Source organism: Kogia breviceps, chromosome 1 (assembly GCF_026419965.1).
Source record: "Kogia breviceps isolate mKogBre1 chromosome 1, mKogBre1 haplotype 1, whole genome shotgun sequence".
Taxonomy (NCBI): Eukaryota; Metazoa; Chordata; class Mammalia; order Artiodactyla; family Physeteridae; genus Kogia; species Kogia breviceps.
In genome coordinates, this window is record NC_081310.1 from 44,889,954 (window position 1) to 44,961,389 (window position 71,436).

At 45.3% G+C, this 71,436-nt stretch overlaps 1 protein-coding gene and 1 long non-coding RNA gene across 2 annotated transcripts; both read left to right on the forward strand.

The window, feature by feature from the left end:
* Positions 1-4,175: 4,175 nt before the first annotated feature.
* SEC16B (SEC16 homolog B, endoplasmic reticulum export factor) lies at positions 4,176-41,839 on the forward strand. Its single transcript, XM_067021172.1, has 25 exons — positions 4,176-4,529; positions 6,041-6,153; positions 7,240-7,360; positions 8,120-8,228; positions 9,444-9,588; positions 10,246-10,397; positions 10,792-10,853; positions 12,269-12,404; positions 12,897-13,127; positions 18,355-18,452; positions 20,245-20,326; positions 25,021-25,138; positions 26,364-26,475; positions 28,434-28,539; positions 30,246-30,386; positions 31,555-31,677; positions 32,712-32,784; positions 34,316-34,615; positions 35,451-35,518; positions 38,253-38,408; positions 38,585-38,683; positions 39,055-39,163; positions 39,301-39,380; positions 40,924-41,022; positions 41,671-41,839. Exons 1-25 carry the CDS (start codon positions 4,234-4,236, stop codon positions 41,737-41,739), a joined length of 3,198 nt encoding a protein of 1,065 aa, XP_066877273.1. The 5' UTR covers positions 4,176-4,233; the 3' UTR covers positions 41,740-41,839.
* Positions 41,840-55,375: 13,536 nt separating this feature from the next.
* On the forward strand, positions 55,376-69,316 carry LOC136793245 (uncharacterized). Its single transcript, XR_010838299.1, has 4 exons — positions 55,376-55,451; positions 56,643-56,770; positions 62,701-62,756; positions 67,124-69,316. It is a non-coding gene; the product is annotated as an uncharacterized lncRNA (long non-coding RNA).
* Positions 69,317-71,436: the final 2,120 nt, after the last annotated feature.

The following is a 71,436-nucleotide window of genomic DNA, read 5'->3' on the forward strand; positions in this document are numbered from 1 at the left end:
AATGTGTGTGTCCTTCTCCAGTACCTCTTCCCAGGGGGATTAAAAATGGCAGTGCAGCCATTAGTGAGCCAAACCTCACCAGTGGGGCAAGAAACCATGACCCAGAGTCAGAGAATTCTACACTCAGTTGTCAGGCCCTAGGAGTCAGTTGTAGGGCCGTGACAAAATCTCATAGCTTCGGTACCTTACCCTATCTGACCATGAGACCAACCGTGGCGGTCTTCCCTGGATTAATAACAACATGAGAAGTTAATTTCCTCGAAGCTTTTTAGAACCAAGGGCTGTGTCCTTCACGTCTATGTGTGTCAAATCCTGATACGTAATAAGGACTCAGTGTTTGCTGAAAGAAAGAATAAACAATTTGAGCCTTTTTAGAGCAAATTCTGAGTTTTATTTATACTTTCCCCCAGCTTTATTTAGATATAATTGACATGTAACATATAAGTTTAAGGTGTACAGCATGATGATTTGATGACTTTTAAAATATTAATTCAGAAGTGGACATGAGCTATTCTGTCCTTACCTAAAGAAATGTGTTTTTCAAACAAAGAAATTATTTTCTCGTAATAGAAAACTTCTTAGTGCCTTCAGTTCAATATTGGGAATTTAAATTTGCCTTCCACCTAGATAACACAATTGATGCACAACCAGAATCCAATGAAGAGAAACACGAATGAGAAAAACCCAAACTGGGCATTTACTACCCACCAGTGAGTACTCTGCCTGCCTCAACCAGTAGAATTAGCTCATCTCTTTTGAAAGGAAAAGATAATACTTTTTTAAAGAGCATACATAATCATATATCATGTGCCACTTTGCCAACATTTACAGGCATACCTCTTTTTATATTGCTTCACTTTACTGTGTTTTTTACAAACTGAAGGTTTGTGGCAACCTTGCGTCAAACAAGTCTGTCGGTGCCGTTTTTCCAGCAATGCTTGCTTTGTGTCTCTGCATCACATTTTGGTAATTATTGCCATATTTAAAACTTTTTCATTATTATTACATTTGTTTTGGTGATCTGCGATCAGTGATCTTTGATTTTATTATTTAATTGTTTTGGCTTTTTTTTTTTTTTTGCAACAAAGTATTTTAAAATTAAGGTACATTGGTTTTTAGACATAATGCTATTGCACACTTTAATAGACTGTGTAGACGTAACTTTTATACACCCTGGGAAACCAACACATTCTTGTGACTCGCTTTGTTGCAGTGGTCTAGAACCGAACTGGCAATATCTCTGAGGTCTGCCTGTACTCCTCATGATGACACTCAAAAGCTAAGTACTGTTATTCCCCTTTTAGAGGAGAAGCTGAGAGGCTGAGCGATAGAGCCACTCGTGGCGGAGCCAGGAGTTCACAACCCATAGGCGTCGCTCTTCTCCCCAGGTCAAGCTGCCTCAGGGCTTTCTGCACTTCCTCTTCCTCAGGTCTCTGCTCCTTGTTTGCTGTGGGGGTCTGGATGCTTTGTCACATGTCACATGTGAGTGAACCTGGCTCAGCCCACGACCAGGCAAACAGAAGCAGCAGCCTCTGACAGGGTTGTGAGCAAATACTCCAAGCCGGGTCTGGCCGAGTGGGGGAGCTGCGCTGTACTTTGCCCTTGTGAATCGGCTCCATGGAGGCCGTGGCAAAGGTAGCTGACAGGCTGTGGATCTGAGGGCCAGGTAAGTCTTGGTAGATGTGGCACCTGGACTTTGACAGTGTCCAGGAGGAGAGCAGACACTCCTGGAGCTGCGCTGAGGGAAGGTGGTGGAGAGCCGTCAGAGCAGGTGTGTGGGAATGCTAGCGCCCTTGCTTGCTTTGTCTTAGCTGTACTTGCTGTGCTGTCAAATTAGGAAAGGCAATACTGACCTTACTGGGACCAGGGAAGGTCATTTATGTGATGTGTGAGTATGACTTGTCACTGTAGATGTAATGCCTTCATTTGGAGAATCTTAGGTGCTTTTCATTTGGGGTCCTTTATTGTAACCTGAGGTCTAACCTGCTGGAGTTGATATCTTGGCAACGAAAATCAATTGTAGTTGACTTTGGCAAAGGGACTGGGTATTGTGCCTTTGCGGTCGGAGAAGGGCTGTCTAGTGAAAATATCTGGGGACGAGGTGGAAGAAGCTTTCTTCTTGTTGAAATTCCTTGTATCCAAATGCTATCAAGTTCCGTGGGCCTTCAGGAAAAACCCATTTAGCCTTGCACTGTGTCTGGGGCATTTGGCCTCTGCTGGGATTTGCTGGAAAAGTCTCTCATTGCACCTGACTTTTTCAAGAAAGTGGGCTGACAGGGGAAGGAAGGTGCAAGTTTTCCTGAGCTGGATTGCTCTTGAGGTGGAAGGCACTTCTGTGCCTTGTTCTTCTGGTATGTTCTGCTTATAGCTCTTGGCTCATAGCTGTGGATCCTGGCTCCGCAGCATTCAAGCAGTGTGACATCTTGATTTCAACACACACCCTTTGACCTTTTGTTCTGATATTCATTTTTATATTGGGCTGGGAGTTTCAGGTGTGGGAGCAAGTTGACTGGATCCGATCAGAACTTTTCAAAGTAAAATAGTCCCCAAGGGAGAAGAAACATGCGGTGTGACTGAGCTATGTATTCTGACAAGAGAGACTCCTGAGCAGCAGTAAGGTGTGATGTGTGCTTTTTCTTTGGGGGCAGCTGGACGCAGGTGCTGCTCTGTGATACAAGCAGAGACGCTTGGAAGGTATCTTGTCCTCTGGAGCTATTTCCCATTTTGAAGCATAAGTGGGGAAAATCAGTTTGATGCTGGGGAGACTTCCAGGTTTTAAAATCTCCAGCCAGGAAGATTACTGAGACACGGCTCTCTAGTCTGTCAGTGAAGCAATCCCAAACTCGCGTCTCATCGCCTCCCCTGGAGCAAGGGCAGGAATGGCCAGATTATAGGGCCTAGTTCTTCTAAGACTTCAAGGATTCAGAAAAGATGTCTCTTGAGGTCACTTTAAGCTCCTTTTTATTTAGGAAATGTCTTCAGCTGCTCACACTACCCTAATCTTTTTTTTTTTTTTTTTTTTGTGGTACACGGGCCTCTCACTGCTGTGGCCTCTCCCGTTGCGGAGCACAGGCTCCGAACGCGCAGGCTCAGCGGCCATGGCTCACGGGCCCAGCCGCTCCACGGCATGTGGGATCCTCCCGGACCGGGGCACGAACCCGCATCCCCTGAATCGGCAGGCGGACTCTCAACCACTGCGCCACCAGGGAAGTCCTACCCTAATCTTTATCTCTGATAACACTGACTGTTATTTATTGAACAATTACTATATGCCAGCCAGAGTGTTTGGCACTTTATGTAAGTATCTCTGACTCTGACAGTGACCCTGTCAGCTCATTATGGTCATCATTTTATGGGTAAGGAAATTAAGGCTTGAAAAATTTAACTAGCTAATAAGTGGCAGAGTTAGGATTTGAACTGTGGTCTAGCTCTGCCTAAGGCCCACTCTATTTCTATGACAGCATAGGGCCTCCACAGTAAATGTTGAATAAACATTAACTGGTGGAATATGTGAGCACACATGTATTTTTAAAAGTTTATTTTATTTTTATTTTATTTTTGGCTGTGTTGGGTCGTCGTTGCTGCGCATGGGCTTTCTCTAGTTGTGGCGAGCAGGGGCTACTCTTCGTTGTGGTGTGCGAGCTTCTCATTACAGTGGCTTCTCTTGTTGCAGAGTACAGTCTCTAGGTGCACGGGCTTCAGTAGTTGCAGCACGCGGGCTCAGTAGCCATGGCACGTGGGCTTAGTTGCTCCACGGCATGTGGGATCTTCCCGGACCAGGGATCGAACCCATGTCCCCTGCTTTGGCAGACAGATTCTTAACCACTGCACCATGAGGGAAGTCCAGCACACATGTATTTAATTGGGATACTTTGATAGTGTTTTGGAGCTTCATCTATTACTGTTCTCTCTCCCATGACTCCCACATCTATTGTTGCTCCAAATATACTTTAAAATTTTTATAGCAACATCAGGATAGTTGTCTAGCCTGTTATTTATTTCAAATATCTCCTTCAGATTTTTTCAGATATCTCTGTATCAGTGCCTGTGTGGTTTGTTTTAGATAGAAGATTTTGAGGACCATAGGGTGCTTCTTTCACAAAACCTAACTAACCTTCATGTTTGGATATAGGCCTAAAATGATGATAATTGTTTTCTTTCTGTTTTGTCTGTAGGAAGATAAAATAACTACACAACTGACTCGAAACACGAGAGAAATTCAGAAGGTCAGGGATGGAGCCTTGGGTTCCCCAGTGGCCGCCTCAGCCAGCGGGGAGGCCCCCAGCACCATCAAGGGATCCAGACCGAGGGCTTCAGAGAGATAGATACTATCGGCCTATTCGTCACTCTTGGCACAATGGAGAGAGGGTCCATCAAAGACAAGACATGGGCAGGAGCCCCCAACCACGGCAGGACCCTGAGGCAGACCACCAGCAGCCTCATTATGTGTCCAGGCCTGGGGAATGGCATCAGCCTGTGTCCAGGGTTGACTATTATAAACGTGGTTATCCAAGTCAGTTGTATTCAAGGTATGGGTTTAGAGCTGGAATTGACCCAGCTCTCCTAAATGCTTACAAACAGATTGCTCTTTTCCTTGTTCCTTTTCCTTTTATTTCTTCTCTTTTTCCTTCTCCACCCTACTACACTGACTTAGCTACACCCTTTCCTCTCCCAAATTGGGTTTTGGTGGCTGAAAATATAATATTTTCCTTTCTTTATCCCCTAGGGGAGCTTCTTAAGGAAGCCATCACAATGTGATTGGGTGATGGGGGAGAGGGTGGAAAGAATGATGAAATTCAAGATAGCAGATGAGACCCTCTTACTCTGGGATCACAAAAGGCAATATTTGTAGACTCTGGAAAAGCTTTTCCTATGGATCTCTAGAAAAAGTTCCTTATCCTCTTTGGAAGACTCTGACCCAGGGTTAGCACTGACCCACCAGCACCAAGAAGAGCCCTAGTGCCTAGAACATCACCTAGAGTGTGATGGGTACAGAAAAAAAAAAAATATTGAGTGAATGAATGGGAACTTAAAAAAAATCAAAGAAAGCAGATACAAGCTTGTAGCTCCAAATTCAGAATGAAGAGGTCTCAGTGAGGTAATTCTAGGAGAAGAATCTGGAGTTCCTCCTCCTGGACTTCATATTTTATGGAATGTTGCAAGCCATCTATTTTCTACTTTAACTTTTTCAGCTGGGGTGATGTTTTCCTGCCTCCAGATTCAGGGTTGAAATTATGACAATTATAGTAAAAAATTCTGCCCCTATGAAATAGTAAAGAATTATTAATTGATAAAGATACTAACAACATGACGTTCCTTTGTTGAATTCTCGAAGGAAGGTATGCTAAGGACAGAGGCAATGAAAGCAATCAGATTTAAGATGGTCCAACTTGACTTTTTCATCTCATTGCCATCTATAATGTGCATGGGAATTACAGTGGTATATGGGGCACTTACACAGTCTTCTTGGGAAGGGGTTTCCTAAGGTGATGCCAGAGCAGGGTTTTCTCAGATAATATTTTGTGTTGTTAGTTGTGTGTGTATTGGAGGAGTAAGAGGGACCATGGGGAGGGAGAATGAGACACTTGGCTATGGTTTTGCTATAAAAATTGCAACCTTGGGCTTCCTTGGTGGTGCAGTGGTTGAGAGTCCGCCTGCCGATGCAGGGGACACGGGTTCGTGCCCCGGTCCGGGAAGATCCCACATGCCGTGGAGCGGCTGGGCCTGTGAGCCATGGCTGCTGAGCCTGCGCCTCTGGAGCCTGTGCTCCGCAACGGCAGAGGCCACAGCGGTGAGAGGCCCGCATACTGCCAAAAAAAAAAAAAAAATTGCAGCCTTGTTCTGACACAGCGGTCCTACTCCTGCTCTGATTCTGGATTTTTTGGTTATGGGATCCAGAATGAACTGTGGCTTTAGAGCAGATTCTAGATGGGGGTCACAATTCTGTCCTCTGAAGTGGTTTCGTTTGTCAAGTCCTCCGTTGGTTTTTCTCTTTACCATGCTCATCCTTGAATGACTGGCCTTCTTTGTGATTCTTTAGGCCGGGCATTGAGGATCTATATCAAAGCTATCACTCTCCAGCCCTAAGGGAAGAATATGCTTATGGAAGTTATTACTACCATGGACACCCGCAGCAGCTGCGGGAAGAAAGAGGTATGGAATAATCTCCAAGAAGCCTTGGGGATGGTACAGCTGGTTGGATAGGGCAGAGGGCAAAGGGGCTGTGCTTGGAACCACACCCTGGGCCTCCTGCTCGGCTGAGGTAGAGCCCCAGCCTCACCTGCTTCTTTCTTGGCCAGATGAGGCCACAGCAATGACACTACTGCTAAATGTCTTGAGAAGAAGAGATAGAAAAGAGTCATCTTTCTTTGTACGTGTAGATGATGGCAATGAAACTGTTACTACATTACTAGTATTGTGGATAGTTTGTACTTCATCCATATTTTTCTTCTAAGATTATAGTCTCTGACCAAGTAACAGTGAAGTCAGTTCTTAACAGTGAAGTCATCAAGTGTGTGACTGGGCTGTAATGAGTCTGACCATCATTTACCCTGAGGGAGGCAGATATGTACAAAAAAGAATTTAAACCTTACACCAATAGTAAGGCTTTAGGTAGGTACTAAGGGCATCTTCTGACCCGCTAGCAAAGAGAAACCTGTTTCAACGTTGAAAACACAAACATCCGTGCACACACATAGGAACCCCACTGTTGTACCATTGTATAGAGCCGTGCTAATTGGTTCAGAGAGATGCATCTTATGGACTTTCACTGTTGGCTTTACGTATCAACTTTGCTCCATTTGGCAAATATGGTCAGCCCTCTGAATCTGCGGGTCTGCCTCCAACTGACGATTGAAAATATTCGAAGAAACGAAAATTCCAAAAAGCAAAACTTGAATTTGCTGCTTGTAGGTAACTATTTGCATAAGTACCTACATTCTATTTGCAACTATTTACATAGCATTTACATTGTATTAGGCATTATAATTCATCTAGAGATGATTTAAAGTATATGGAGGATGTGCATAGGCTATATGCAAATACTACACCATTTTATATAAGGGACTTGAACTTCCCCAGGTCCTGAAACCAATCCCCCCCATGGACATGGAGGGATGATTGTATGTTTTTATACCTGCTGTGCTCCAGTAACTCGGCTTCATGGCTTGCTAGTGTCTTTCTGAACTTTTAGGAATAGGAAGTGACCTGTCTTCATTTTGTTTTCTTCTGAGGGTGCAGTGCCAAGGCAAGGGAGTCCTTATATCTGGCATGAAGATGATCAAGATCAAAAGTACCTGAATGAACACCAACATGAAAACAAGAATAGTCCGTTTGGAACAAATAGTGAGACCCAGTTCCAGTAAGTGTGAAAGGAGAGGCCGGTTCAACATGATTCAGCCAAACGCTGGCTATGTTAGGCAAACCTTATGTCATCTGGTGCTGGTCCCTCATCTTCAGGAGCCCATCTGCTTTTGTTCTGGCCACAGGGTTGTGAGAGTAGCCAGGGTTGGCTGGGACCAGCTGTTCACATGGACACTAGGAGGAGGGATTCTTAATTCTGAGAGGTGGTTCCCAAAACCTGTGAGATTACTTGAGGTCCATCTTAGAGGAGGGCCTTAATTCTATGTTGGCCTCGGAACAGATGTGGCCTTGCAGAAGTTCTCCTGATTGGGTCCTGCCTGGGGCTGGGGTGCTTCTCCTCTGCCCCCTCCTGTGCCCTGAGAATGGACTCTCCCGTGGGATAAGGTGAGCAGGGAACAGCATTTTGTTTAAGCACCTGTCTGGTGCCCTTAGACCTGGTGCCTTACCCCTGCCTGGAACTCACCAACCCAGCTGCTCTGATTTAACTTATTCCAGGACGTCAGTCTACAGAGACTGAGCCTCCTCTGCAGGGTTTGCGGCCACTTCTAGTAACTGTACTATGAACCCCAGGAGCTCCTGTTTTTCTGGTCTAATAGACTGAGGCGGAGAAGTGGAGGACAAGGCTTTTCCCTGCGTCACACGGGCCAACCCGACACCTGCCCACGCTTTGCAGCAGAACAGCCTCCAGCAGAGAGCAGCTCAGGCTTGCTGGCCTGCCCTGGACCCCTTCTCACCTGCTCCTGTCATTTTGCCACAGATCTAAGCATTGGAACCCTTATAAAGACAGTCCTGCTTCTAACTCTGGACAAGAGAGGCCTGGGGACTTATTTCTGGAGAGTCTGCTAACTGGGGCCCAGAAAAACAAGGTAACCTGAAGTGACATGGGGCTGGTGGTCTGTGACAGTGCATCACACCTGCCCTCGTCAGTAGGGGCAGAGCAGGGCCCCGGGGGGCAGGGTCCCCAGTGGCCAGCAGTCTGAGGGGTCCCATTCCTCCCCAATTGGCAGAGCCTCTCCCCACCTCTTCCTTTCCCTGCCCCCTGTTTCAGTCTTCTGGATCTGGGGCCCTGATCTGGCCCTTTTGTAGTTTTTTGCCAAGTTGGCTGGATCAGGAAATGTCACCCAAGTCACTCCAAGGTAGGAAAGAGAAGAGGCTGTCACCGGTGCCCCGGTGGATTAGCAATTCGGTTTACCCAGGAAGTGGGAAGTTGCTAGAATCTTTTAATTCAGGTCTGAAAAGTAGAACTTTTCTTGACTCTTCCATCTCTCTTTTCTAAAATCTTACTGTGTGTACCAGCTGGGTTACAAAATGGAGCTCTTGAATTTTTTTTTACAATAAACTTTAAATTTTGGAATAATTTTATATTTATGGAAAAGTTACAAACATACTACAGAGACAAGCTCTTCATTTTTGACAGTCTTGTATTAATTTTGTATCCCTGATGAGATTTGTATGATTTGTGGGGACAGTTTCTTCTGTACACCTGATGCTTCACAGGGCAGGGCACCTATTATGACTAACAGTAACAGCAACACAATAACAGCAGCCATACACACGTACAGCACTTTACAGTGTGGACAAAGAGCTTTAGTATCCATTGTTTGCATCCATTGTTTTACAGTCCTCAGGATGTAAGTTCCGTGTTTTTCTTGTACACCTGTATCCTTGGGGAAAGCATAGCCCCTGGGGCATAGTAAGTGCTCATTAAACAGTTGGTGAATGAATGCAAGAGTAAGTACTTGAACTATATAGGGTAGGTATGATTATCTACATTGCAGATAAAGGTCCTGAGCTCAGCGAGTCTAAGTCACTTGTTCAAGTTCACAGCACTTGGTATTGAAAAAGCTGGGATTGAATTCAGCCTCCCTGACCCCAGGACCTGCATGCTTCCCACTAGGCCACAGTGAATCCTTTAGCAAACACGTCAATTGAATGATCCCTTCTTTTCCTTTCAGCACATCCACATTCATTAATTTATTTGAAAGTTTGAATTTTGTTGCTTTGAAGAAACACTTGGGGGGACTGTCTCTCTGAAAGTGCTTCTGATTCTTCCCATGTGTTTTGTTGTTTTTAATTTCCAGCCATCACTGACCGAGGAGTCCAACCTTCTCCGGCAGCACGAGTCTGGTCTCACCTCCAGCAGCTATGAGCTCAGTCAGTACATGACTGATGCCCCCGAGCTGTACGACCCCATGGCTGCAGCAGCTTGGAGTCCAGTTCAGGCTGGTGGGTACTGAAGTGATCAAACGAGTTGTCTGAGTCTGTTGAGAAGAGGGCTGGGGTGGCACATGTCTTGAAAAGTTACCTTTGCCCTGTATTTCCAAGAGCAGACCATTTGTCTGCCTCCTTTGTGTAGGTAGGTCTCCTGAGCAGAGTGGCCAACTTTGGCTCCATTTCCTCCCTTTTCTCTGGTACTGGAGATTGCATCATAGCTGATTCTTGGAAGGGAACACTGCCCCTAGCCATCTTCAGGCTGGGAGAGGAGGCACTCAGAGGTACTGTTAGGTAATAGGTGAAGAAAGTAAAGACCAGAGTCAGTTTGGGAAAGTGAAGGCAGGTCACAAAGGTCTGGATGTAGGAGACTTGCCCTGAGTACTGGGGCTATGAGAGCCAGAGTACCCAGCGTGTCACCATTGCTGGGAGTCTGGCCCTGGTACATTATCATTTGCACCAAACCATCAACTCCTTGCATTATATTCTGACATATTCTCAGAGGTTCAGATCTCACTCGGAGCATGGGCTTCTTCTAGTTATGTAGCCCATCCAGAATCTTATCTTGGTCCCAGGTGGAATTTGGAAAGAAGTGTGTCTGTGGAGTATTTCTAAAGTAAAGCAAAGCAGTGACAGTAATGCTAACAGTGTCCATCTGTGTCTGTTGGTCAGAGGACATCTCGGCAGCTGGTCCCAAGACACCCATGAAGTTCTACATCCCTCACGTGCCTGTGAGTTTTGGGCCAGGAGGTCAGCTGGTGTGTGTGGGTCCCAGATCTCCCAGTGATGGACAGACGGCCCTTGTTGAACTGCACAGCATGGAGGTAAACAAGATTCTGTGTCCTCGGAATGTCAGCACTCTGCTGCCTGTTTCCCTTTGCCTGAGCCCTGGGCAACTCCAGGAATAGGGTGCTCTTGGAGGGGACTGGGTCATGCACCCTATGAATTGGTGTGTGTGTGTGTGTGTGTGTGTGTGTGTGTATGAAGGAATGGCTGGGGCTCTTCTGTGAGAGAAGTAATACTAGACTTCTGTTTTTCCTGAGATGCTATTGGGTCATATTCAGCAACTAGAGAGCTCATTTTTGTCCTCTGCTATCTCCATGAGGCACTGAGCCACATCCTAGGATCACGGCTCTGGGTTCTGATGCTGGACTTGACTGAGCAATGGGGTACTGGGGGGACATAGTCTTGAAGACCTAACTTGATTTTTTGTTCCAGGTTATTCTTAATGATTCTGAGGAACAAGAAAAGATGAGGACTTTCTCAGGACCCCTGATTAGGTAAATTACCATAAGAGCTGCAAAATAAGGGCTTTTGAAACCTATAAAATCTTCCTGCCCAGATCAGCATTTTGGGGATTTGTTCTTGACTTCCTTGAAAGAAAATGTCTCTCCCCGTTGGAGTGGAATCTCCGTGCTACAAGTTGGAGCCAAATGTGGCCTAAGCCATTTTGACAAGCAATTTGAGTGTTGAAAGGCAGAAAGAAAAATTAACTTAAAGGTTTAAAAATCTGAAATCAGTTCTATTTTACAAAGCCTACATGGTAAGGGGCTTTAGCGTTCTGTGTACTTAATAGTACTTAAACTGGTAGAAGAGTGGAACACAGCCTGGGAAATCATAGGCAAGTGGATCATATGGAAAAATTTTTTCTGGAGAGATAAGTAACATGGCCAGCATTTGAGTTACTGGACAGTGTGCAAGTCTGCCCTCTGCAGGATTGAGCTAGAACTGCTTTTACATTGCTAGTCATGTTACTGATAAATATTCAGGCTGCTCTTTGTCGTGCAGAGAGGAGTCCTGGCTGGTGTCAGAGGTGAGATAACGCACACCGAAGCCCATAAAATATCATCACTACTGTGTAAATGTGTTCTTATCCTGAAGCTTCCCCCTCCAAGAAAATCCCCATAGTATTTTGACAGTTCCTTCAAGTAAAAATGAGTGTTGTCTCCATTTCTTACACACAGGTATACAGATGTGGCGTAGAGCACCGAGCTGGGTATTTGGACACTAGGGTACTGCTCCCAGTTTGATTGATTTCATTGAATGATCTCAAGCTTATAATAATTCCTGTTTATTGAGCACTTATATACACTACACAATTGGCTAATTCCTTTTTGTACGGAGGTAGACTTTAAACAAATTTTTAGTTTGAAATATAGTTGATTTACAATGCTGTGTTAGTTTCAGGTGTACAGCAAAGTAATTCATATAGATATATATGCATATGTATATATATCTGTTCTTTTTCCGATTCTTTTCTGTTATAGGTTATTACAAGATACTGAGTTGGAGGTAGACTTTTAAACTATTCCTATTTTAGCGAAAAGAGCAGAGGCTCAGAGGAGATAAGAAACTTGCGTAAGCTGAGAAGTGGCTGGCTAGATTTAAATGCAGGCTTGTCTGAGCCCAAAGTCTGTGCTCCTCCTTGCTACCAAACAGTCATTTCAGGTCTCTGGGCCTCAGTTTCCTCCTCTGTAAAATGGAGAGGGTGGATGAGAGAATCTCTGAGGTCCCTTCCTGTTCTATAAGGAAACAACTGTTCTGTAGCTATAGACTCACTACCCCCGTCCTGGGTTGTCAGGCTTCTATCCCATCTCCAGCCCAAGCAACACCCTCACACTGTAGGAGGGGACTGTGGTCCTACCCGGGGGAGGAGCCTGTCCCTCACTCTTTGCTCCCTGAAATCTCTCCATAGGGAAGATGTACACAAGGTGGACATCATGACGTTTTGCCAGCAGAAAGCAGCACAGAGTCGCAAATCGGAGACACCGGGGAGCAGAGACTCGGCTCTACTGTGGCAACTGTTGGTTCTCCTTTGTCGGCAGAACGGGGTCAGTATCACCGCGCTGGTGGGTGGGCAGGTGCAGGCTGGGTTGGAATTGAAGTCTTCCTGGGAGAGAGAAGATTCGGCTTGTGGCATGATTGATTATAAAAGGTAACATTAAAGATGCAACGAATGGCCTCAAGGGGAAGAACTGCTCAGATGTCGATGCCAGTTTGCTAATGCTAACCTTTCCCCTGCCCTTCTCCACTAGCCTGGGGTTATCTCCCAGTTCTTGGGTTACTGCGCTAAGCAGATGATACACCTAGGAGAGGAGTGTGCATATTTCTGGTCATCTTTGTGGCTCCTGACAGGCAGAAAAGAAGCATGAGAGTGAAGCTGGAGTTTGAAATACAACAATCTAAGAAGGGGCTGTCTTGTGTTTGCATGTCAGCCTCCTCCTGAAGAGGGCAGGTGCTCTGGTGCCTTCCTTCTTCAGCCTGGGCTGCCAGCATGAGGATGAATAGGATTCTCTCCCAGGATGGCCCTCTTTCCCTTGCAGTCCGTGGTGGGGTCTGACATCGCGGAGCTGCTGATGCAGGACTGCAAGAGGCTGGAGAAGTACAAGCGGCAGCCGCCTGTGGCCAACCTCATCAACCTGACGGATGAGGACCGGCCAGTACTGAGCTTGGGGACCCGGAACCTGCTCACTGGGGAGGTTACCCCCAGCGTGGAGACGCCTGCGCAGATCGTGGAGAAATTCACTAAGTTGCTCTACTACGGAAGGAAAAAGGCAAGTGCTGTGCCCGCTTCTGCTTAAAAAAGTAACCGGCATCCCCACCGCTCACCCCTCCCAATTGTATGAGTGACATATGCTCATTTTATAGCACTTAAGTTCAGAAGGGTACAAAGAAAAAGAAGAACACCCATAATCCCATCACTAAAAGATAATGCCTGTTAACATTTGGATATATTTACTTCTAGTATTTTCAATGCGTGTATATTAAAAACCAAATTAAATTACATATACAATTACTTCTTTCTTTTCCCCTTAAGAGTGTATGGTGAAATACTCTCATGGCATTAAAATGTACCATTTAAAAAATGGACTATATTCTATTATATGAATGTATCACATTTTATTTAACCAATTCACTGTTGTTGAATATATAGGCTAGGTACAGACTTGTCACACATTATAAATTATTCCATTCGAACATCTTGTATAAACATTTCGCTGATTTTTTAAGATACATTCCTGGAAGTAGAACTATTCAGTTAAAGGCTATGCACCATTTTTTTAAAAAAATTTTATTTACTTTTGGCTACGTTGGGTCTTCATTGCTGCGTGCGGGCTTTCTCTAGTTGTGGCGAGCGGGGGCTAGGCTTTGTTGTGGTGCATGGGCTTCTCATTGCGGTGGCTTCTCCTGTTGTGGAGCACGGGCTCTAGGCGCATGGGCTTCAGTAATTGTGGCTCTAGGCATACAGGCTTCAGTAGTTGTGGCTCACAGGTGCTAGAGCACGGGCTCAGTAGTTGTGACGCACGGGCTTAGTTGCTCCGTGGCATGTGGGATCTTCCCAGGCCAGGGCTCGAACTCATGTCCCCTGCATTGGCAGGTGGGCTCTTAACCACTGTGCCACCAGGGAAGTCCCAAGGCTATGCACTTTTAAAAGGTTCTTCACATATACACTAAATCAGTTTCCAGAAAGTTTGTTTACAGATGATATCCCCATCAGTTATATCTAAAATATACCTATCAATACTGAATACTTTAATTCCACTGATGAAGTGAGGCCTTGTTTAGTTTTTGATATGTAAATTAGAATTTATTTATTAAAATTTTTAAATTGAGGTATATTTGACAAAATTGTAAGATATTTAAAGTGTACAATGTGATGGTTTGATATACATGTACATTGTGAAAGGATTCCTCCCATTTAGATAATTAACACATCCATCACCTCACGTGTTTCCCTATTATTTTATGCCTTGTTTAATTTTGAAGTTGAACTTACATTTTACAAAAGTCTTAAATATTTGAATATATGATTGAAATCAATTTGAATCAATCTAATTAAAAAAATCAAAAGATGAAAGGGATATAATGGGAGAAATGATGCTCTCCCCCATCCCCTCCCAGCCATGCAATTTCTCTCATTGAAATATCCAGAGATATTTTCTGCATATATAATTATTTTCTCCTTTTTTCCCTTATAGCATACTATGTACCATTTCTTTACCTTCCTCTTATTATTTAGTAAAATACTTTAGGAAACACTCTATGTTGGGGTTGGCAAATTTTTTCTGTAAAGGGACAGACAATAAATATTTTAGGCTTTGCAGGCCATGGGGTCTCTACTCAACTGTGCTGTTGTCCCTTGAAAGCAGCCACAGACAATCTGTAAATAAATGGGTGTGGCTGTGTTTCAATAAAGCTTCGTTTATTGACATAGAAATTTGAAATATATATCACTTTCATGTGATGAAACATTATTCTTCTTTTGATTTTTTCCAAAAATTAAAAAATGTAAAAACTATTCTTAGCTTGTGGGCTGTACCAAAACAGGCAGTGGGCTGAATTTGGTCTTCAGGCCACATTTTGCTGACTCCTGTTCCTTATAGTATATAAATACCTTCCTTATTATTTCTTACGGCTGCATAGGTTTCTATAGATAAATTATAATTGATTCAACTAAACCTCTATAGATTGACATTTAGATTATTTCTAGTCTTTTGCTGTTACAAATAATGCTGCAATGAATAACATTGTTATTTTGCCCTGTGGAGAGAATATATGTAAGGAAAGTTTGTGGAAGTGGAAGCTTTGGGTCAAAGGGTATATGGTTTGTATTTTTTGATAGACATTGACAAATTGCTCTTTTAGACGTTGTACCGATTACTCTACCAGCAATGTATGAGAGTGCCTGTCTCCCCATACTGTCACCAGCCCAGTGTGTTTACAAACTTTTGGATATGTGCCAATCTGAGAGGTGAAAAAATGTATAGTAGTTATTTGCATTTCTCATTATAAATGAAGTTGAATATCCTTTAATCTGTGATTATTTTTTGTCATGGATTTTCCGCATTTTCTTGTTGGATTTTCGATCCCCACTTATTGATTTGTAGGAGCGTTTTACTTTTTTAGGATTTTCTGTCCAAAATCACTTTTTTGGGGTCATATTTAGAAAGGTTTTTCCTGCTTCAAAATTGACTTATGAAAATAAAATTGAGGGCTTCCCTGGTAGTGCAGTGGTTGAGAGTCCGCCTGCCGATGCAGGGGACACGGGTTTGTGCCCCGGTCCAGGAAGATCCCACATGCCGCGGAGCGGCTGGGCCCGTGAGCCATGGCCGCTGAGCCTGCACGTCCCGAGCCTGTGCTCCACAAAGGGAGAGACCACAACAGTGAGAGGCCCGCGTACCGCAAAAAAAAAAAAAAAAAAGTTGAAGTACTTTTGTGACTTCACCTTTACATTTAAATCTTTAATTGTGTGTATGTATTTGTATGTGATGTTATCTTTTAAATGAGTGCAAGATATACTCAGTGAAAATTAATGGGATCAACTTATAGCATCTATATGTATGTATATATATATGTGTGTATGTGTATTCATTATATAGTAGGGACTTGCTAATTTCACCAGTGATTAATTTATTCAATAAACATTTATTAAGCAGCCACTAAGGCATTGAACCCAGTCGGGGGATACAGAAATAAATTAGTGATAATCTCTTTCCTTAAGAATGATAAATAATGACCGTAACAATAGCAATAAAGCGAATATTTGAAAAATACTTTCTTTGTGCCAGATACTCACTTAACACCTTACATGCATTATCTCATTTATCTTCGTAGTAGGTCCTATTCTTGTTTTATGTATTTACCAAGGAGGAAAGTTAGTAAGTAATAAAGCCAGGGTTTAGATTTAGGCAGCCTGGTGCCTGAGCTTGGGCTTATAATCACCCACCACATCACCTGTCATACATTGACCCAAAGGTAAGCGGTGGGTAGGTAGAGCACTATGGCAGTTCAGGGTGATCTATGAGGAGCTGGACACCACAATATCTTTAAAACCTTTAACACTTGACTGGGGTCTTATTTCTGGCATTGTGTGAGATTGACATCCTTGATATAAGTTCTCAATTTCTTCACTTATTCTTAAATTATATTTTTGGAGATGCAGATTTTTGAGTAAACTAGTAATTCTCAACCAATCATTAGTAACTCCTTTTAAAAATACTATTATGAAATAGTTTAACATAAAAAAGAGCATTTTTAAAAAAGATTTCACCTGTTTTTCTTTTTAAAAAGATTTAAGTATAGTTGATTTACAATGTTACATTAATTTCTGCTGTACAGCAAAGTGATTCAGTTATACATATATATATGTTCTTTTTCTAAATATTCTTTTCCATTATGGTTTATCACAGAATATTGAATATAGTCCCTTGTGCTATACAGTAGGACCTCGTTGTTTCAAAAAGAGCAATCTTAATGTCATTTTTACTTCCACTGGATATGAGACTGAATTTCTTAACAGTGATTGTTTAAATTTATTCTCTCTTCAAAGAAGATAACATGGGAGATGTTGGGATAACCTAATAAATTTTCATTTGGAGGTGGAAATACCTCATTAGTGACCTCCTGTCCAAAAATCACATTATTTGGGGGGCACTAAGGAAATTATTAATACTAGGTCAACCTCACATATAAACTAAGCTCTTACTAAATAGTTTTGAAAATTAAATGAAGAGGTGAATATGTGTGTGTGTATGTTTTAAAATTTGCAGCTTCAAACCCATGTCACCAAGTTAATGGTGTCATTAATTTGACGTATGAAGTTGATAGTTAACAAGCACTTGATAGTAAGCAGTTAGTTATAGTATTAGGTGGGGGTAGGTTAACTATTATGTATACTGGCTTAAACATAACAGCAGCCTCGGGATTTCCCTGGCGGTCCAGTGGTTAGGACTCCACGCTTCCAAAGCAGGGTGCATGGGTTTGATCCCTGGTCAGGGAACTAAGATCCTGCATGCCACGTGGTGCAGCCAAAAACAAAGAAACAACCCCCGCCCCCTCCCCCCCCCAAACCAAACCATAATAGCAGCCTCTTTCTTTTCATGCAAGAGTACTGGGCAGGTGAACAGAAGATGAGGCAGCCCTCCTCCATGTACTCACCCAGGGACTCAGCTGTAGGGAGGCTCCACCATCTTCAATGCAGAGTCTCTAAAGTTTCCAGGAGTCATCTTCCTTCCAGCCCTACGCGGAAGAGGCCATGGAGGGCTGAGCACGGGGAGGGGTTCTATGGGCCAGACCTGGAAGCTTCACCATCGCTTCCCTTTCCATCTCAGTGCCACACCTCAGTGCCAGGGAGGTGGGAAATGCAGTCCGGCTCTTGGCCTAGGAAGGGGAACTTGGATTTGGGTGAGGAACTAGCAGTCTCTGCCACAATTGTTAATAAAGAAATGCTTCCTCGAGAGAGGGTATCTGTATATGTATGGCTTATTCATTTGGTTGTGCATTGGAGGCTAACACAACATTGTAAAGCAACCATACTCCAATAAAAACTAATTAAAAAAAAGAAAGAAAGAAAGAAATGGTTCCTCTACCACGACCCCATGAACACCATCTTGCAACTCGTCTTTTGAGACCCAATGCTGGGGGTGAGATGCTTCTTTCATTTTTTGGTGCTTAGGTTCATAAAAGTATTGTGTGACTTTGGCTAAAGAGATAAAGCTAACTGGAAACTATGTCTGAGGGGGAGCTAATGCAATCACATAAGGGGTTTGATAAGGTAAAGCCTGGAGAAAGGGGCAGCTTAGAGAAAAGTACCTGCCAGTTAAAGCCATTTCTCTACCGTTCCTTTCTCACGTTCGCAGGGGAGGCTCTGAGAGTCTTCCTGGAAGCCCGGCCTCTGCTGCTCAGGGGTCGGGGGGGGGAAGTCCCCAAGCACAGTTGTTTGCTGTCACTCTTAGAGGCAGGTGAGCAAGGTGGTACTGAAGGTGATGTCTGTGTTTTCAGGAAGCCTTGGAGTGGGCCATGAAGAACCATTTGTGGGGTCATGCTTTGTTCCTCGCCAGCAAGATGGACCCAAGGACCTACAGCTGGGTCATGAGTGGGTGAGTTGGGGACGTGCCAAGAAGACCAAAGGAGCAGAGCAGCCTCCCCTCCAAAGGTGGAGGTGAGGGTGGGGAGAAATGCAAGATGCACTGAAAGGCCCCACCCTCCAAGCATCTTTCCAATTCTAAGTTGGATGTAGCATTTCTCTTCTCCAGATCCTAATAAGCTAGACACAGACACATTCTTTCTAGCTGGTAAGTTGAATAAAACATTTTACTAATGTTTCCCAGGGTCAAAGTTTCCAAATTTACTGCTTAGTCCTGCAGCACGGGTGTGGGTGCTGGGAAGTAGGGAGGGATACAGGGTAGCAGGACTGCAAGCTGTGGTAGAAAGGGGTTTATAGGACTGGGGATTAGATCCAGCAGTCTTCATCTACTGGGAGATGTCAAGACTGAAGGCATCCCTTCAGGTTACACTGGGCTACCAGGACCTGGGTGCCGGGGGAACCGGAAATAATACCCAAACCAGGATGGAATAGGAATGGAGGTGTGAGTACATAGCCAGGAGTTTAGAACAAGGGCAATGAAACAGCTAAAGAGACTCAGAACCAAATGGAGGTGGAGGTGTATGGGGTGCTGTAAGGGGTCAGCCCTTCAGGCTGCAGTTAGCATCCATGGATTGTCAGGGACAGATGAGTGGCAGGGGTGGGCTGGTGTGGGAGCCCTTCTGTAAGGAGCAGCCTTGGGTTAGACAGAGAAAAGGATGGTACCTCAAAATTTATCTTCTCACGTTGGTTAAAGCCATGAAGCTACCTTCTCTGCTTATCTTATATTTCAATCCCCCGTACGTTCCATTGGGCAGAGAGTTGGATGAGAAGATGGATGCCCACACTTTAAGTTCAGTCTGTGGGGCTAACGTCTGTTGCTACCTGGGAGCCCATTCTTCACCATGGCTTCCATAAAATCTCTTTATTACTCTGACCCTCGGTTTTCCCAGGGACTAGTGACCCCACCACGTACTTCATTATGTTCAGGGACCGGAATGGTGAGGAGCACTGAACTTCTATTAGGAGAAACACTGAGCTCCGGAGGAAAGGTGCTGTTAAAAACAAGATGGTGTTCCGACGGATGAGTTTCCTTTGGGTTTTGGAAATGAACGTCCCACAACTCCACACTGTAGCATACACATCTCGGCTACAGATTTTTGCCTTGGGCCATTGATATTTGATGGGGCCCAGTGAATCATGAAAAACCTCTCTTACTGAGTATGCGTAAATCTCAAATCAGCCATAGAGCTTATTATATCCTTGTTAAGCAGATCCCATGGTTTGCCATCAGCATGATCATTTCTGGTCCCTGCTCTACGCCTCTTTGCTTACTGAAAATGACTATGTAGTGCTTGTGAGCAAAACCACTAGAGACCCAGGCTAGCGATGAGCCCGAAAAACAGCACTGAGAGCTGTGGGCTTGGGGAGGAGGGCTGCTGTGGGCCAGTGGGTGTGGAGGGTGCCTGGGGAGGAGGTGCCCACCGTTGGGCTCTCAGGGGTCTTTGAAGTATTTGTGGCTCACCTCTGTGATGGACGAAGGCCTACAAAATAGTTTCTCAAGAGTTAGGGAGTCAGTGCTACAATGCAGAAGATCTTCCCCAGTAATGAGATCTATTTGGCGTGTGTGGTGGGATGGAGATCCGAAAGTGGGCTGGAGTAGAGGCACAACTGAAAAGAGAGACTCAAGTTCCAAAAGAAGCCACTGCAATCAAATACAAGTAGATGAGGCCTTGTGCCTCACAGGCAATGGGTTAGAGGCTCTCTTGGCTGGGTTCCCACTGACGGGCGATCTCCTCTCTCTGCAGCTTCACCAGCACGCTGGCGCTCAACGACCCACTGCAGACCCTCTTCCAGCTCATGTCGGGGAGGATCCCACAGGCAGCCACGGTACCCTCTGTGACAGGACCCCCTCAACACCCCAGCACCCTAAGGGTTTAGGGGGTAGGGACTGCTCGGGAACGAGGTGATGACTTTAGAGATGAAAAATAAGTAATTACTGTTGGTTAATCACCTCCCATGTGCCTGGCCCTGTGCTAAGCGCTGTGATGCATGTTATTTCATTTAACGCACGGAGGTAGGAAGGATTATCCCTGTATTGCAGACGTGACGACTGAGTCGCAAAGGTGTAAAATGACCAAGATCACAGAGCTAGGAATAGTGGAGTCAGGATGGGCCCAGGTCTGTCTGATTCCAAAGACTGTGCCCTTTCCACAATCCACGGCTACCCGCTGTGGGGCAAATAGCGAGAGAACCCGAAGCTGCTCTCCACACTTCCCACAACCAGGCTTTCTTTCTTCCCCGCCACTGCACGTGACCCTTCAAAAGTGGACATGTTAGTTTCTACATCATCAGTGTGGGACGTGGCTCGGGAGAACCTTGAGGCCAGCTTGATAGTTTTCCCATTATAAGAGCATTGATCTTTTTGTTCCAAGGTATTCCTTCCCTATCCTTGAAGTCCAATAACTTTACTGAGATAAATCTTGTTGTTGACTGTCTGTGTCAGTTATTCGGTGATACAGCACACTCTTTTTTTTTTTTTTTTTTTTTTAACATCTTTATTGGAGTATAATTGTTTTACAATAGTGTGTTAGTTTTCCCTCTACAACAAACTAAATCAGTTATACATACACACATGCTCCCACATCTCCTCCCTCTTGCATCACCCTCTCTCCCACCCTCCCTATCCCACCCCTCTAGGTGGTCACAAAGCACAGAGGTGATCTCCCTGTGCTATGCAGCAGCTTCCCACTAGCTATCTAATTTACATTTGATAGTCAGCACACTCTTTTAATATGTGCATCCATATCTTACAGTTACAGAGAAATTTCTTGAATTATATCCTTCAGTATTTATTTTGTTCTCTTATTTTGGTTTTCTTTTCAGGAACACCCTCTATACACAAAATATATATAGTTCATATATATATATATATATGAACTGTATACATATATACATGTGAATTATATATATAATTTTCTCTTTAATGAAAAAATTTTTTTTGTTTGTTTCAATTCTTTTTTTCTTTTTTTTTTGCTGTGTGTCCTTCCTGTATATCCCTTACTGTGTTTTCATCAGTGTGCTTTTTCCATTTTTGTCTTAATTTCTTTGATTTTTCTCCCACTTCTCTCCTGAGCTCTGCAGGTCACATTTACCTCCTCCTGTTCTCCACTATCTCTTTCCTCTGCTCCTGTAACTTAGCTTTAGACCCTTGCTTCACAGAACAAATTGTTTCCTTATTTTACTTAAATTCATGATGAAATGTTTGGTGACAATTCTTTGTTTTGTGGAAACATTTTTCTGGTGAATATTCTCTCTACTTTCCCCCCTCCTTTTATCTTGATGGTATATTTGTAGAGATTCTGTACTTGTTCCTTCATAGGCTTCAGGTCTTCCCTGGATGAGTTATTTATGGGAGGTTTGAGCTGGGGAGGTGCCAGGGCCATATTCCAGGCCAGCTGGCATTTCCACATGACCTGGTGTTTTCTGTGAGCATCTTTGCTTCTCCCCAGCCAGTGGAGATGGCTGTGGGATCCCCTCCCTCTGGTGTTCTCTCTCTCTGCCTCCTAAACCCACCTCTGTTCAATCTCCATTATTTTTGGAAGCCTTTTCTTGTGTTTAGAGGCTTGGATTTTTGCTGACACTAGTTTCAATGAAAATGTACTTCATGTTTTTACTCTTTTGTCTCTCTTATTGCTGCGGACAATTTCAAGAAAAGAAAAGAGAAATGATGACTTTCATGCCCTGTCGTCAAACCGGCTGGCTATACTGGAACATGGGGTGCACCTCACAATTCTGCTGAGGGCCTGTGCTCTGCAATGAAATTGCACCATGTCACAAAGCACTAAGTGCAGGAAAAGATGTAATCAGCATACAGTCCATTGGGTCTCATTGCACTGGTAGAGTTTGCTAAATGTTCCCTACTCTTGGGTGAGAAAACCGAGGAGCCAGAGGTGATATTTGCAGGATTTGACCCTAGTGTTTGAGAGTTTCCTAGCATCATAGCATCCAGTAAAAGGCTAGACTTTGGTACTTATAGTAATAGGAGTAGTGGAAAAAGCATGGCAGCTGGAAAACACAGACGTGGGCTTCTGTCAGAGGCATAACCTAGACTCTTCTAACTGTTGTGGGAACTGGGCCCTGGTACTTAATCTCAGAGCCTCAGCATTTCCTCTTTGTGGGCATTTTGATGCCTAACAGAGCTACTGTAAAAATTAAAGGGGAGGGCTTCCCCAGTGGCGCAGTGGTTGGGAATCCGCCTGCTGATGCAGGGGACATGGGTTCGTGCCCTGGTCCGGGAAGATCCCACATGCCGCGGAGCGGCTGGGCCCGTGAGCCATGGCCGCTGAGCCTGCACGTCCGGAGCCTGTGCTCCTCAACGGGAGAGGCTACAACAGTGAGATGCCTGCATACCGCAAAAAAAAAAAAAAAAAAAAAAAAAAAAAAAAAAAAAAAAAAAAATTAAAGGGGAGAGAATATCTGAACATATCAACCACCATGCTTGACCCACTGAAGTTAGTTAATAAGCGTTATCTCTCTCTCTTCTCCCTCCATAGACCTGCTTTACTGTGATTTTTTTTTCCCCAAATCACCTGGGGGAGGAGACAGAAGAATTACTTCTCAGTTTTTGTTCTTTTAGCAAGGGCTTTTCTTTTGCTAGTCCCTTTAGTTTCAGCAAGAAAGAGCCTGGCTCACATGTTAAAATGGGGATAATAATAGTACCTAATGCATGTGGTTATTCTTAGGAGAAATGCTTAGCATGGGCTGTGGCCCAGGGTCACGGTGCAGTAAGTGAGAATTGCTATTATTATTGTGGTTTATTGTCATCATCGTCCTCATTCGCACTGCATTGCCCAGATAAACAGAGTCACTATAAAATGGAGTTGGATAAAGCATCTTTTGTTCTGTGGGATAATTACAAATACAATACCAAATAATTGTGAATTGTTTTGACCTCCAGATCTTAGCTATTACTGTCAATCTCCTGCTCTGTCTGTTCAGTATAACAAATTGGAGGAGAGACTGGTCTGCACATCACCTCTTTCCTTTGCTGTGCTTCTGTGTGTGTGTGTGTGTGTGTGTGTGTGTGTGTGTGTGTGTGTGTGTATTTATATACATGTAACTTATAAGGTGCAAACAAAGTGTAAGGCACTATGCTATGGGCTTCATCTAACTATATTATTATCAACAGTAATCCTGGGATGAAGTGAGAGAGTAGCATTGACATATATACACTACCAAACGTAAAATAGATAGCTAGTGGGAAGCAGCCGCAGAGCACAGGGAGATCAGATCGGTGCTTTGTGTCCACCTAGAGGGGTGGGATAGGGAGGGTGGGAGGGAGACGCAGGAGGGAAGAGATATGGGGATATAGGTATACGTATAGCTGATTCACTTTGTTATACAGCAGAAAGTAACACAACATTGTAAAGCAATTACACTCCAATAAAGATGTAAAAAAAAAAAAAAAATCCTGGCAGGTAGACATCATGATCTCCATTTCAGAGATGAAGAAACAAAGGTTCAAAGACGTAAAGAAACTTGCTCAAGAGGCAGGACCCCAGGTGAATCCAGGGCCCGAGTCGTTTCTGCGACATTGTGTTGTTTCTTTATTGATATTTCCTGTCCTGAAATTCCCCTTCATTCAGGAGAAGGGCGGACTATCATTCCTGAGGGGCTCCCACTTCTCTGATTATACTCTACCGCCCCCTCGTGGAGCTCTGCTGCCTCTGCATCGTCACCAGAGGGAGGGGACATAGTGCTGGCTTGGCCACTTGGCCTGGTTTTCTCACTCCTCAAGAGGCGATAGGAATTAGAGTTCACAGGGTTGTTGTGAAGATTAAGGAAGGTGATGTGTGAGAGAGGGCTTTGGCTTTGTAAAACCAGAAAACATTAGCCATTTGGTAATAAGGTGTCAAGGAGCCCAGTGTTCCCCTGTCTTCTAACTGGCTAATGTGAACTCTTCTCATGAACCAAGGGTACTTGATCCTCCTTCTCCCACTGAAACATCAGTTGTTGTTGTTTTTTTGTTTGTTTTGTTTTTTAAATTTTGTCCCTAGCTATTGGGGTTAGGGGCACCAGGAGGAAATCTGAAAATTAGTGACCAAGAGTGTCATTCCATTTATCTATCTCCCAACATCCCTGTGTGTGTATGCATGTATATGTGTCTGTCTGCCTGCCTATTCATCCTTCTAAGAGTTTTGCTTTTTTTTTTTTTTTTTTTTATGTGGGCCTCTCACTGCCGTGGCCTCTCCCGTTGTGGAGCACAGGCTCCGGACACGCAGGCTCAGCGGCCATGGCTCACGGGCTTAGTTGCTCCGCGGCATGTGGGATCTTCCCGGACCGGGGCACGAACCCATGTCCCCTGCATCGGCAGGAAGACTCTCAACCACTGCGCCACCAGGGAAGCCCCGAGTTTTGCTTTTTTAAAAGGAGGACACAAAATCAATGAGTGGCCACATTGCTGGCAGCATAATGGGTGTTCCCGGAAAACCAGGAAATAGACAACAACCTTCCTTACTTACCTGTGTTCTGGTCAGGGCTACGTTACTCAGTCAATTTTCAATTTTTCTGCTGCTTTTCAGTGTTGTGGGAACGAGCAGTGGGGAGACTGGAGGCCACACTTGGCTGTGATTCTGTCGAATCAAGGTGGGGACCCGGAGCTGTATCAGCGCACGATTGTCACCATGGGGGACACCCTGGGTAAGCAGAGACCAGCTCCATCCCCTCCTCTCCTCTATTTCCAGGCCAGCTTTAACCACCCTGTGCTTAGATTCTTAGGTTCTGTGTTGGGCCCGAGTCTATGCCTCAGGCTTTCCTTTGACCCGGGAGCCTCTGTGTTTTGGGGACAGAAACTCCAGGGAGAGGGGTGTCCTTCTTGCCTTTCTCTTTCCTAGTTTTCCGCTGTGAGCCAGTGCAGGCCAGGCCCCTGAGACTCTGGGGCCTGCCACTGTAGGAGGCTCCCCTGAGTAGGTGACCCCTATGCCTGGGTCAGATTCCCGTGCAGATGGAGCTAACACATGGGGGCATCTCGTCTACTGTTGCTGTTAGTCGCGCAGTGACCCAGCTCAACCAGATAGGAAATTCTATTTTTGCCTGAACTGCCCTGGGTAATTGTATAATCTTTATTTCTATCATCTCTCTGTGAATGTGGCCTCATAAACACTTAGGGGCTGTTGAATGTTCCAGATCAGTGGTTCTCAGATTTGGTCAAGGGCCAGAACATCTAGAAATCATCGCTTTGTGGCACTTCGTGAAATACTGCTCTGCTAAACTTAAAATACCTACGCGTAAGATTGTGCCCAGTCAAATGGCAGATTGTTCAGCACCTGGGTAGAAAGAGAACTAACTTTTGCCGAGCCTTCTTGGGTGCCGGGCCCCGTTACTTTACCTATTTGAATTAATTCAATGTTGAGGTAATGGAAAATGTATGGGAGATGTATGGGAGAACATTTTAAAACTGGGAACAATTTGGTAATGAATGTAATTTTTATGATCACTGGGAAAGGTCTTCTATTGTTTGACTTTAGCAGGGGAGGCATTAGTGCCCCAAGAAGCCTAGTTTAAAAACTGCTACTCTCAGCGGCCAGCGTCTCTGCTCAGGTGTAGGCATTTCTACCCATTTCTCCCTCTTCAGACGGACTAAATTGCTTAGAAACGTCCTCATCGAAAATCCATTAGGGAGAACGTGAAATAGTGCGTTATTCTGGGGGAAGAGAAGTGAAATAATGTCGGAGGCCAAAAATGCGGTAGGAGAGGGAGTGGGGTTTGGGGTCTGTGACTCGTAGTGTGAAAAGCTCGTTCCTTTATCCCCATGAGGCTCTCCGCTCCGACCTCCAAGCCCCTCTCCAGCCCTCTCCCAACCCCCCCAGATGGTGGGTCCTCACGTGGGCGTGTTCCGTGACCGGGGCTTGTTCTCCTCCTGCAGCTGGGAAGGGGCTGGTGGAAGCAGCTCACTTCTGCTACCTCATGGCTCACGTGCCCTTCGGCTCCTATACCGTGAAGACAGACCAGCTGGCCTTGCTGGGCAGTAGCCACAGGTATGAGACCTTCTGGGGGAAAGGGAATGGGAAGGACATCTTCCAGAGGATTGGTTTAGCCCTTGCTGGGCTTCCTGGCTCCATTTTCCATTGTCTTGTGTGAATTTCGGCCACTGCTGGTCCCCTTCTCTGGGATGGTTTTCCTCACAGGTAAGGCTCTGGCGGAGGAGATGCTGGGTGGGTGCCGCATCACACCGCCAGGGGGCCTCAGGTCCAGGCCCTGCTCCGGGGAAGCTGTGAACTGGTGCCTGTGGGTTGCATTGTACCCCTATGGCCACTCTGTGGCGCCCTGGCTCCGTGATCAGAGAGTGACTCTTTAGAAAATGCTTAGCGGGATCGCGGCGGCTTGAGCCTCTGCGTCAGGCAGCTCCGGACCCGTTCTCAGAGCCCGCCTTGGGCAAAACCCGAAAGTGGAAGAAGACGTTTGTTTAGCCACCACACCCTACACTGACTTGGTGCACTAGCTACTCAGAGTCCCGCCTGTCACTTATTCCCTGCTGGCCGTAGCATTAGGCTTTTCGCACAGAAGGACCTTAATAAGCCCCTAGACAATGAATAAACGGACAAAAAGACCAGCTTACTCTCTAGCTGCCCTCCACATTCTAGATCTTTCTCTTTCCCTGTATGTAATAGTTAAGATTTCCTAAGCTCTTACATTGTGCCAGACGTTTTATTTGCACTATTTCCTTTAATCATTACACATTTACCCTGTGAAGAAGGTACGCTTTTAATCTTCACTTTATAGAGGAGGGAAACCAAGGCACAGAGAGGTTAAGTAACTTGTCTAAGATGGTACAGCTAGTGTGGGGTCAGGTGGACTTGGAATCTAGACTGTCAGGCTTTTCTTTGTAGAAACGCATCCTCTCATAGCCTGTCTGTCAAGGTTACGGTCTCTGATAGCACCTAGTTGGCTTGTCAAAGAGACCCGTCTGGGGCTTCCCTGGTGGCACAGTGGTTGAGAATCTGCCTGCTAATGCAGGGGACATGGGTTCGAGCCCTGGTCTGGGAAGATCCCACATGCCACGGAGCAACTAGGCTTGTGAGTCACAACTACAGAGCCTGCACATCTGGAGCCTGTGCTCCGCAACAAGAGAGGCTGCGATAGTGAGAGGCCCACGCACCGCGATGAAGAGTGGCCCCTACTTGCCACAACTAGAGAAAGCCCTCGGACAGAAACGAAGATCCAACACAGCAAAAATAAATAAATAAATAAATAAATAAACTCCTACCCCAAACATCTTAAAAAAAAAAAAAAAAAAAGAGGCCTGTCTGGGCCAAATGGGACAATAAGTGAAATGGTTTAATGTGTCTCCCTCCTATGTTTACATTGTATGAGGATGTTTCTGGAGATACAGTCCTGACCCCAGGCATAGCCCCTGTGATTATGATTTCAAACCCCACAGCAGCTGTTTTGGGACCTGTGAGGACTCTAAGGGCCTCTCAGATCACGTTCACCTAGCCTGCTTCCTCACTGGAATTATCCTCCAGCACAGGGACCATCTTCTGATTTGGGGCTCTGCAGTGCTACCCTCTCTCTGCCGGGCCTTCTTTCTTCAATGCTCCCGAACATCACATCACTCCCTCTTTTTTGCTTTTCCACTCAGGCTATGGTGGCCTCTCACAGACGCCCACGCTGGGTTCTCAGGGCACTGAGGCTGGCTCTCAGTGTGCTTACGGGGGGGACCCAGTGCCCCACTGAGCTGGGTGTGAAAGCAGCTTGCCTTACGTGACCATCCAGAAAAGATGGCAGTGATCTCCCCCTTCCCCCAGTCTCTCCCCTCCCGCCTTCCCCCAGAGCCTCTGGAGGTGCAGATTCTCTTTCCTCTCTTGGAGCTGCCCCAGGGATCAGCCCAGGACAGAAACTGTACCATGAATGGATGCAGCTGGTGTTTGGCCATCTACTAGTATTTAAATCTGTCCCCACCTCAATCTCTTTTATTCTTATTCCCTGGTTTTAGTCAAGAGTTTTTGAAATTTGCAACAACTGAGGCTATCCAGAGGACGGAAATCTTCGAGTACTGTCAGATGCTGGGCCGCCCCAAATCCTTCATCCCTTCTTTCCAGGTAACTGAACCCTCACGAGGCCACCACCTTAGCTGTGTCACATGGCTGTGGGCCACTGCGTTTTCCGCCTTGCTGTCTGGCATGTAGTGGCTGGGCTAAGTCGTCCACTGGACTTTTGCTCATTAGCTGGAATGTGGGAAGGGTTAGGATGTCTTTCTAGGTCCCCTAAAGGTTTGCATTTTAAGATAGGAAAGCAAAACACTGCAGCAGCCTCTGTGCTGGGGGCTCCTGCCTCACTCCTGACAATAAGCATCATGCCAGCAGCCCTGGGGCTCCCCTTCTGTCTGTAGCACCTTCTGCCCTTTATCTCCAATGGCTTCACCTTCTCCTCAGCACCACGGTCATCCTGCTGGGAGTGGGCGCAGGAAGGCCCAGCTGGGGGCTGTTCACCCTTCTCCCTCTCCTCTGACCTGCCGCTCCCATCTCTTTCGGATGACTCTTGTTTTTAACTCTGGCAGTTCCTCCCTGCTCTGTGCTTGGCCCCCATCCTTCTTTCTTCCCCCCAGGGCTGCAGCTGTGCAGGCGGTGTCCACGCAGGTTCTAACCTCTCTTCTCAACCTCTCTACTGGATGCCCTGTTGTCCCCTGAAATCCGTAATGACTCCTTCCGTGCCTGTATTGAGAGTGCACTCGGTAGCAGCAACACACACACACACACGCACACCACCACCACCAAACACCAGACACAAAACAAAGGCTTGGAAATGAATGAATTACTGCCTATAGGGCAATGACCCAGTTAGTATCTTCTTTAAGAGTTTTACCAAAGACCCGCCTTCTCCAGCAGAGCCCTGCCTGACCAGCTCCTTTGGGTCCCGGCAGTTCTTCTTCAGTCTCTCTCTTTCTGTTCTGTAGTCATCCCACCTCTCAGCAGTCTTTGGGCTGATAGCAGTGAGATTGGCTGTTTTTATTAGGGAATGAGTTCTACACGCCTGGCACTGTGTTATGATGCTTTGACTGTATGATTTCTAATCCTGTGAGGCGGGCATAATGATCCCCCTTTTACAAAACAGGTTCCAAGGAGTTACATGCGATTGGCTCACATCTCTTGGGTACCATTTGTTCTAAGAACTTCACATGGATTATCTCACTGAATCTTTACAACAGCCAAGGGGTAGATCGTATTATCATCCCCATATTATAGTGAGGAAACCAAGGCGCAGGGAGGAGGTGGGGTAACTAGCTCTATGTTCTGCACTCAGCATAGAGTTGGGATTTAAACTTGGATCTGTCTGATTTCCAGCCCTCAGGCTCCATTTAGTTCTGTCACTCATGCTTCTCTGAACCCTTACCTGTCTCTGTCTTTACACTCCCTTGCGCTTGAAGTCTCTTGCACCTGAGTCATTTTTTCTTCTTTTATCCATCCCCCTGGTGCCTGGTCCTGTGACCCACATACACCAGGCTTCCCAGAGATGTGGGCTGCCTGATAAGAAGAGTCCAGTGCATTTCCATGGTGACCAGAGCCTAGGGAGATTCAGCTGATGTACCCTCCAGCCCTTTCTCTATGAGGATGGAACTGCAGGCTGGATTTGGAATTGTGTCCATACACAGATAGAATGCCCCAAATGGCACAAGGCCCTCTTTAAAATTTGGATCCAGAGTTAGAGGAAGTTGGCAGCCAGCTGACTTCCAAGAAGTCTTATCTCTGCTTCTGTCTTTCTGTCCCTGCCTGGATGGGCTCATCACTGGCCCTGCTCCTCTTCACAGGTGTATAAGCTCCTTTATGCTTCCCGTCTGGCAGATTACGGCCTTGCGTCCCAGGCCTTGCATTACTGCGAAGCCATTGGCACCGCCCTCCTGAGCCAGGGAGAGAATAGTCACCCTGTGCTATTAGTGGAACTCATCAAGGTGAGCTTCTCAGAGGGTTCTCTGCAGGTGTGTTATCTTCAGTGTTCAGAGAAAGCTATTGTAAAGAGGCTCAGACACCCCATTTCATCTTCTTTGAACATGCTGTAAAATTGGAGCCCATGGCTGTCTTTGACCACGTATGCATGTCCAGATGTGATAAGCAGAGGCCTGACACTGCACAAAGAAGGATGCTATGGGCAGGGATGGCGGCGGGGAGGGACGCAGTGAAATTGGGGGACTGGAAACCAGGCATGTGCTATGCAGGAAATTCATTCTTGCATCTGCTTTTTTGGTACAGTAAAACTGCCTGTTATGGTGAACTTTTCTAATGATAAAAGCTGGGCTTAGAAAATAGATTTTAGTGGTTAAAACAGGAAATGATCCTTATTAAAATGCTTTTAAACGCATGGAATATTTGATCACATGTGAGATACATTCAAAAAGAGAAAACAAAAAGATATCAACTTTTAGTTCCTGAGAAAGAAAACAATTGGGCAAATAGTTGTTCCAATTAATTGAAGAAAAAATCCATTAGCTGAGAGTAACAAGGCAGCCTACCATCAATTTTTTCTTTGCTTTAGATGAGGCCCAATGTTGGATTCTGTAATCAATAAAATCTGTGGTACTGAGCCCCCTTGATGGCAAATTTCTGCCAACAGGATGATGCTTGTGGGAGCTCAGGACCCGGAATGGAGGAGTAGGGAAGTCTGGGAACTTAATGATGGAATGAATAGTCTTACGATACAGGCAGTCCCTCGACCAGCAGCACAGGTGTCTCCTTGTAGGGAGCTTGTTAGAAATGCAGAATCTCAGGTCCCACAGATTTCTGGGGTCAGAACTCGCATTTTAGCAAGGTCCCAGGTGGTTCCTCCCAGGCCTGACGTTTGAGAAGCGCTGCTCCTGAGGACAGCTTTGCAGAGACATAAAGCAGAGTAACAGTTTCTCTTCATAGTTTATTTAGTGTCTAGCAACAGGATGCGTTAACTGTTTGTTTATGTTGCAATTGGAGGAAGATATCTGCTGAATTTGCTGTTTGGCAATTCTTTGTAATCTGGTTTACCAGTCAAGGCTCCCTTCTCTTTTCTTACTGACTCTCCCCGTGGTCTGTCCATTTCACTTACTTCTCTCTCTCCGTTTCCCTCTCTGACCGTCTGGAAACTTGGCACAGCTTGCAGAGAGACTGAAGCTGTCGGATCCTCTGGTTTTAGAACACCACCGCCGTCACCCAGGAGACAGGGACCTGGAGCCGGACTGGCTGGTACACCTTCGGGGACATCACAAGGAACTGCAGGTAAGTGGGGGGCAGGTCAGCGGGGTGGGCCTCTGTTTCCCTCTTGGCTGCCCTAGACCCAGAGTAGGCAGGCACTGACCTCAGCAAGCCCCCGACCCCATGGAGGGCTCTGGGGGTCCCCTGTCACCCGTGAGGCACAGCCTGACTGGGGAAGGGGTGGCACTCAGCTTCCCCACTGCTGCCTCGCGCCCGGGTGGAAACATTTCCCTGTGTTTGGTGTGAGACAGTGGGGCCCTCTTCCAAAGCACCCAGCCACCCTTCTCTGTGGTCCCAGAAAATACATTTTCTGACCATCAAAGCTTCCATCTCTCTGTGAGGAACAATGGCTCACAGTGGCCCTTGTCACTTTCATGTAATGTAGGGCAATCGCTTAAAAGACTTCCGGGCCTTTCCTTTTTTTGTTCTGACAATTGCAAAAGCTGCTGGTAGTAACTGTAACAGTAATTGGAACAGGGCCTCCTCCATGTTGTTTCTCCCTCTGTCGCTGAGAAAAGGCTGGGGGATTATTATTATTATTATTATTTTTTTTTTTTTTGCGGTACGCGGGCCTCTCACTGCTGTGGCCTCTCCCGTTGCAGAGCACAGGCTCTAGAAGTGCAGGCTCAGCGGCCACGGCTCACGGGCCCAGCCGCTCTGCAGCGTGTGGGATCTTCCCGGACCGGGACAGGAACCCGCGTCCCCTGCATCGGCAGGCAGACTCTCAACCACTGTGCCAAGGGGGATTTTTTTAGGCACACACGGCTCTTGCTTCCTACATGTGCTGTGGGCTCTGGGGCCCAGGGTTTCGTTCCCTCCTCTTGCCCCTTCCTCTGGGAGAGGATGCTGCCCTGGTCCCTGCCTGCTCTGGGGCAGAGCTGGGAGGTAGGAAGGGCTTACGCTGCCCCTCCCTCTCCCCCTCCAGCCCCTGCATTCACCTGCGACTCCCTTACCTTATCACTCCTGAAATTTCTTTTTTTGACTTAATTTTAAACCACATTTCACTGTTTTTTGTTTTTCTTTGTGTTGCTTAAGAGGTGTTCACTTTATCTTAATAGCAAAAGGTAGCAGGAGACATTGGGGATCCTCAGTCGGCTCACTCGGATATTTTGGAAGCCAGAAAAACAACAGGTACCCAAACCAATGAACTGAACGTGTAATAGCTGACCCTCAGGATCTGATTGTGCGAGATAACACAACCTCTCCCTCTTCCCTTCCTGGAGTGCCTTCCTTGCCTGTGTCAATCTGACCCAGTGGTCTGGGTCCCCCCTCTCCACACAGCTCCACGGACCACAGGCATCCCTGACACTTTTTTTTAATCCTTTTTAAAATTAATTAATTGATTTATATTTGGCTGCACTGGGTCTTTGTTGTTGCGCACTGGCTTCAGTAGTTGTGGCACGTGGGCTCAGTCATTGTGGCGCACGGGCTTAGTTGCTCTGCGGCATGTGGGATCTCCCCGGACCGGGGCTCGAACCCATGTCCCCTGCATTGGCAGGCGGATTCTCAACCACTGTGCCACCAGGGAAGCCCCCATCCCTGACACTTCTGTTTCTGCATTATTAGAGTTTTTGCTTCACATTCAGGTTTTAATCTTGTTATGTCCCGTTGTTATCTAATTGCTTCACTTGTGTCAGTACTGTCTCCCTAGCTGAATACATTCCTTGAGGCCAGAGGTGGTGGGTTATCCGTATTTCACGTTAGCGATGGGGACATAGGAAGCGCCTACGGTGTTTGAGCGTCAATTGCCACACATGTGAAATAGGTTTCAAAGTGTTTTCAACAGATCCCTCCTTTCCCTTCAGGATGCCTCTGAGTGTTGGGGTGGGCAGACGTTGTTACCCCAGTTAATTCTGTGCCCTTTCCTCAAGCAGCACTCCCTGGTGGGGTCAGGACGGGGCCTCACCATTTTACTTCCGGCTGTTTCCCAGCCTTTTTCGCTTCCTTCAGGGATGGCAGCAAGGAAGGGCAGGCCTTGGTTTCTGTTTCCCAGCTTTGCTGCCGCGTCCCAGAATCTGTGAGGGTGAAGGGCTGCAAGAGAGCAGGCTGGGTGTTTCTGAGTGGCCACTTCTGCTGGGAAGCAGCTGTGTCTCCTGTCACCCAATGGAGCAGGTGGGTCAGATGACCACACCAGTCTCATAACCTTGGGGCAGCCATTGTCCCCGTCCACACCTTGGTCTGTCTCTTCAGCAACACGGCAGAGCCAGAATGAATACCACCAAGGTCCCTTCCTGGGCCAAGGTTCTGCTTCTTTAAAAGCAAAGCCATCATTTCTGTAGTCTGATTTGGGTTTTAACTGGCAACATTCCAAGTTTCAAGTACCCAAGTCCCTTAGGAGATCCTTAAAAGAGAAAGTTTATCCAAATGCAAAAAATTGTGGAGTTAAATGAGATGGTAATTTCTGCCCTCCCAACCCACTGGTTTAAGGCTCAGAGATCATACAAGGTAGTGAGGGAAATGGTTTTGTAAACTCTGAGTCATAAGCGGTGAGAGGTGTTACAATTAATGCTGTGTTGTACTTGTCATCACATCGATGGCAACCACACCAAGCGGCCTGTCCTTGTCACTGCTTTCCAAAGAGCAGGATTGTTCCTGGTGTGATCAATCCACACAAATGCCACATTACAGGTCTCACTTCCTCCTCTTTGCCCTATGTCCTTAGACGACGCTTTCTACCAGGATCTTTCTGGACATCAAGGCAACTCAGAAGCCCCTGGGGACTGCTCAGCCCTGTGGCCAACACTGGAGCTGATGGGTCCGGCTCATCCCAGCCCACAGCAGCCCTTTCCCCTCCAGCCCAGCTCCTACCCAGCAGGAGGAGGTCCTGGGCAGACGGGGGTCCCGGTGCCTCTTTACTCAGTTCCTGAGACCCGTCTGCCAGGGACCGGTGGCAGCGTGGCAGTGACAGAGACTCCTGGAGGAAGGGCCTGGGAGGAAGCCCAGCAGATGCAGCCACCCCCTGGTAAGACCTGGCAGCGAGGCAGTGAACCTTGGGTGACGAGGTGTCTAGGGGGGCAAGCAGAAGAGGGAGGTGCAGGGACCAATGCAGGGTGTGGGGTGGGGGCTGGTAAAGCCCTCTGAGTGGTGGGTGTGCACCTGGCTGAGGGCCTGGTACTTCACGTTCTTCTGAGGGGGACGGCTCTCTCCCATTCCAGCCCACGTCTCTACTGGGACAAGCATAGCACAGCCAACCGTAGCCACTCTTGCCATCCCCTTGGATTCTGTAGCTTCTAGGATCTCGGCTGGAGAAGGCAAGGAAATGCCATCTGTGCCTGGAGCCGTAGTTTAGGCCAAGTCCTCTTTCTGAAGTCATCAGTGTCAGGGACCACGGGCAGAGGCTCGTGCTTCTGTCTTCTCCCATCAGGCCTTGGACAACAGGGGCCGAGTATGGGTGAGCATTGCTGAGTGATGCCAGGGAAGTGCGGGAAACTACGCAGAAGGATCAGGTCTTAGAGCTTTTGAGACAAGGTCCTGTCCAAGATGGGAGACTCACATGGAGGGGAAGGTCAGGGAGGATCCCTGCGATCCAGCTTGATGTGGCCCTGATTTCCGGGGTTCCTGAGGAATGACCTTGGTTCGGGGTGCAGGCTGAGCGAGCAGCATGTCCTGGGGTGGCTGGAATTCAGAGGTTTGTGCAAATGGACTTTGCATTTACTGTGATGCACTTGGGGCTATGGGCTCAGAGCTCCAGCTGCTTTGTAATTAGGAAAGCCCACTGTGTCCCCATTACCCTTCTTCAGGATAGGTGGGAAAGGCCTCACTTCACATCACGATTTCTGTTGTGTTTCGTGCCATAGGAGAGAGCACAGTGTCTCCAGAAACCTTCCAGCATCCTGATGGGCAGAAAGTTGTTTCCAAACCGCAGGTGAGAGGATAGAGCCCAGCAGATGCGGTGCCCACTCTGAGCTGCGGGTTTCCTTCAGTTGCCACAGTTTCTCAGCCACTCACAGATGCCTTCCTGTGCCTTGCCCCAGCCCTCTCTTCCATGTTTCACCTTGTTTCTTTCTACACCAGATCCTGAGAGGTGGAGAGGAGGCTTGTTCCGGTTCATGTTCGGTCCTCCAACCTGTATCCATGGGGGCAGGGCCGGCAGGGCTGGGTGTAGCTTTGGACTCACACGTCTGCCCCTCTGATGCCCTCTTCTTACTGTTGCACCGAACACTTGCTGTGCTCTGCCCCACCATGGAAGGCTCTTGATATTTCTTTCTTTCTTTTAATTTTTACCTTGCTTTATTTCCAAGAAGGACCTACCACAGCTGTATCTCTTCTGCCCAGGTGTGCCGTCAGGTCTTGGAGGGAACCACGTCTAAGTAATCATCCAGCCAGCTGTTGAATGAATGAATCCCTTCCCTCCAACAGCAGGCATTGCTGGTCCCAAACCTAAGATGTTGTCTACCTTTGCCTGGCTGGAGGCAAACTTCCTCAAGTTGTAACCGGGCTGCAAGGCTTAAACCACTTTTATGCTTTACTTTTTTTCTAACTGAAAAATTAGTACGTTATTGTTATAGAAAACTTGAAAAATGAAGAAAAACTGGCATATAAAGAGTTAAACAGACATCACTCAGAAGCCCATAGTCAAATATTTTCGTTATTTCCTTGTAAAATGTTTTCTATGTACAGGTTTCTCCTGCTATCCGAATGTAGAGCCTTTCCATGAAACCTTTCATAAGTCTAAATGGCGTGAAGGGAAGAAGTTACCTCAGTACACATCTTGCTAACAACGCACAAAATAAATCGAAAGGAAGCACAGGTGCTTACAGACACAGTTCAAAGCTATGGCATCTTGATGCGGAGATGCTGAGCGTAGTTTCTGGGAAGGAGCTTGGCAGGCCACTCTCACTGCTTGGGGTACGCTCTGCCTCTATAACGGCTCCTACAAAACAAACACTGAAGCTTTTTTCACTTTTTGCCTTTTTTTTGTAAAAGCGAAAATCCTCTTTGGACTTTTTTTTGGTTAGGGAAAACAGGTACTAATGTAGGTCTTTGGTAAAAGCAAAGTGGCATAATGCAAACTTTCCAAAAGTGGGGGAGACCTGTCTACATATATATGTGTGTATATAAATGTGCATACATACACACGTGTTTTTATTTTATTTATTTATTTTTTAAATGATTTTTCAGGTTTATTAAGTGTAACGTGTAGGAAAGACCTTTTTTTTTTTTTTTAATTTGCCTGTTTTTGAGTTTTTTTGGCCATTCCCTAGCTCAGGATAGTTTTTTGGTTTTTTTTTTTTTTTGATGTTGGGGGTAGGAGTTTATTAATTTATTTTTTATTTATTTTTGCTGTGTTGGGTCTTCCTTTCTGTGCGAGGGCTTTCTCTAGTTGTGGCAAGCGGGGGCCACTCTTCATCGCGGTGCGCTGGCCTCTCTCTATTGCGGCCTCTCTTGTTGGGGAGCAGAGGCTGCAGACGCACAGGCTCAGTAGTTGTGGCTCACGGGCCCAACTGCTCCACGGCATGTAGGATCCTCCCAGACCAGGGCTCGAACCCGTGTCCCCTGCATTAGCAGGCAGATTCTCAACCACTGCGCCACCAGGGAAGCCCCCACACGTGTTTTTAAATGGTTAAGAACATATGTAGATGAAACTTTATTTTCTATTTATTTAATACTATAAAATTGAGATTTTCCATGTCATTCCTAAATAGGATTTTTAATATTGGTGTGATAAAATCCATTGTATGGAAATACCATCACTCATGCATTTATTCATTCACAAATACTGAGTTCCTACAACATACCTGGCACTGTTACAGGGGCTGGGGGTACACAGGGAAGCAGACAAAGCCTGCCCTCATGGGGCTTCTGTTCCGTGGAGGTGACTGCAAATAAACCACTGTGTGCGTGAGGGATGTTACTTTACATGGAATGGAAGGGAAGGCATCTCTGAGGTCAGCATGGAGGGTGGACGGAAGCCAGGTGAGTATTCAGGGAACAAGTGTTCCAGGCAAAGGAAATAGTGAGAGCATAAGGGCCTATAATGGGACTGACTTGGTGCAATCAAGGAAGAGCGTGGAATCACTGTATCTAGAAAGTGGGGAGCAACAGGGGAGAGGGCTAAGAAGCAAGACCAGAGAGGTAGAGAGAGACTGGGTCATGGAGGGCCTGGTAGGCCCTGGAAGGAGCTCAGATTTTAATTCATCTTTCCCCCATTGTTAAACACTTCAAGTGTGTCTCTTTTCTTTCCTACTCTTTCTCGCTACTCCTCCCTTCTCTTCCCCTCATATGTAAAACACAATGATGGACATTCTAGTATGTAAACCCTTGTCTATTCCTCAAATTTATTCAAACGGGAGAAATTCCTAGAAGGAGAGTCAGACTGCTTAAGTTTAAATCCTTGCTCTGCCGTTTACTAGTTATGTGACCTTAGGTTTCTTAACCTTTCTTTTTTAAAATAAATTTATTTATTTTTGGCTGCGTTGGGTCTTCGTTGCTGCGCGCGGGCTTTCTCTGGTTGCTTCGAGCGGTGGCTTCTCTTGTTGTGGAGCACGGGCTCTCCCCACTGCTTTACTGAGCAGGTCAGGTGAGGGAGTATGTGTAAATGTGCCTTTACAACCTGTCAAGTGCTATAAAAATGCTACTTCTGTTTTCTTTAATCCCAGGTGCCACTGATTCCCAGAGCACGAAACATTTCTGAGAGTTCCACTGTATCAGTCAAGGAGGATGAGGAGGAGTCCTCCGATGAGGCAGATAAGGAAGAGTCTTCCGGAAACACCGCCCAGAGAGGAAAGCTCGGAGAAGCGAAGGACAATACAAAGGTGGAGGGATTCTTCTCTTCCCAGATGGCAGAGCTGGGGATCTGGGCTTCGGTGGTGCCCCTGCCCTTCCTGTCTCACCACCATCATAGGTGGCGGGGGTGGGGGGAGCTGGCTAATCTCATATTCAGAGGGAGAAGCAACCCTGCAGGCCACAGCACTCACCCTCCTCCCTCCAGGGCTCGGGGTTTGGCTGGCTCAGCTGGTTTCGTCCGAAGCCCGCCGGCGAGGCGCCCCCCTCTGGAGACGAGGACGCATCTGACGCTCCTGACTCTGAGGTAACCTCGGCAGGGAGGGCGCGGAAGCTCCCCCTTCAAGGGGCCCTAGGAGGGTCTGGAGCTGGCATCTCTACCCTGGTCTGGGTGAAACAGGTTTAGTGATGGAAGATTCTGGGAAACAGATTGGTCCAGTGAGGGCAAAGGCAGATGATGAAAGGCCTTAAAAGTCAGGATGAAGAATTTTAACTTTCGCGGGCCAGGAGTCACTTGGATCATTGAGCAGAGCAGCGACATAAAGAAAATGGAACTTGGGGGAGAGAAGGCCAGCATCTGGCTGAGGCCAGAGGCCACCAGGTGGGCCCTGCAGGAATACAAGCAGGCAGCGCCAGCTTATTTACCGTCAGGGACACCTTCCTTTCTGCACTAAGCAGGAAGCCCTTCGAGCATCTGTTCCTCCCCAGCCCAGCCCGAGCCTCTCGTCGACGCCGCCCCCAGCTCCCCAGTCTCTGCCGGACGCCGGCGCCTGCTCCAGAGACACAGGTACCACCAACCTCGTGTCCTCTGGGCTGTCTGTGGTCCTATCTGTGCTCCCCGGGGGTGGGGTGGGGGGTGCCTTCTGGGAGAGGGGACTCCTCTGTCCCAAGCAGCAGAAACACCCCTGACTCATTGCTTCCTAGGTGGCAGTGAAGCCCGAGGATCAGCGTCCGGGGTGGGGAGAGCCGAGGGCGCGGGGAGCGGAGGCTTTTTGGGACCTGAGGTGAGCAGCCCACCAGGCTCCTGCGTGCGGGCTGAACTTTCACGTGGGCTGGAGGTGCCGCCCTGTGAGGGCCTGACTCGTGGAGGATATGGAGAAAGCTTCTGTATTAGTTTGCTAGGGCTGCCAGAACGAGGTATCGGAGACGGTGCCGTTTAAACACCAGAATCTTACTTCCTCCCAGTTCTGGAGGCTGGAGATCTGAGACGAAGGTGTCGGCAGTGTGGGTTTCTCCCGCAGCTTCTCTCCTTAGCTTGTAGCTGGCCATCTTCTCCCTGAGTCTTTTTTGTTGTTGCTGTTGTTTTTGCGGTACGCGAGCCTCTCACTGTCGCGGCCTCTCCCGTTGCGGGGCGCAGGCTCAGCGGCCATGGCTCACGGGCCCAGCCGCTCCGCGGCATGTGGGATCTTCCCGGCCCGGGACCCGAACTCGTGTCCTCTGCATCGGCAGGTGGACTCTCAACCACTGCGCCACCACGGAAGCCCCTCCCTGAGTCTTTACACGGTCTTACCTCAGTGTGTGTCTATGTCCAAATTTTCTCTTCTTATAAGAATACCAATCATAATGGGTTAGGGCCACTCTAATGGCTTCATGTTACCTTAATCACCTTTTTTTTTTTTTTTTTTTTTTAAATTTTTGTGGTACGTGGGCCTCTCACTGTTGTGGCCTCTCCTGTTGCAGAGCACAGGCTCTGGACGCGCAGGCTCAGCGGCCATGGCTCACGGGCCCAGCCGCTCCATGGCACGTGGGATCTTCCCGGACCGGGGCACGAACCCGTGTCTCCTGCATCAGCAGGCGGACTCTCAACCACTGCGCCACCAGGGAAGCCCTAATCACCTCTTTAAAGACCCTGTCTCCAAATACATTCTGAGGTGCTAGGGTTAGGAATTCAACATATGAAGTTTGGGGGAAACAGGAGTTAGCCCATAACTGCTTCCTTAGGTGATGTCTAGAGAACGGCCTTGGGACTTCCCTGGCGGTCCAGTGGTTAAGACTGTGTGCTTCCACTGCAGGGGTCGTGGGTTCAATCCCTGGTTGGGGAGCTAAGATCCTGCATGCCATGTGACATGGCCAAAAAAAAAAAAAAAAAAAAAAGAGAACGGCCTCTTTCCCTGTCCCAGTAGGAGCCAGAGTTCACCAGTATCCTTGGCAAGGGCTGTGATAAACTCTTGATGAATTGTCCACACCAGTATGGATTTCATGCCAATTGCGCCAATTGCTAGGAAAACATGTTTATTTCTTGTGGCCTGGTTACAGCACTCTTGTAGTATTTTAGGTCTTTCAAAGAATATGAGGTTACTTTTTATGATGCTATTAATACATTTATTATGGCCTTTTCTTCTCACGCAGCAGCACCCAAGGCTCTGCAATGCCACCCTTGACCCAGGGGTTGGCTGTGCCCACTTGAACCACGTTTGTTTGCTCAAGATTCCCTGAGCTCTATTACATCTGCATCTCTTGACCAAAGTTGATGCTCAGGGAAGCCCTTGATGTTCTGGAATCTGGGAAGTGGTGACTAAGAGGATTTTCCATTATTTTCCATCACAGAGTGTTTCTTCTGGGCTCCACTTCAACCCTGGTGTTCTGCTTCCCCCACCGCCCTTGAAAGGGGCTGTCCCTCTCTACAACCCATCCCAGGTCCCCCAGGTAAGGAGGCCCTGAGGGAGAGGGGTTCGGAGCATGGATTCTGGATGAAGGAGACCCAGGTTTATAACTTACTTATAACAAATTACTGTGCCTGAGTTCTTGAGCAATGACTAACCTCTCTAAGTCTCAGTTTCTGCATCTGTAAAATGGGGTTAGTAGTAGCTACCTCAGCGGGTAGTTGTGAGGATTAAACCGGAGCACGTATGTGAAGGGCCTGGCACTCAGAAAATGCTCAGTCAATGTCACTATTATTAATATTGCACTTGACCTTTCATAAGTCTTGAGACTCAGGAGAGACAATTGGTGCTGGTGTCAATGGTGTGGTTGCACCAGGGCTGGTTCCTGGGGGCGAGGGGATCATTGCAAAGTTTGACTGAAGCTAAACTCCCTGCTTCTGCATGATCTGGGGCAGACTGCTTGTTCTGATGCATTACTGGCCTCCCTTCTATATAAAATTGAATTTCTTTCTCCTTATTTAAGAGGTGAAGGTGTTGGCTAAAAGCGAATTATGAGAACACCACCATGGGAAGCCAAATACAGCAGAAGGGTTTCTAGACCCTCAGGATGCCCAAGCTCAATCCAGCCAGTCAGCCCTGGTCGGAGTCCTGCTTGGGGCTGTAATCTAGTGCCATGCTTGTTCTTTTCCAGCTCTCCATGGCTACCAGCCTGAACCGGCCAAATCGCCTAGCTCAGCGCCGCTATCCTACCCAGCAGTGATGAGAAGGACCACCCATCCCAGGCTGGTCTCCCTGAAGCACAACGGTTACATTGTTCTCGTTTCTTAATCTCCCAGCCCCTCTGCCACATCAGGGCCCCCAAGACGGTTGTGCTAGCCTGTTGCCTCCATGGGGCATAGAGAACGCAAGGGGACAGGGTCTCCCAGGACATAGCTCAGTTCAGTCTCTTAAGATTAGCTTCAGAATGTTGGTGCAAATGACTTCATCAGATGGAAAAGCTGGGCATAACAGCAGACTGGAGGTGAGCAGAATGCTATGGCGGCAGCACTTAGAATGTGGCTTGAGATCCTCGGGAAATTCAGGGCCTGAGAATCCCACTGCTGGAATCAGTGATGACACTGGGCTCAGCAGCAGGAAATTATTGGGGGAGAGGCACTCAGAGCAATATTCTAGACTAACTTTGACTTCTTCCTCGGCCTTAGTTACACACCAATTCATGGCTCTAGTTAGCAAAAGAGGTTTGAGTCTCGGAAACTTATCCTTGTTTCCCGTCATCATTCCCTCCTGGGTGACATTTTGGCAGTTTCCCTCTTGGTTTTAGTTTTGAGCACATTTTTTATGTGGTTCAGATTAATTATATTTCTCTCACTTTCTTAGCTGGTCCTATTTTTCCACATTCTGGCATCTGGCTATCAAGTTAGATTGCTGTAGGCATCATACTGTCATGGTAACTACTGAACCTAATGATGCAGATGGATGGAACATCAGTGTAATAAAGGATGGAAAATGTTCCCTAAAAATTCACTCCTTCCATAAGAGAGGAGGAATGAGTGCCTGAGTTTGTTAATACCTCCCTTCCTCCCTTGGGCCTTTGCAAATTGATGTTTGGAGGGTCAGAGGAACCAGAGGGAGGAGGGGGACATCTTGGAAATTTCCATTTCTCCTTTCAAACCCCCAAGAGGAGTAACTCTTGCTGTTTGTCAGATTTGCTGAAAATTGTGCCTCACAAAGAACATTTTTTGTATGTGTAATTGTACATACAGGTTTTGTACTTTAATGTGATATGGTTCTGATGTTGATAGAGATTAAACCAGATAATTTTATAGCAGATGCTTGTCTGTGGCTGGTTTTTGCAGAGGGAGAGAGCACACTGAGTGGTCCCTTCCCTGAAGTCTTTCTAATAATGGTTTCATTGTGTGATAGGTGCGAACAGCTGGTAAAAGCCCTTTGTTAATGAAGAATCTAGGGAATGATCCTCTTAACTTCTAAGTCTACCGCTATTTTTTCGGTTAAAAAAATATGGACAAAAGCTCCTCTGATGCAAATTGGTTACTCTGTTAACTAAATATTGCATATTCTGTTCTCTAAAAAGTTTATTCATCTCTCAGATTAAATTGGGAAATGTGTGCACCAGTGTTTTGCATCTAGAAGGCCCTCAGTAAGTGCTGTTCCCTTTTTCCCTAAAAAAGACTCCAGCCCCTTCAGTTTGGTATGCTGACACCCAGTGGCAGTACCATGTCAGTAGTTTGTGAGTTTCATATGCACCAAATTGTTTAGACTTGAATCCTGGCTCATCCACAGTTCATCTTGTAGTCTTGGACAGGGTTATCTAACTGTCCTGTGCTTCAGTTCCCTCATCTATAAAATGAGGATGATAAGGGACAGTGCAAGAATTAAAGGAGTCAAGCTCTTAAAAAAGTACCTAGTACATGCTAAGCATTTTATGTGTGTGTTTTAAAAAAATTATTAGTATATAATCTAATAAGTAAAATTGCCTTACCTTGTTGCCTATGATATTAAACTGTGGATTTTTCATTCTTTTTTTAAAAAAATTATATTTTTGAAGTACAGTTGATTAATTCCTACTGTACAGCAAAGTGATTCAGTTATACATATATACATTCTTTTTTAATATTCTCTTCATTATGGTTTATCACAGGATATTGACTATAGTTCCCTGTGCTATACAGTAGGACCTTGTTGTTTATCCATTCTGTATATAATAGTTTGCATCTGCTAATCCCAAATTCCCAACCCATGCCTCCCCCACTCCCCCTCACCCTTGGCAACCACAAGTCTGTTTTCTATGTCTGTGAGTCTGTTTCTGTTTCGTAAATAAGTTCATTTGCGTCATATTTTAGATTCCACATATACGTGTTATATGGTATTTGTTTTTCTCTATCTGAATAATTTCACATAGTATGATAATCTCTAGGTCCACCCATGTTGCTGCAAATGGCATTATTTCATTCTTTTTTATGTCTGAGTAGTATTCCATCGTATATCTGTACTGCATCTTCTTTGTCCATTCCTCTGTCGATGGATATTTAGGTTGCTTCTATGTCTTGACTATTGTAAATAGTGCTGCTCTGAATATTGGGGTGCATTTATCTTTTCAAATTATGGTTTTCTCTGGATATATGCCCAGGAGTAGGATTGCAGGGATCATATGGCAACTCTATTTTTAGTTTTTTGAGGAACCTCCATACTGTTCCCCATAGTGTCTGCACCAATTTACATTCCCACCAACAGTGTAGGAGGGTTCCTTTTTCTCCACACCCTCTCCAGCGTTTGTTATTTGTAGACATTTTAATGATGAGCATTCTGACCAGTGTGAGGTGGTACCTCTTTGTAGTTTTGATTTACACTTTTCTAATAATTAGCGATGTTGAGCATCTTTTCATGTGCCTGTTGGCCATCTGTATGAGATTTTTCTTTCTTGGTACAGGTGTGTAATGGGAAGAATAATTTAAAATTACTTCTCAATAGGTGTTCTTATGACTAAGCCAGTTTCTCTCCCTGAATCCCACCTGCCACCAATGTTAGGTCATGTGGCTTAGTGCCCCCAGGAACAATGACATAGGGGAAGTCCTACCCCATAAAAAGAAGCACTTTAGAGGAGGAGAGTGAGGACCAAAGAGGAAGGTAAAGACATCAGATGCCTGTGTCCTCACTTCTGCCTCCTGTTAGGATTATTCGTGGGAAATGAGTGACTATAGTGTCAACAAAGCAGGTACTGAGATTAGTTACTTCCCAGGCACAGGAAGTGATATGTGCAGCAGTGGACACATTTTGTGAGGGGAAAATCAGAGGGTTTTATGCACTAGAAAGGGAGGAGGCCATGGTACTTATGCTAATTCATGATTGGAAGCATGTACTCTGGCAAAGTCAGAATGCATCCATTAACATGGAGCATGGTTGGTTAAAACAAGTCCTGTCATTCATTCATCAGGAAAGAGCCCTCAGTTGGGCCCAGTAAGGGTATGATGAAGTGGGGTCTCTCAGAGTTCTTAGTTGTTTATCAGCTTTTTTTAGTGGTCGTGATGGTGGTGAGTTTGCTAAAGGTTATGACTGTTTTAGAGCTTTTGGGGTTAAAACCAGTTGTGGTCAAACAAAGCAAATGCAGCTGTAAGAAGAAAATACTTTGTTCCTCCTTTACAAGGTGGAAGCTTGGGGAGTAGAACAGGTTGTGCTAGAAATATGCTGCTGGGAATGGGGAGCCTGAGAACACTGGGGCTTTTCCTCATCTATAGCTTCCAAGTGGCTGCAAGCCTCTGCAGGCCAAGGAGAAGCTGGCTTTGGCTTGGGAGCTATAGCATCTTGGCCTTGGGTTTGATCATGGTCTGAGGCAGAACCTCCAGCTTCCTGCAGTCTGGTGTACGTGGACTCTTGCAGGCAATGATTGCACAGTGTCCCAAAAGGCTACAAGGGACCAGTTGTCCTCTGCAGATGCCAGGTCAGCGCCGGGCCAGACCAGCTACCTGCAAGGCGTAAGGCTGACCATGTCAGCCATAGGCCTTCTTTCCCATCACCATAAGCCATTTTGGGGAGAGGAGATAAACAGAATTCTCTCTCTTCTAAAAAAGGATTTACCCAAAGACACTGTTTAAAAGGGAAGAAACTGAGATATTGTTAATTGGCAAGTTTGTTTTTGCCCCTACTCCTCAATGGGGTGTGAGCTTGGAGGAAGAATAGTTATAGGAAATAAGGAAGCTACATTTTTCTTAAAAAACTGAGTGGTAATGTGCAAATTTGCGATCCTGCAATATACATATAATTTAATATTTATATGGAAACATTTAAACCTAATGTTCAGTAATTTGGAAGAGAATAAACCGTTAAATTCCATTTAAGTGTCTTTATCACATATCACCATTCCTGCCTTCTGTCTAATCCCCTTATATGGCTATAAAACTGAAAACAAGCCTTGCTTCCTCAGTCACCTATACATACTCCTCTTTCAGCCCTAACTCAAGCTTCAGGTTGCTCAGGATCAAAGTGTCTCTTAGCTTTTATCTTTACCCTAGAAATCTCCTTTCTCTTTGGTTTCTTCCTCTGAGCAACCAAGAAGAGCAGGAGACTGCATCCACCTCTTCACTAAAATCAGAATATTTTTTTCCCACAGGAAATATGCAAAGCACTCTTGCACGTGAAAAGAATAATAGGTGTGTAATTTGGGTCTCTCCACTCACAGTGGTTTCTCTGACACTTCCCCCACCAAGAGAGTTGCATGGAAGTGCCTTTTCCCCTCTTGTTTTTGTCATCTTAAGCTGGAAATTGCATATGGCATCGTCTGCACATAATAGGGTATTAGGTACTTACCTGGGTTTGCCTCAAACATGGCCTTCAACACTGCCTGCTCTCATGAAGTACTTATGCCAGGCACCATTCATTCAGATCCTTCAGAAATGGTTTCTTAATGAGATTTAAAGTTATTTTGTATGAGGATTTAGAGCATATTAAACTGTTTTCATTGCAATCTCACTAAGTAGAGGAATCTGCTTCCCATACTCTCTTCCTTTTTATATGTATCTCCAGGTCATGGGACTTTGCAGGAACTAGGTCAACAGCAGTGCAACTCAGACTTGACAGACCCATGCAAACTGTTGTTATTTTAATGTGAGATGCTTTCCTGGTCTTTATCCAACTTAGAGCCGATTAAGTATCCCATTTTTAAAGAATCTCAAGAGAGAAGGATTCCATGGATTCCCCTGAGGTTTCAGGCTAGGGTTTCACACTCTCACACATTATTAGGAAGCTATTCCTAGTACTTTCCACCCAAATCACTCATGTGGTTCTTTAAGACTCTCAGCTGGTTCTCAGCAGAGACGAAAACAGCTGCTCCCCACCACCTGTGCCTGGAACTCTTCCACGTTCTGTAAGCCCATTAAATCATGTCTCAGCTTGTGAAATGAAGGCTTACAAAATGGGGTTTTCTTGACTAAAGTTGGGGATTAAACCAGCTAAATGCTTGGAATCTTTTGGTAGCTATGGTGACCAGACATTCTGAATTGCAGTTACAAGAGAAATATATTTATTGAGTACTTACGTGATAGGGGCCGTGCGAGCGCGCAGCTGTTAGAGCCAGGCCGTTATCGCGAGACCCTGAGCGCGGCCGGCAGTCAACCTCGCAGTGGTCCTCCAGGCAGAGAGTGCGGTGAGAGGCGGATCGTGTCCTTCTCCCTTGGGCCCTCCAGAGCCTCTGGTTTCAGGCCTGGCGGGTGAGCTGGGGGGTCCGGGGACAGGCTGAGGGCTGTGTCCCGCAGAGCTCTAGAGCCCTCGCCACGGCCGCCCACTGGCCAGGCCCAGGCCTGGAAGCAACAGCGAACCTCTCCCTCATCCCCACCTTTGCGACCTAATGGTGGTGGCATCTCCGTGGGTCACAGTCCATGGAGGCTTCAGCAACTGGAATATATGGACACTGCCACTAAGGTAACAGCTTCAACCAGCTTGTCTCTCTGTTCAAGTTTCAAAAATTGGTCCAGCTTAGATCAGTTGTCTACCCCTAGGAGGTGGCCAGAGGTCAGGGCTAAGTTGCAAGGACATTGCACATTATTACTTTGGGTCCACCTCTGTGGTTGGCGCTACTCCCAAAGAGGGGCAATTGTGAGTTGGGAATTAACCTGATTGGTATTTTCTACACGTATTCCTATTGATCCTATACAAATGATTCTTTCCAGTTTAAATGAAAAGTCTGAGGGACTTCCCTCGTGGTCCAGTGGGTTAGACTCATTGCTCCCAGAGCAGGGGGCCTGGGTTCGATCCTTGGTCGGGGAACTAGATCCTGCATGCATGCCACAACTAAGATTCCACATGCTGCAATGAGGATCGCTCGTGCTGCAACTAAGACCCAGAGCAGCCTAAATAAATACATAAATATTAAAAAAAAAAAAAAAAAAAAGAAAGAAAGAAAAGAAAAGCCTGAGGGCCAGCTGGGTCCTGGGAGCCTGGATTCCTCAGTGATGATGGCTGGGCAGGGTCTGGTCCTGAGGGTGCCACCAGCGGAGATCTGCCTCCTCAGCCAGGCCTGGGCACTGGCAGGAGGACCCAGACTGGGTGCTGGTTGAACGCTCCCCCGGAGAGTAACCGGCCTGTGCAGGGACCCCTCCTCTTAGCCAGGCTTGGACCTTGGAGGGCAAGAGTTGAGCCTTGGGACCTTGTCCTTTCTTGTCAGAACAAAGAATAATGTTTATTTTGGTGGAGGTTTACAGGAACATCGTGACCTGACCATGACCTGACCTCAAGAACAAAGAATCTGACACCAAGAAGTCTGCAACAACTAACCATGTCACTCCCTCACATTTCCTATAAAGCGCTTGCTGAAAGCTTTTGGGGAGTTTGGATTATTAAGGCATGAGTCACCTGTCTCCTTGCATAGCCCTGCAATAATCCTTTCTCTGCTCCAAACTCTGACGTTTTGGTATTGTCTGGCCTCACTGTGCGTCGGGCACACGGACTTGCGTTTGATAACACTTACTTTGTGTCAGGTGCTGTGATATACATTCTATGACGTATATAGTTGTATTGCAACATTTTATAGGTGAGGAAACTGAAAATTAAAATAGATTAAACAATTTGTCCAAGGTCACACAGCTTGTAAAGATGGAGCAGGGATTAGAATCCAGGTAGTCTGGCCTCAGAATCTCGGCTTTTAGCTATGTTGTCCCTGGACATATGTACATTTATATGTTCACTAATTCATCAAATATTAATTGAATGATGTGTCAGGCATTGCACTACTTTCTCATCAAAGTGGTCTTCACACTTAAAATACTCAAAGTCTAGTGAGGGAGACAGACACATGAACACAGAAATTACTGCCTAATGTGAGACCTGTTGTACTTAAAAATATATTCAAAGAACGTAGTTACCTTGATATCCTTCATAATGTACGGATGTCATATATTTATATAATTTGGGGGCTAATATGTAATATGTTCAAATTATACCACCTATTGCTGGTTACAATCAAGGTGAAGCTTGTTGCTAGTGAGAAGGAAAGCAAATTTAAACTTTCGAGCCAAAGTTAAAAGTGGCATTAAGCTGGGGAGGGTGCACAAGAAGCTTGAAAGAACAAAGGTCAGGGAGCATTGTGATGACAAAGGTATGGAGCATTGTGATGACAAGGGCATGGAGCATTGTGATGAAAGAGTTCATGGAGCATTGTGAAGACAAAAGCATGGAGCATTGTGATGACAAGGGTGATGGAGCATTGTGATGACAAGGGTGATGGAGCATTGTGCTCACAAGTTTCATGGAGCATTGTTCTGACAAGGGTCATGGAGCATTGTGATTACAAATGTCATGGAGTCTTGTGATGAAAAGAGCATGGAGTATTGTGATGAAAAGAGCATGGAGCATTGTGATGAAAATGGCATGGTGCATTGTAATGACAAGGGCATGGAGCATTGTGATGACAATGGCATGGAGCATTGTTATGACAGGGTCATGGAACACTGTGATAACAGGGGCATTGAGCATTGTGATGACTGGGTTAATGGAGTATTGTGATGAAAAGGGTCATGGAGCATTGTGATGACAGGGTTCATGGAGCATTGTGATACCAAGGGCGTGGAGCATTGTGATAACATGAGTCATGCAACATTGTGATGACAAGGGTAATGGAGTATTGTGATGACAAGGGTCACGGAGCATAGTGATGATAAAGACATGGAGCATAGTGATGTCAAGTGTCATGGAGCATTGTGATGACAGTGACATGGTGCATTGTGATGAAAATGGCATGGTGCATTGTGATGACAGGGTTCAGGGAGCACTGTGATGAGAAGGGGATGGAGCATTGTGATGACAAGGGTCATGGAGCATTGTGATGACAAGGGCATGGAGCATTGTGATGACAAGGGCATGGATCATTTTGATGAAAATTGCATGGTGCATTGTGATGACCAGGGTGTGGAGCATTGTGATGATAAGGGTCATGGAGCATTGTGCTGACATGGGTCACGGAGCATTGTGATGACAAATGCATGGAGCAATGTGGTGACCATGGTCGTGGAGCATTTTGATGAGAAGAGCATGGAAAATTGTGATGACATGCGTCATGGAGCATTGTGAGGACAAGGGCATAGTGCATTGTGATTACAAGTGCACGGAGCATTGTGCTCACAAGTGTCATGGAACATTGTGCTGACACGGGTCATGGAGCATTGTGATGACAAGGGTTATGGGGCATTGTGATTACAATAGCATGGAGCATTGTGATGAAAAGAACCTGGAGCATTGTGATGACAGGGGTTATGGAGCATTTTGATGAGTAGGGCATGCTGCATTGTGATGAAAAGGGAATGTAGCATTGTGAAGAAAAGGGCATGGAGGGCTTCCCTGGTGGCGCAGTGGTTGCGAGTCCGCCTGCCGATGCAGGGGACATGGGTTCGTGCCCCGGTCCGGGAAGATCCCACATGCCGCGGAGCGGCTGAGCCCGTGAGCCATGGCCGCTGAGCCTACGCGTCCAGAGCCTATGCTCTGCAATGGGAGAGGCCACAACAGTGAGAGGCCCGCGTACAGCAAAAAAAAAAAAAAAAAAAAAAAAAAAAGGGCATGGAGCATTGTGATGACAAGGGCGTGGAGCATTGTGATGACAAGGGACATGGAGCATTGTGATTACATGGGCATGAAGCATTGTGATGACAGGCGTCATGGAGCATTGTGATGATAGGGCTCATGGAGCATTGTGATGACAAGGGCATGAATCATTGTGATGAGAATGGTCAGGGAGCATTGTGATGATAAAGGCATGGAGTATGGTGATGCCATGGGTCATGGAGTATTGTGATCACAAGGGTTATGGTGCATTGTGATGACAAGGGTCATGGAGCATTATGATGACAAGGGCGTGGAATATTGTGATGACAAGAGCATGGAGCATTTCAATGAAAAGTGTGTGGAGCATTTGATTACAGTGTTTATGGAGCATTGTGATGACAGGGGTCATAGAGCATTGTGATGAGAAGGGTGTGCAGCATTGTGATGAAAATGGCATGGATCATTGTGATGACAAGGGCCTGGAGCATTTTGATGACAAGTGACATGGATCATTGTGATGACATGGGCATGGAGGATTGTGATGAAATGGGTATGGAGCATTGTGATGACAGGTGTTATGCACTATTGTTATGATAGGGGTCATGGAATATTGTGATGACATTGGTTCTGGAGCACTGTGATGACAACTGTCATGGAGCATTGTGTTGATAGGGCTCATGGAGCATTGTGATGACAAGGGCATGAGTCATGTGATGAGAATGGTCAGGTTGCATCTTGATGATAAGGACATGGAGCATGGTGATGCCACGGGTGATGGAGTATTGTGATTACAAGAGTCATGGTGCATTGTGATGACAAGTGTCATGGAGCATTGTGATGACAAGGGCATGGAGCATTGTGATGACAAGGGCATGAAGTATTGTAATGACAAGGGTGAGGGGCATTCTGATTACAGTGTTTATGGAGTATTGTGATGACATGCACATGGAGCACTGTGCTGACAAGGGTCATGGAGTATTGTGATGAGAAGGGCATGGAGCATTGTGATGAGAAGGGCATGGAGCATTGTGATGACAAGGGTCATGGTGCATTGTGATGACAAGGGAATGGAGCATTGTGATGAGAAAGGTCATGGAGCCTCATGATGAGTAGGGCATTGAGCATTGTCATGAGAAGGATGTGGGCATTGTGATGACAAGGGGCATGGAGCATTGTGATGACAAGGGTCATGGAGAATTGTTATGACAAGGGCATGGAATATTGTGATGACAAGGGCATGGAATATTGTGATGACAAGGGTCATGGAACATTGTGATGACCAGGGTCATGGACCATTGTGATGAGAAGTGCATGGAGCAGTGGCATTTCAAAGGAGGATGATCTGATTTACATGTGCCAATCTGCTATCACAGAATGCCTACTTGCTCCTTCCTGCCTTGTCCAAGGTCCTGAGGCAGAAAAAGTTTGGCTATTGCAGTGGAACTCCCTGAGGGAAGGGTCCAAGTTGAGGAGTGTGTGTGAATTTTGTTGGTTTGCTCATACATGGACGCCATCCCATGAGGACCCATTCTCAATGGGTCTCTTTTCAGCTTTTCCCTTTTCTAGACCTTTATTTCCTCTTCTTCCCAGTTACTTTTTATCTGGAAGACAGCCTCTCCATTAAGCTGTTATTGTGGCTGATAGTGTATAGCTATCCATGGAGTCACATTTAACAGAATAGGGTATGACAGATTGTAGGTCAATAAATCTGAACTTTTGGCTAGAAAATTTTAGCCAGGTTGTTATGTTCCATCAGTCTCGGTTCTTAGAAATCAATGGCCTGGACTTTTAAAACTTGTCTCTGAGTTCTAAGAGCCAATATAAAGGATGATCACTGCCTGTTTCTTTTTCACTGTCCTTGTGTTGTACAGTCATGATTTGAGATCACAAGGAGACCTCTGTGTCCTGGAGGAGAAATAATTTGAGTTTTGGGCAAATAGATTTTAGTTTTGGGCTATTAGATTTTATTTCTACTTCTCTGAGTATTTGAATGAATTACCCATGAATTGAGAAGAAATCTGAGCCTTACACTCATGACTTCTTTATGTAATTTTTCAGTTTCTTCTCCTTGAAGACAACAACAGACTAACCCCCAACCTCACAGATGGTGTTAGTCATCCTAATAATGCACCTCAGTTAACATCTCAAGTCGTGATCCAGTTGCAGTTGCTTTGTGCGGCAGGTATTCGAACGACAAGCTGCAGATACATTGACATTTGCTAAATCAAATTAGTTTTAAAATGTACTGGAGTGGCTTGCAATTTGAAGGTAATTGATGTTAAGCCCTTAAAATTAATAAAATGATTTGCAAAGAAAACAGTCACCCCAAATGTATCACTCACTTTGTAGAGGCTGTCTTTGCAGTCTCAGGGAAGGCACTGTAGTAAGAGCGAGGAGACTTCCAGTTCTAGGCTCACATCTCCCACGAGCTAAACTAGTGACTTTAAGTAAGTTAACTGAATTTCTCTGTGTCCCCAAACTTCTCAGCAAAAAACTTGGATTTGCTCATTCCACAAATGAATTAGGACCTCCCATGATAGATAGGTGAAAATAAGGACTAGCTCTCAAAGAGCTCACAGATGAGATGGGAGACCAAGTGACCAAGTGTATTCCAAGATAGCTGTTGGTCCAGGAGCTAGTGATGTGCTGCAGAGGCTCCTGATGCTGCCTACCAGGGAAGGAGGTGATTGGAAGTTTCTGGAGGAGGTAAATTTATGGATGAAAAGACCATGGACCAGACAGGTTAGTCAATTTTCCTAAATCCCCTTAATTAAAGTTTTGGTTTCCAGGCTGATGGTCTCTTCCTTTAAATATGAGAACATAATTTAAAATGTAAAGCTGTTTTTACTATTATGTTGAGAGTGTGTCTGTAGTAATAAAAACATCAATAATAATAACTAAGATTTTGTGCTAGGCATTGTTACCAGAGTTTACAGTGTTTAGTCATTAAACTCTCTTAACGTACAATGAAGTAGGTATTTTGAAGAAATTAAGCACAGAGTTCAAATAACTTGCATAGCATTGCACAGCTAATGATGGAGCCAGGAAAGCATTGTGCTTGGTGCTTCACATATGTTGTCTTCTTTAATCCTTAAAATAACTCAAACAGGTAGCTTTATTAGCCTCACTTCACAGATGAGAAAATGAAGGCACAGAGAGTTTAAGTAACTTTCCCAAGGTCACACAGTAATTAGGGGAGCTGGGATTTGAACCTAAGCAGTCTGGCCCCAGAACATAGACCCTTACCTTCTGTTCTCTTAGTTTAAAATGGTTGAATCTGTTCTGCAAACCCGAGCAAGACCACTGAAAACTTATTTCCAGTTTGACACTGCCATCTCAGCTAAGGTGAATCTCTGCTCCGCTGTTTCTCTGCTTCTCTGTAACTGAGGAATATTACTCATTATCTTAAGTGTTTATGCATATGTCCATTTTTTCCATTAGACTTCTCAGGGACAGGGGTGATACAACTTATTCATCTTTATATTTCCAGCACCTAGTACAGTGTCTTATGCCTAATAAGGGCTCAGTATTCAAAAAAGACCTGAATGAATAATTTCTCATCATGAGAACTTGAAAACTGTTTGCAAGAAAATATCCAAAAATTATTTCTGGCCTAGAGATTGCCATGTGGGGTCATCCTATGGTTTGATCCATCTCTGCATCTTTAGAATTTGAGACAGGTCTTGGCATATAGAAAACGTTAAAAAAAAATCCACGAATGAATGAATGGCTTAGTAAGGGAGGCAAGAGGTGCAAACGAGAATCATTGCAGCTTTGGGGAAACTGTCCATGGGAGAGGTGATAGCAATCTCTGGGAGAAGGGAGCCCAGGCTCCTTGCAGAGACCCCCAGCAGGCAGCCTTCGTGGCAGCTGATGGAAGGGAGGTGCCCGCTTGAGGTTAAGGCAAGTGATATTCCGCATTGACAGGTCCTCATCTGACCCTCAGGGGTGCTTATTTCTGACAGAAGCATTTCTTGGTTTTACAAGGTACTTCACCCCTTTACAACCTGTGTAATCGCTATTGGAATGCTTTGCCCTGGTAGTGTCTTAATTAGGTCAAATTTTATACCAAGGGCTTTAACTTAACTCTACATTTGCAATTCTAAGACCCCCTACTCTTGTCACTGCCAGGAAACACATTTTCTAGATGTGGGACACCTTGACCCAGAGCTTGTTTTTGCATTCTTCCACGAGGAGGGGTGGGGCGGGGACAGGATCGGGGAGCCAGGCAAAAGGAGACGTGTGTCAGGAGAATAATCTCAATACTTCTAGAAAGAAAAGCCCATCTCTAAGTTACCCTGCTCCAAGCGCTGCTTGGGTGGAGATTGCTTGGATAATTGCAGGATCCGAGGCTGTTCGCGTTTAGTTAAATTATACAGTTTTGCTCTCTGTGGGTTTTACAAAAAAACCACCTTTTTATTATCTGCCTTTCATCAAGCAGAACATGTCCCTAGAGTCACCTTTCCTCTCCCCACCATGCCACCCCAATAACGAGAAGGAAGCCATCTGCCAAGAAAACAAACACAATATAAAAATTACACAAATACATAATCCCCAACCCAGAAGGGAAGGAGCAGCTGCCACCTGGTACCAGGCGGAAAACAGTTTAATATTTATCCAGAGTAGAAGGTCCCCCAACAGGCCCTAATTCCTCTGTGGGGTGGGGCGGCTGAGGGGAGGCCAGGGATGGGAATCACCTCCAAGGTCTGGGTCTAAATAGGGACATAATGGGAATCAATTCAGCGAGCTCAGTGTTGCTGTCTCCTGTCACGGGGTGCATTCAGGAGGCACCTGAGGAGACCATCAATCTGTCACCAGAAAGGGGAGAGGAGCGGGGAGATAGGAGGCAATTGGAAATGAGCGTCACTGGGGACTTTTCCTCCAGCTGGAAGTGTCGCTAGAGAAATATGGAGCAGAGCCATCCCCAAGGTAAGGTAAATGGGGGCTTTTGCCTCTGGCCTTGGGGAGTGGTACCTGGGAGAGATGAAAATCTGCTCTATCTCATTTCAGACAAGCCTCTTTTCTTACTCCTGATCTGATCTTGGATTGGGATACAATTTTACTCCCCTTGCCTAAGAAATGCACTTTCCAATGCTTCAGCTGACTCAAGGCTTGCACTGATTTATATATAACTTGTATCTAATTCCTTAATCAAATGCTCTCCGACTGAATAGGAATGCAGTTATTAGAAATTGTGCAGTGCATGAGAGCGAGTCAATCTTCCGTTTTATTGATAAATCAGCATGTTAAAACAACGATGCCAGCCGACATGACAGTTCTTTCTAAGGAAGAGGCAGTTTGCAGAGCTGTGTAAATCAGAAGTGTCCTTATGCTGTGCTTGGGGAGACATGATATGGCAAAATGTCTACCAATAAAGTGGAGTATTACAGCAAACTACCCAGTTTATACATGCAGGCAAAGCTTCGTTTCTCTTGCCATGTCCGAGAGCCGATAAAGCTTGCAAATGTGACGGGAGCCACTATTTCTGCCTCTGTGCAGCTGTTTATCGGCAGCTTTTTAACACATTTTCACATATTAATGAGGTGGCATAGCAATTCCAGAATTAGAACAGTGGGATGTATCATTGTCTGCCTTATCTGAAGATGTGCCTGCTGTCAGCATCATTACCAGGGTGTGTACCACGGAATATGGAAATTTTGGTGGATGAACCATGTGCACGTGACCTCTCCTTCCCTGTACCCTCAACCCCCTCATCTCTGATCATACCTGCATTGGCCCTGGCACTGTTATTTGCAGGTCTTCCTGCATTTTGCAACTTTGTCTGTTTCACTTTTTCTTTTATTTTAATCAAAGTATAATGGTCTTATTATATTAGCTTCAGGTGTAAAATAGTGATTCAATATTTTTATACATTATAGAATGATCATCATGATAAGTCTAGTTACCACCTGTCACCATACAAAGTTATTCCAATATTATTGACTATATTCCCTATGCTGTACCTTACATCCCAGTTTTTTATTTTATAACTGGAAGTCTGTACCTCTTAATCTCCTTCACCTATTTTAACTCATCCCCCCTCCCCCTCCCCCTGGTGATCACTGGTTTGTTCTCTGTATCTGTGAGTATGTTTCTGTTTTGCTTTGTTTTCTTTTTTAGATCCCACATCAAGTGAAATCAGATGGTATCAATATTTGTCTTTCTCTGTGTGACTTATCTCACTTAGCAAAATGCCCTCTAGGTCCATCCAGGTTGCTGCAAATGGCAAGACTTCATTCTTTTTTATGGTGAGTAATATTCCATTACATATCTGTATCTATATCACATCTTCTTTATCCATTCATCTATTGGTGGATACTTAGGTTGCTTTCATGTCTTGGCTATTGTAAATAATGCTGCAATGAATATTGTTTCATGATTTATATGTCAATAGGGCTTGAATATTCTTCTCCATTTTCTAAAATAGTCCCTGGCATTTAATAGGTACTCCATAAATATTTAATGAATGAATGAATGAGTGGGTAGGTAGATGGATGAAAGTGTTTGTTTCCTAAGAGACCAACCTCTGCAGGCATAGTCTACCTGTCATTGTGGCTTCAAGGAACAGAATAGGTATGAGGCATGGTTTTCCTTGAATTTGCATACAAATGGTAAAATGGCAAATGAGATCTCTGAATTAAGAGCCATCAGAGAACTTACAGAGCATTTAACCTGGAAATTTCCAAACATAGGTCTGCAGCTGGGGCCAGAACAATGCAAAGTTTTCACCAGTTTGCAATGAGATGAGAAAATTAAAAATGTAGTGAGTGTTCATGGATCTACATGAATTCTCTACTAGAATTCTTAGATTAGGTCTTTCTACTTTATTTGGCATTAAAACATCCTTTCTTTTATAAAATGATGGTAATAGTGGATGCTAGCCTTTACTTGGCAAAACGAAAAGATCCTAAGTCCCCCACATTTTGGGAGGTTGGGGAGGGGAAGTTTAACTAGTCTCTGAAATTCCAAAATCTGGAGCCATGGTTTAACTCATCTCTGTCTTTTGAAAAAAATTCACTGAAATCACCCTATTGGTTTTAAGTGAGACACTGGGCTGCTTAAAAGAATTAGCTCATTTCAGCAAATGATAAGACGCCTCAAACCCTACAGGCACCTCTCTGTCTTGTCTCTTCAGAGCAGGGATCCAGGATGGGCCACATGGGTCTTGCAGTAATGCCTTGACTAGGCTATAGGAGATTTCCTAAATCCAGGTCAGTCCCTGTAACAGGAGCACAGAAGCCAATATATTGATGTCTAATATATTTTTTTCTGCTGCAGACATAGTTGCTGCTTTGTCTTTAGGTGGAACATATATATGCTCTGACTGTGTAAATACAGAGCCCCTCTCTGAGCTATGAGAATTCTAGCTGGTGTGGAAAAAAAAGACTCTGCATAGACACATCTGCACAATCACGTCTCCTTTCTCCAAATCCCCGCAGCTCTTACTGTCTATGCCACACAGCATAACCCTTGGTTTTTACATTGTCTTCTGTGCTCTGTTTATTATTCACAAGTCTTATCTCCCCTAAAGAATGGGAACACTCTATTTCAATCCTGTTATTAATTGATAAAATTTTTTTTTTGCCAACACAGTCTTTTTTGGAGGCTGTTGGCCACTCACGGTTCTACATATGTCGGGGAGATCAGAGATTCTGTCGATCTGGTTTCCAGCCCTGGCTCTGTGACTGATGGATGACCAGTGTACGAGTGAGCACCGACTCTCGCAGTGCCTGGATCCCTGTCACTAATAGGGAGTAACAGCACTGACCTGCCTCATGGAGCGAAGTGTCATATGCATTAACTGCCTAATGATGCTAAAGCTCTTTGAGAATATAAACGTGAAACATTATCATTATGGTTAATACTAGTCTTCGGTTTTCAAGTTTCTTTTTTCTTCGAAGAGGAGAGGCAGAAAGATTATTTAAAGAAACAGTGAATAAAAGGCTACAGTTTGTTCTTAATTCATGACTGACTTTGATCAGAATGGCATAAGCAGTGGGAATGCGGTGTTGAAGTGCTGAAGGTAACTATTTCTGCTTCAGGGCATGAAGACTTCTCTTTCTCCTCCTCCCATCAAGGAAAAAAGAAAGAAAGAAAAAGATAGGAAAGCTAATGCTCTTAAAAAATAAGACGATTTCCATATGTCAGGTCTGGAAATAGTGTTTCCTAAAAGCTCCTGCTACAAAAGAGGTCAAGTTGAGTAGACAGAGCTGGGCTCAGTCTGAACATCTTGCCATGGAAGGACCCAGAAGCCGGAGAGGCTGCAATGATTTTTTAAAGTCCCTACAGTTTTTTAGAATTTCAAGAGTGAAAGGATTCTTGGAGATCCAAAAATCCTTGTTCAGTGTCCTTTCCACTTGTGACAGGCATCGGTGGATCCCCAGTGGTATGTCTTCTATTGCTTCTGTAACAAATTACCACAATCTTAGTGGCTTAAAGCAAAACAAATTTATTACCTTGCAGTTCTGGAGGCCACAAGTCTGAAAAGAGTCTTAAGGGGCTAAAATGAAGGTGTTAGCAGGGCTGGTTCCTTCTGGATCCAGGGGAGACTCTGTTCCTGGCCTCTTTCGGCTCTGGTGGCTGCCCACATTCCTTGGCTTGTTGCCACATCACTGCAATCTCTGCTCCCATCATCACATGGCCTTCTCTTCTCTATCAGATCTCCCTCTTCCTCCCTCTTATAAGGAGCCTTTTGATTGCATTGGACCCACCTGGATAATCCAGGATAATCTCCCCATCTCAAAATCCAGGCCAAGGGAACAATAACAGCTATGAGGTCAGCACGCTGCGGGGTGGGGGTGGGGTGGGGGTGGGGGTGGGGTGGGGGGATGCAGGGGGAGGGGGCAGTAGAAGAGCTTGCTGAAGGGTGAGACAGGGGCAGGGTTGGGGGTGGGTGGGCAAGGTCATATAGGATTATGGGCCAAGGTCAAGACTTTGGCCTTTACTCTAAGTGAGAGGGAAAGTACAGTTGGATTTTGAGCAGAGGAATGACTGATGTGATCTGACTGGCATTTTTCCAGGACCACTGTGGCTTCTGGGTGGAGACAGGAGGCTCTTGCAATAATCTAGTCAGTAGGTCATGGTGGTTGGATCAAGGTGGTGAGAAGTGGTGGATTTCTGGATATATTTTCAAGGTTGAGCTGTTAGAATTTGCTGATGAATTGGCTGTGGGGTGTGAGAGAAAGACAGGAGTAAAAGTTGACTCCTAGGTTTTTGGTTTTAGCAGCAGGAAAATGGGGAAAAACTGCAGGAAGAGAGAGATGTGGGAAGAAGATGGAGAGTGTGTGGTATGGACATATTAGGATTTGAGAGTTACAAGTGGAGATGTGTCAAGCTATGCAGCTGGATTTGCTAGTCTCTAGTTCAAAGGAGAGGTAGGGAAAGTCTTCATAAAATAAATACTCAAAACCTATAAAGCCTGCTTACTTGTCAAAGGACAAAGGAGAAGCCCTTTAATATGACATGTAGGATTTTCTGTGGGTTGGTTTTAGCCTCATCTCTCATTGAGCTCCTACACCCAAGGTTTCAATCACTGATATTTTTCAAAACCCCTTGCCCTTTCATGCTTCATTGTCCCTACTTGTGTTGTTCCCTCCACTTGGAATATGTATCCCTCCCTTGCCACCAAAATCCTGTTCATCCTTCAAGGCCTGTGAGCCTCTTCTGATTGCTTTAGTTGAAATCCATCATGCCCTCTTCTGTGCTCCCAGGTAGACGGATGGTGCATTCTCCATCTACCTTATATCTGACTACTTGTGTTTATCTATATCCCTACTAGATTGTGAGTTCCTTGAGAGTAGGGAAGGACCATCGTTCATTGGTCCTTATATCTCTAAGATGTCTCCAAGATGGAGACAGACAGGGGTGTGATCCTGAAAATCAGAATCCTCAGTCTGTCAGTTTACCACTACCGGTTTTGAGGTAGAAATGCATGAAGACATGGCCAGTCAAGAGTACACTATTGATGACTACACGTTGTTGGCCCAAATCCGCATGTGGAACCCATAGCCCAGGGAGCTCACTTTACCAGGTGTGAGTCATGGTTTCTTCTTTGCCTCCTGAAGAGCTCAAGGATTAGACTAGAAACTGGCTTCCTTGGTCCCTTTCTCACACCCAAGCCTTGACCACTGTGTGTGAAGGCAAGAGGGCAAGTACAATTGAATCTAACAGGGAGATGGTCCAGGGAAATACAGCCTAGAGCAGAGCTGGTCTAAGTTAACCCCTGAGGCATTGGGAGATGGGGGTGGTAGGAAGTTGAAGGCTTAACTTATCACACTAACCAAATACAGGGACATAGTCTGGAAATTGAGGGACTAGATAGGAGGGGAGAGAGCAGGGCAGGGATGCAAGAGCATTTGACCTGTTGCTTATTGCACAGAATCTCCTACGCTGCATCATGGTCCAGTAGTGCTCTAAGCAGTGTCCCACACCAGTGCACCTCCTCCTTGACAATGAGCTACAATGAGGAGAGACTGATTCCACCACGAGATGGAGCCTGCCTCTGCATCTGGCCCTGATTTTCTCCTAGCAGGTGCCGAATAAGTTTTCACTGGATTTGCCAAATTGGATAAATCCTCAGGAATGCACATGTATTCCCAATGGAAAGACTTAGGGGTTTCTCTGTGTCAATGACAGCAAGTGTGATAGAAATCTAAGGTTTTCCTGCAATCCTAGTATAAAACATAGTATAGTGTAGTGGGTAAGAGTGAGGGCTCTGGAGCTGTGTGATCTTGGACAAGTTAACCTTCCAGGGCCTCAGTTTCCTCATCCATAAAACGGGAGTAATGATATTTCTCACCTCAGAATTTTTTTGAATTAACTAAATGAGTTAATACTTGTAAATACTTATAACAGTGCTGGGCACATAGTGAATGTTGGGTATGTTCTAGCTATTTTATAAGTGTGGGTTAGCTATAGAATGTCAGAGAGTCATATGTCAGAGGATGTCTCTAGGTCTTTGTTCTAAAAAGGTTTAAAATTTCTGAGGAAGAAAGATTTAGATTTTTATCATGCTGTCAGTCTCTTTTACCTGAATATTTTACCTGAATATGCAGCCCATATCCTGGCAGCAAACATGACTCTTCTTATCCAGAGGGACGATCATATTGGAGCTGGTTATGGGGCTGATATTTAGGCAGCTGCTTTTTGGCATGATCCCAAGTGAAATGTTTGAGCTGGCTCTTCCCTCAGACTCAGAGGTCACCTGCTAATGTGAACTTCAATGATCTTGGGATGCTCAGCTGGAATCTCTGGCTTGTTTCACACTAAGCATGTGGTCCCGGACCAAAGGGACAGTAATTGGCAACAATGCTTGTTGGAAGGTTACCAAGGCCCGGGAACATTCTCATTGTGTGTGTATGTGTGTGTGTGTGTGTGGTCTCTCCAGATGGATAAAAAGGGTCTCACTAGGAATCCCTGAAGCAGTATTTTCTTCTCAGCTTTCCTGGCTTTCATTGTTCAGAATTTCATTTTGTCTTGGTAGTTTGAGGATCTTTTCAGTACATCTTTCTGCCCTTTTCTCCCTCCTATTAATATTTGTCTGACCAGTTAGAACTGTGACCTGGGAATCCTACATGCCTTTCTGATGGTATCCTTTTAACTTTTTAATTTACCTTTTCAAACTACATTTCCCCCCATTTCTATGAGGATCCTCCCTGAGCAGTGAAAACTCTTGATGGTTAGAGGTGTCTGGCAGGGGCAGAGAGACTCTTAGGTAAATAAAGACTTTTGTTTTGCTGCCTGATTAATTAAAACTCCCCTCTCCCCATATTCCAGTGTCAGTAACTCCTGTCGCTTTCTGAATTCCAAGAGGAGAATTTACTTTTGAAATCAGAAAAAAAAATCAATGCTCAAAGGCCTCTCATTTTTGAACCCTATTTAGTTGGATCAGTTATAATCTTTTATTTCCTGTGATAGATTTTACACAAGAATATTCATTCAACAAATATTTACTAAGTGTCCACTGGGGCAAGACCCAGTTCTAACATTGAAGGGGAATATAAAATATGTAATACATTTCTATCTATCTACACATATGATGTACATTATACTCTAATTGGTGGGGAAACAACGTATGCAAAAGTGGGGGACCATACTGAAGAAAAAGTTGAGAAACGGTGCTTAGGACCTCATGACTTTTGCTCAGTTTGTTATAAAGAAACTTTTCTTCTTCTTACAGGGAGGAAATAATTCTGATGCCACTGAAATGTGTGAAGATTCATCCCTCCCCCGAGGGTATGTGTTCAAAGGGGGTGGTCCACACTTAAATTCTACTCAGAGCATTGTTGCTCATGGCCCATGAGCCCTTTGGGATGTACTTTGTGGCTGCCTGTGGGGTCCTATGCCCTCTTCTGAGAGGAGGCAGCTTAGTGCGAGACAGATCCAGGTTCCACTCCCTGCTCCTCCACCTGCTGTGTGCCTTTGGGTGAGTTACGCAACTTCTCTGAACCTCAATTTGATCATCTGCAAAACAGAGATAGTAGCACCTACCTCGTGATGTAAAAATTAAAGTGAGATCATATATGTACAATACATGGTTCATAGAAAATGAGCAGTTCACGTAAATTCCCTCTATTCTTATACCAAGATTTACATTTTCTTTTCCTTTTCTTCTTCTCCTTTTTTCTTGTAGTAGGGGCGAATGTCTGAATCACTTCAATTAGTCCATCTGGGTTCCAGGCACATCTGAGATTAATATCAGCCAGAACTTGAGCATCATTGCCAAAATGTGAGCTCCTTAGGCTGACACATGGACCACATGAATGGACTTTTTTCTAGTGCTAGGTGATGCTAATTGCCATCTGATCTGAAGCCAGAGTTGCTTTCCTTTGTTTAATAATTTTTATCTTCTCTGAGAACACCGAGCTATAGTTTAAAACTACAGAAAGGAATGATTTATCTAAATGCCAACAAAGCTAAATGCAGCAAAATCACCCAAACTCCCTTTGTGGGCTGCTACTCCCTCACCACCCCAAATACCAGGTGGCATTTGAGGGAGTGTACATGTGGGACAGCAAGAGAGTAAACCTCCTGAGGTTTTAGGTCTTGGTCCAGCCTCACTCTGTAGGTGTTGCCAGCTCAGGCTGGCTGAGTAGCAGGCAGGACTCATGGAAATGAGCATATCACAGTCCCAGGGCCCACCTCCTGGGGCTGCACTGTATTTCAACTTATGTTTTCATCAAGCAGTTATGAATACCTACTATGTGGCAGGTTGTCTGCTGGGCATTGTGCAAAGTTACAAAGCTGGAGATTGCTACTCTCAAGCAGCTCACAGTCTGGTGCAGAAAAAAATCCATCAATAGTTATCCTTTTCCTCCCCTGCCCCATCCATGCTTCCCAAGTAACAGTAGAGCAACAACCTCCTCCAGTATTTTTCCTCCTTTGTGGCATTTTGGGAGGGTGGAATTGGGGAGGGTGAGGGAATACGACTGGAATAACAGGAATAGCCATTTAAAACTGGAATAACAGGAATAACAATTTAAAGCAATTGCAGTGTGCCAGGTATAGAACTAGGCATTTTATATCTCATTTAACTGGTATATTCAGATCGAAACAGTTTCTGACATGTAGATAGAAACAGATCTGGAATTGTCAGGAGTGTCCCTTCCTGATCAGATTGAGAGATCCAGTTTCACTCTACAAACACACATTAGTTAAAAAAGGGCTGTTATTACTTGATTGTGCCTTGAAGCTGACCTTGTCTGCTCAGGTGCCAAAGGAAACCCTCTCCGTTTTAGGAAGGCTGTAACAGCCGTCACTGAGGTGTCGCTGGTCAGAGCACAGTAAACATAAACCGATCTTTGCACCTTTGGTTTCCTCTAACTGGAAGGTTCTTCCCCTCCATCTTCCTGGCCAGCGCCCCAACCTCCTCAGCTTCCTGCAGCACCCCCTTCTCCAGCAAGTCTCCCTCAGCACTGTAGCTACACGGAGCACCCCTGCTCCCTGGCATTCTTGTCGTTGAACTGTTCTCTGTAGCAAAGATTGTCATCAAACAGAACGCATTTTACTTCTTTTTTCTTTGTCTCCTCCTTCCCCCCACAAAAGGTGAGCTCTTCGAGGCCTGGGAGTCTTGCCATTTACGTTTCCCTGCTGTATTCTCAGCACCCAGCACAGTACCTGGCCCAGAGCGAGTGATCAATAAAGAGTTGTTGAATGAATCAATGACATGTTGCTATTAGGAAGAAATGACTCTGTGTAGCCTAAGGGTGGAGTGAGACCTTTCCTACAATGGCAGGATCAGGGAATGTGCCATTCATGGATTGATTGATTTGTTCACTAGGTATTTACCGTGCAAGTAAATTGTGCCTGGGACAGTGCTAGGCTTTGGGGTAACAAATGTAATGAGACACGGTTTCTGCTTCTAGAGAACTCAGTCTGTTGAGGGAAATGGACCCCAAAATAATATTAATGGTGATACTGATGATGGCTTGCATTTAATGGAACATACTACAGGCCAGGTGCTGTTCTAAGCATGTTTATGCATTATTAACTCTTCTAATTCTTACAAAAAATGAGGTAGGTATGACTCTTATGCCCAATTTGCAGATGAGGAAATAGAGGTACAAAGAGGCCACACATTCTGAGGTGTGAATGGGGTGTGTGAAAACAACTTACATTGTAACTGGTCACTTGCTTAGAGTGGAGAGGGCCAGGTGGGCAGCTCTGAGAGGCTTATGGATAATAATCACTCTCCTGCCCCCATCCCCATTGACCGGTTCTTATAGTTGCTGGACATGTCTACCTCCCTCACTTCAATCCTTGCTGTTCTAGACCTGCTCTCCCCTGAGCTCTCGGCAAATGCTCTCCTTCTGACCCTCATGACTCCCTGTTTTCATGCTCCTGAGTCTGCAGGCCCCTCCTGTGCTCTAAAGCAGGGAGGCTCAGCCCGGATGTCCCAGTTCCCCACTCTGTGCTCTCAAAGCTGTGACTTCAGACACTCCACATTGGGTCCCGCTCTCCTCTGCAGGAGGGGAGAGACTGTGACAGGCCCAGATTCCACCACTGTTCACTCGGGGGGGGGGGGCGGTCCACGAAGGTCTGCCCTCACCAAAAGGGTCTTCTGGGAGTCTCCAAAAGGACAGTTTAACACTGTCACCCCTCTCACCTTGTCTGTTCTCCCCGTAGTCCCTCCTCAGTCTTGGGTGACCACACTTTGTACATCAAAACCCTAGGCAGTCACTTGTCTTCCTCACCTAATGATATGTTACAGAAAACAAGCTTCCATTACTTGCAAAAGTGTGATGGGAACATGAATATTAATAACTCCCATGGGTTTCCTGCAAACATCCGTCACCACGGCTTAGAAACCTTGTTCTGGTTTGCTTGGCATGGGGGTAGCTGCTCAGTAGAACAAAAATAAAGCATTCATGAACCCAGCTTAGGCAGAGTACTTCCTGGGGCTTGGAACTGCAGTGCTCCTGCAGCACTGAGGTGGGGAATGTGCTCCCTTCCACCTGGGTTTTGGCAGGAAGGTGTTTGACTTTGGTCAGGGACAAGACTTGGCAGCTGCATTAGGACCCAGTGGAGCTGCATCAGGGATTTCTTTTGATCGAAAAGAAAGTTCTCCATGGTGACAGCATCTTGGTGAGCAGGTGCATTAGATCTAAGCCAAGTCAAGTTGGAATGATGCTAGAATCCAGAGCTGGTCCAGCACCGATTTGTAGAACTTCAGGGCTCACCGATCATCATTTGGGGTACACTGAGGCCACAAAAGGCAGGAGAAAAAGCAGGAGGGCCAAGAGTAGAGTCTGGAGATGACCATTCCTTTGGAGAACCCTAGAGCAAGGATAATGTTGCCCTTGTTCTACAATCAGGGTTTCCACTAAAGTCTGCTGACATAGTTTTTTCAGAAAAAGTCCTTTTCTCCAGAGAATCTTCAAGTATGTGACACTTTCTCCTCCCTGGGTCTCTAGATGCCTGTTCAGGATCTCATATGGTTGACTCAGGCTGTGGTAGAGCTCATAGGTTTCCCATCTCAGGCAATGCTATTCTAGTAACTAGTGCTCCCAGGATCTGAAGGGAATTCCTGGCTGAGCTGGAGATTGGATAGATTACAAGGAGGCTGGGGTTGAGGAACGTAACGGCCCTGTTTCTTGGGTTCTGCTGCCCCAGGAACCCCATGTGATCTTTAGGGTTTGAGCCCCTGGTTTGATGGTTGTTCAAGAACACTAAAGCCTGGGTCCCATAGTTGAAAAGTACTGCTGAAATTTAATTTAATATGTGTTGTGTGTGCATTTTTAAAATTTGGGATTAAAACATCATCCATATTTCTAGCTCACAAAAATAAAATAAAAATCTTTTGGATTTTCTAGAGAAAAATATCTTCTTAGGTAATTTCAATATGATCAAGGTAGCATCTATTTTGCTGAACTTTAGGTCAATCATTAAATCTATGGTGTTAATGAAAATGCTCATTTTCTCAGGCAGCAGCATGTAGAATCTCTCTGCTTTGCAATTAACAGTGGTGGAGAAATCTCTGCCAGTTTCTTCTAGCTGTCAGATTTTCCTGTAGTTGGCATGCCAATGTCTCACCTCAGAGTAGGCCATGCAGGTGAAAGTCATGGAAATAGTCATAGCTTTCTCCCTGATATACTTCATTGCAGGAGGCCAATCCCCTGCAGAGTTCTGACATAGGATGTGTTGATCACAGCGGCCTCTGCCCAGCAATGTTTACCCAGGAGGCAGCCTGGTATCATCCCGGAAGGAGTGAAAGACTTGAAGTTGGAAGACCTACAGAGTGAGTCCTGGCTCTAAAATTTGCTAGCTGTGTGATTCTGCCCTTTCTGAGCTTCAGTTTTCCCTTCTGTAAAATGAAAATAAAAATAAAAACTGCTCTTTCTACTTTATAAAATTATCCTGAGGATAATATGAAACTTTTTATGGGAAATAGTTTTAAAGACTGCATTGCTAAAGGGTGGTTGTTTTTGTTGGCTATTGCATAGAAATAGAGTTAGTTAAATATTTTTTAAGAATATCCAAAAACATTCTTTGAACTATTGTAAAGTGATTTATGTGCAATAAAAGTGTATAATATAGGAAGGCTACTTTTCCAGTCAAAAAGGAAAAAAAGCTGACATGATGATTATAACAGATAATGTTGGCTGTCTATTCAACATCTATTCTTATATCACTCCTTTCTCCTTTGTTTTGGGTTGGCCAAAAAGTTTGTGTTGGCCAACCCAATAAAAGAACCCTGATTTTGTTACGTATCTACCATTATCATGACCACATGTTTCAAGGGCTTTAACCCAGAAGGAGGCCTATATTGGTCTAAGCCAATGGTTCCTAAACTTTCATATGCATCAGAATCACCTGGACGGCTTGTTAAAACTCCAATTGCTGGGCTCCCGCCCTAATTTAGTTGGTCTGGGTGGTGTCAGAGAATATGTATCAGGTGATGCTGATACTTTGGTCTGAAGACCGTGCTTTGACAGCCACTGTCTGAGCCAATCCTGGTGGTACCATCCTCCTTGCCAGTTACTGGTTAGATACAGATACATGAAGCAGCTCTGCCCAATGAGATGTGATAAGTGCTGGGGGTTTATGAGAAAGGATTTCTCATTCTTCAATAGAGACACAGGGAAGAGATGGCTCCTTTTCTACCTCTGGACAATGTCTCTGGGTAGAGCCCCTGGGACTGCTGCAGATATTCTGGTAATGCTGAGGACAAAGTAGACACTCTGAGAATGACTAAGCAAAAATGATGTAAGGCATCTGGGTCCCTAATGATGTCCTTGGGTCACAAAATTAACTGGAGTTGCCTACCTTTTATTTGTTAAGCCATTTTGAGTTGGAGTTCTCTATTACTTTCAGTCGAAGTTAACTTAGTGGATAAAGTGATAATGTTAAAATTTCTTTTCTGTCATGGGGACATGGGGGTAGGTTATGGAACAGGATCCCTGAGCCTTACTGGGGGCAATGGGAGATGCCTGGCATTAGAGATTGTACTCACCCATGAACCATGAACCTTCATCAAGGTCTAACCATCAGGAGAAGATTCAGGAAGGACCAATATAGGAAGGGCTGGAGGTGGTGAGCAAGTTAGGGTATAAGTAAAGAGTTCCCAGCCTGGGAGACGTGACCATATTAGAATAGGTTGGGAGCATGTGATGGGTGGAAAGGTATGCTGGGTGCCTTAAGAACAGCAAACTTCTGAGGATTTTGTGGTCTGATGAGTGGGAAGGTGAGCCCAGGATTGGAAAGAACAGCTGAGGAAAGGCAGGCTAAGGGGACTGGAACTGGAAGTAGAAAATAAACAAATATCAAAGGGACTTGGGAGCTTGTGTGCTGATTGAGACATTGTGTCCCCAAATGATATTTATTTGCTACTGTTTTGACACCAGTAAAGCTATTCTCAGTTAAAGGGCAGCATGGGTTCCTGAAGTGGCCTTTATCCAGTGGTTTGTATGCCATCGGGGGCAGCCAGTGATTTCACAATAATTTCTAAGAACTCTCTTTTCCTCATACTCTAGGACTGTTGCAACTGTGTTCTTCTAGCACCTGTGGGCCTGATCTGTGGCCTTTTTGGTGTTTGTCCCATTTCCTTCCTATTAGTCTCCCGAATGTCTTCAATGGGCTGGTACCTAACAACCTTACCTGCAAACATTACCGGCTGTGGTTCTGCCCCTGCTCTTCTGCTCATTGCCAGGCCCAAGGGTCCCTGTTCTCAGCATTGGTGATGCAACGATGAAAAGGCAGATCCTTGATCTCAGGATGCTCAGTCTAGGGCAGCTGCTGTCCAGCAGAAGTACAATGCAAGCCACATGTGTAGGTTTAAGTTCTCTAGTAATCACATTAAAAAAAGTAAAATGAAACAGTGTTATTAATTTTAATAATATATTTTATTCATGCCAATGGTTCTCAACCAGGGGAGATTTTGCACCTGGGGACATTTGACAATGTCTAACGATGTTACTTGACAATGTCATTAGGCAATTTTTGGTTGTTATAACTGGGAGTGTGCTAGTGGTATTTAATGGGTGGAAGCCAAAGATGCAGCTAAACATCCTACAGTGCACAGGGGACAGCTTCCCACAACAAAAAACTATGTAGCTCCAAATGTCTATGGTACTGAGAGGTTGAAAAATCCTGATTTAACTCAGTATATCCCGAACATTTCATTTCAATATGTAATCAAATATAAAAAAATCATTAATTTGATACTTTACATTTTTTAAATTTCTAAGTTTTAAAGTCTGGTGTGTATTTTATACTTGCAATACATCTCAATTCAGGCCAGCCATGTTTCAACCGCTCAATTGCCACGTGTGGCTAGCAGCTACAGCGCAGGCATAGGGAGTGTATAGTCAGAGTCCAGGAAGCTCTCTGTGACCCCAATTTTCTGGACACAGCAAATATGGTGAGATGCAAAGTCCTGCTACCTTTGTGAGACCGACATGGTAAGGAATTGGGATAAAAGGGTTGCACAGGGTCTCTCTGATCATTAAACTAGGTAAGAATGCAGATATATTCAAAACAACATCTATCCAGCCTCTTGCATTATTTCCCTGCAAAATGTCATCAAGAGGTTGTAATTTCTTATTCCCTCAAGGCAAAAGTCACCATACCCCATTGGGAAGATTACGGAGAGAGAGGTATCTTCAATGTGGCTCTGAGGATTTAGATATTGATCACTAAGGCTTTCATGTAGTTAAAACAAACAACCAAGCAACACCTTTTGCCTCTTCCAAAACATGTTATAGTTTTTCCCTTTTGAAAATGAGAAATAAAGGGTATCAGGTTTAAAAGAAGGTGATCGTGTAGTAATCAGAGCTTTAGAACAATCCAAACTGACCTTGGTGCAACGTACTGTACTTTGTAATCTGCAATTTGAAGGCTTGGTGGCATCTCATTTGTCTGTAGTTGCAGTACAGGTAACTCTGTATTGAGTGAGTAATTAAATGTGACACAGAAGCAGGAGCATGGATTAGTGACACACCCAGGGGTCTCTCTGAGGCGGCCTTTCCTGCCTCTGCCCGTGAGGTAAGGTGTAGAGAGGGTTAGCAGAGCTCCTGCAAGAGGGATCCTGGTGCAAAGGCAGAAAAAGATTTCTTGCATTATCTGTGGGCCAGGGCAATGTGCCAGTAAGTGTGGGGATAGGACATTCTGGAAGCCAGGCCTCATCTATGATGTGACAAGGTCACCTCTGTGGTGCTGCTGATCCTTTCTGGGCTAATTCTGGGAATCCATCCTCAGCTTTCCTGAGCAAACTGCTCATTCTGTCTTTAGTAGTACAAGGGCCTGCAGTGTTACTTGAAGTCAGAGTGAAGAACGCTTCCCATTCTTCCAGAGTCCTCTGAAACCAGAGCGTATCTGACACAGCCAGGCTTTGTCTAAAATGAAGGAAGACAAAAAGCATTTTCTCATTTTTAGAGTGTCAACGTGACACTTATTTTCATAGAATCGAAGGTTAGGAGAGAGACTCACGTAGTTTACTTTTCTGTTTCCAGAAAGGCTTTCATTCAGCTTTCCCACACACCTGAAAATCTACCCTATTTTTCAAAGTCTGCCAGGGAAAGAGTTTATAAAAATCTTTTTGGAAACAAATTCAGGTTCTCATCAGCCCTCAATGAACCTATATAGAGCACTGATCCTGTGCAAGGAATTATTTAGAAGCAAAGAGATTAAAAGAAAGAGAAGACAGCTTCTCTTTTTAAGGAACTCATGAGAAAGACATAAAAAGACAGGCGGTAGCAAGTGCCAAAGGAATGGCACAGCCATGAAGGCCTGTAGGAGTTGAAAAGAGGAAACTGATGTGGGGCTGGGTGAGAGGAAAGATCTCCTAATATAGGTGAAATTCAAGCTGGTCTTCCAGGGTTGGAGAGCAGGGAAGGGCCTGGTGTGAGGAAATCCCATCTCATGCTCTCCTGTCCCCTGTCCTCTTTTTAAAGTTTAGTCCCTGCAATGTTTCAGCAGC

Excerpts from the sequence above, each read along its gene's own strand:
- SEC16B (XM_067021172.1), top strand. The coding sequence starts at position 4,234 with ATGGAGCCTTGGGTTCCCCAGTGGCCGCCTCAGCCAGCGGGGAGGCCC. Across the intron at positions 35,519-38,252 it reads AAGTTGTTTCCAAACCGCAG|GTGCCACTGATTCCCAGAGC; the intron begins GTGAGAGGATAG and ends CTTTAATCCCAG. Across the intron at positions 38,409-38,584 it reads AAGCGAAGGACAATACAAAG|GGCTCGGGGTTTGGCTGGCT; the intron begins GTGGAGGGATTC and ends TCCTCCCTCCAG.